General features: G+C 33.7%; 3 protein-coding genes and 1 long non-coding RNA gene across 8 annotated transcripts; 2 read left to right on the top strand and 2 right to left on the bottom strand.

Annotated features, from left to right (window-relative positions):
* Positions 1-9,728: 9,728 nt before the first annotated feature.
* LOC112802361 (probable serine/threonine-protein kinase SIS8) lies at positions 9,729-18,544 on the bottom strand. Of its 5 annotated transcripts, XM_072237665.1 has the most exons (8): positions 18,394-18,502; positions 16,760-18,286; positions 14,128-14,317; positions 12,807-12,861; positions 12,429-12,497; positions 11,332-11,381; positions 10,899-11,083; positions 9,977-10,424 (listed from the first exon to the last, which is right to left on the bottom strand). In XM_072237665.1, exon 2 carries the CDS (start codon positions 18,264-18,266, stop codon positions 16,770-16,772), a length of 1,497 nt encoding a protein of 498 aa, XP_072093766.1. In that variant the 5' UTR covers positions 18,267-18,286; positions 18,394-18,502; the 3' UTR covers positions 9,977-10,424; positions 10,899-11,083; positions 11,332-11,381; positions 12,429-12,497; positions 12,807-12,861; positions 14,128-14,317; positions 16,760-16,769. The 5 variants fall into 5 exon arrangements, with proteins under 5 accessions (XP_029154350.2, XP_072093766.1, XP_072093764.1 ...); XM_029298517.2 differs by lacking the exons at positions 16,760-18,286; positions 18,394-18,502 and adding an exon at positions 9,729-9,960 and having other exon boundaries at positions 10,306-10,383; positions 14,128-15,096; XM_072237663.1 differs by having other exon boundaries at positions 10,766-11,083; positions 16,760-18,544.
* A 13,534-nt stretch (positions 18,545-32,078) lies between these two features.
* Positions 32,079-32,429, bottom strand: LOC140173262 (NDR1/HIN1-like protein 10). The gene has a single exon (XM_072196078.1). It carries the CDS (start codon positions 32,427-32,429, stop codon positions 32,079-32,081), a length of 351 nt encoding a protein of 116 aa, XP_072052179.1.
* Positions 32,430-40,917: 8,488 nt separating this feature from the next.
* On the top strand, positions 40,918-44,133 carry LOC112802364 (uncharacterized). Its single transcript, XR_003202329.3, has 3 exons — positions 40,918-41,770; positions 41,898-42,043; positions 43,935-44,133. It is a non-coding gene; the product is annotated as an uncharacterized lncRNA (long non-coding RNA).
* Positions 44,134-59,293: 15,160 nt separating this feature from the next.
* Positions 59,294-60,151, top strand: LOC140173261 (uncharacterized). The gene is made up of 2 exons (XM_072196077.1): positions 59,294-59,486; positions 59,586-60,151. The coding sequence occupies exons 1-2, from the start codon at positions 59,294-59,296 to the stop codon at positions 60,149-60,151; spliced, it is 759 nt and encodes a 252-aa protein (XP_072052178.1).
* The last annotated feature ends 797 nt before the right edge of the window (positions 60,152-60,948 follow it).

Raw genomic sequence — 60,948 nt, 5'->3', positions numbered from 1 at the left:
GATTGGGGTTCTCCCCGTGGATATTTTTTATCTTGGGAATAAGCGCACAGAGGGACTGTCCAAAGTTAGCTACCGGAATGTCGAGTTTGGCTATATAACCGACATATGAGACTTATTAGCCATAGGATAAGCACACATCATATACATTTGTATGTTTTGCTTGAGTGTGCATTGTTTTAGTTTGCCTAACTGCTTAACTATGATTATCTGTTACTTGCTCTACTTGCTGTATATGTACCCTTATCTGTATTTTCTTTATTTGATTTGTATGTGTTTGTATCTAAGAGACCCCTCATATGGTGGAGGTGTGATGAGGGTTGTTCCACCCGGTGATTAGGAAGTCTGAAGCAGACAGAAAGTGAAGAGTTAGTTTAGAAGCTAGAATTCTCTTAGATAGACTACCAAACTTTCTGGCTTAGCCTAAATTTTAAGTTTAATCTGAGTGTCGGAGTTCTAGAAATGCCTCTGCCTTTTTCGAGACTTTATATATTATCTATGTGGGAACCTTTACCATACTGAGAACCCTCGGTTCTCATTCCATACATATTCTGCTTTTTTTCATATACAGGTCGAGAGGCACCTCGCTAAGTATTCTGGAGACCTTCTGGAAGTGAAGAACTATACTCTTGGGGCTTAGTATTTTGCTGCTAGTTGTATTTATATGTATATGTATTCTCCGCCCTGTATATTTTGTGTAAGTCCCTCCTAGAGGTTGACAATGGAGAAACAGGTGTTCATATTATGTGTATCTGTACGAGCGCGATGCAATTTTTTTTCTATTACGCTTTTGCTTAGCTACTTCTTCAAGGCTCCTAGTTATAATTTCTTTCAACTATATTTATATATGTCTTTTCTTTTAGAGGTCGTAATACATCGCTATCTCTACTTTACGACTTAAGCGTAAGACTCTATGTGGTAGGGTATTACAAAAGATCTGCCCAAGAAGAAACAATAGCCTCTTAAAGATCGCTGAGTGTCAGGACATCCGAACCAATCAGAGTCACTAAAGCCGAGAATCTGAACTTCTGGGGAAGAAAATTCCTTTTCCGCGGCTACTCTTTAAGTAACTCAACACTCACTTTGCGTCTTGAAGATGAGACTGAGTAGGAAACGCTAATAAATTGACTTAATTGTTGTGTTGTATGTATGATGTCTAGTCTCGTAGTGGTAAGATATATGAGGCGACCAACCAAACGTCGATAGGCAAAGGGATCCGAGAGAAGGGGGTTGTCATCCTGATGAAGTTTTGTAGCACTATTCATGGGAATAGAAGCTGGTTTGGCGCATAACAAGCCAGAGTCTTTCTAAAAGATCATGACAAAATTTTCTTTGAAAGAGAAAAATTCTTTTTTCTGATTGAGCAACTTCAATACCCAAAAAATATTTTAAAGAATCCAAATCTTTAATTTTGAATGCTGGTTCAAAACTGTTTTAATAGCAACAGGTTCAGAAATAGAATTTTCAGTTATAACAATATCATCAACATAAACTAGAAGAATAGATCAGAGATTTTAGCACTAATAAATTTAACAAACAAACTATAATCAGAAATAATCTATTCGTATCCATGAGATAGTAAAAGACTGGAGAGTTTCTCATACCACATGTAACTAGATTGTCATAAACCGTATAGAGATTTCAACAATTTGCAACATTGATTTCGGAGAGTTGCCCCAATTTCAGGGGGCAGATACATAAACATCTTCCGAGAGATCATTGTGTAAGAAAGAATTATTGACATCTAGTTGGTGTATGAGTTAGTGTTTCATGGTTGCCAAAGTCAGGACTAATCTGATAGTGGCAGGCTTGACAACAAGAGAAAATGTCTCTAAAAAATCAACACGTTCAGTCTGAGTGAATTCCTTAGCCACAAGACGTGTTTTATATCTATCAATGGAACTATTTGGCTTACGTTTGATTCGGTAAACTCACATACAGTCAATCGACTTGATACTTGCATTGCAGAACAATCAATAAGATACCAAATTTTGTTCAATTCAAGAGCATCCAATTCATCTTTTATGGCACTACGCCAACTAGAATGATTGTTGGCGTCCTTGAAAGACTTTGACTCAATCTCAGATTGCAGAGACAAAAGATAGGTTTCATAAGCAGGAAAAATATAAGAAAAATACATAACAGAAGAAATTGGATAAAGACACATTGAAAAGGAGAAATTTGCGCATGTGAGAGAAGAATTACAAACATAATCGAAAAGGTAAGTTGATGGTTGGCGAGCTCGGTGATGATGGGCCTGATAGACAAAAGATTCTGGAGGGAGATGATGGTGTTGTGTTGGATGTAGAGGATTGAGATGTCTTGGCTTAGTGAGGCTTCGGTGAAGACTAAAGAAAGAATGGGAGATATTGGTGATGTAGGTGAAGATGAAATATTAGAATGGATGGGTTAGTGGAAATGAGGTGTGGGTCAATAGGAATAGGTTCTGTCTCAAAAAGAAGACTACCTGAATTTTGTTTTTGAGCTATGTTTGATGATGTTGGAGCGAGTGTATGGAATTGGATATTTTTAGTGACTAAGGATAAGATTATTTAATAAAAAATCACATTTCTAAAAATCTCAATTCTTTTATCTTCTAAAACATAAATAATATATCCTTTAAAACCATGTTGAAAACTAATAAACACAACCTTTTTTGCTCTTGGATCAAATTTTGATCTATTTGTCATTAGGGTAGAAACAAAACATAAGCATCCAAAAACTTTTAAGGTCATGATAATTTAGTGAATGATTAAAAAAAACCTCAAATGGTGTTTTAGAATTTATCGTTGAAGATAAAATCTATTAAGCAAATAAACAGCATGATTAATGGCACAGGACCAAAAAGATTATGGTAAATTAAATTGAAACATAAGAGCACGAGATATATTCAAAATATGTTGATACTTGCGTTCTATCTTTCCATTTTGTTGAGCAGTTTCAACATAACTACTTTGATGAATAATGTCATTTGAAGCATAAAAATCATGTAAAATGAATTCTAGTTTATTATTGGAACGGATATTTTTTACTTTAGAGTTGAATTGTGTGTCAACTAAATTAATAAAATTATTTATATAATTTTGCACTTCTCTTTTTTATTCTAATAAAATAATCAATGTAAAGTGACTAAAGTCATCAATAATAGTTAAAAAATATCTATTATATATTATTAATTTATAATCAAATGTATCATATGTTACTCTTTCATTGCAATTGAAATCAAAATTTTTCCTCCAAAATTAAAGAATTCTCTTCGGTCTCCACCTTCCCATCTCTCTTTCTTTATCTCTCTTATTCCTTTACCCACTTTATTTTTCTTGTTCTTATACAATTATACCCACTCTATTTCTTTTATATATCATTATTAATAGCTAATTATAAATTTAAGTCATAAATAATGGGAATCACATTTCTAAAAGTGATGAAGAAACATAATTGATCATTTAAAAAAATAAAGGGTTAAATTAACCCACTACGCTGAAGCGGCTATTTTTTTTTCTCAAATGGTAAGAACCCTTCTTTTGTTACATTAATAAAAATAAGACCTTGAATATTGAAATATTGGCATGCAATAAAAGTCAGAGTAAAAAAAATATAAAATAGGATAAAATATCTTTTTTATCTTTAAAATTTGTTAAAAATTTTAAAAATATCCTTAAATTTTATTTTATTTCAATTTTGTCCTACAAGTTTTCGATTTGCATCAAATTTACTCTTAACGACTAATTTTTCAAAAAAAATTATGATATTTCAGGAATAATTTCACAAGAACAACCTTTAACACAAGCAAATTAAACATATTTATCATGCATTATTGTTGGATTAATCTTAAATTTTTTAAAATTTAGTTGCTAGTAGTATATTTGATGCAAATTGAAATCTTTTGGAACAAAACTAAAACAAAATAAAACTTAAAAATATTTTTAAAATTTTTGACAAACTTACAAAAATAAAAAATATACTTTATCCTATAAAATAAAAAAACACACCTAAAGAAACATAACATTTCTCCTTCAATATTCATAGTGTAACTTCTTGAGACGATAAGAAATTGAAATATCAGTTGATTATATTCACCTATATTGTTTTGTTCTTTCTCTTCTTCATGCACATATCTACCAGTAAGTAGTTACGTAACCATATTAAATATTCATCCTTTATTGTTGTGAAGTTTTTTTTCTCTCACGTAACTCAAAACTAAACCCTTTTTTTGAGTGATTCTATTGATTTTCATCACTAAAATTGCTAAAGCCTCCCTAGACAATGAAGTAGCAGAGCATGTAAAGAAGAACAACAATTTGGTATTGGCCCTTGAAATGCTACCTTCTATAGCATTCAATTGCAAAGAGCTATTCCTTCCAAAACCTGTCAGGGTTAGAATAGATCCATTGAAAGAGGTTCTTGAAAGAAAAATGATAGTTTGTGTAAATTATGGATAGTTTTGATTCATTCTGGTTAGAACTTGAATCAGCACTTGTATATAACTTTCCATAGAATAATAAAAATGACATTTTTGTTTTGAACAATTTTTCTCACTAGAATTTGGTTTAAGAGTAAAAGAAAGAAGATAATAATAGTTAATGGTTATTTTTTATTTATTTATAACTATACATTTATCAGACTAAACTGACTACATTACATCTTTTTGGTGCAACTCTTTCCAAGACTTTGAAGTTCACATCTTTTCAAGATCAACAATGCATTCATAGTTCTTGGTAACTCCAATGGTCTTGCCTTGGTTATTGGTACATATTCTATTCATAATCACAATGCCTACCTGGTCTCTGGTTCTCGACACTTGAGAACCACCGATCTGCTTCTGCAATGCCTTTTAACACCGCCATTATTTCAGCAAATTTGGATCTATCATCCAGTCACAACCCCCCCCCCCTCCCCCCACCAACCAAAACACGGAAAAAATGCCGTAATAAATTTTATAACATTAAGAATTTAAGATTCATTCTATAATCATATATCCACAATAAAAAAAAAGAGCATGATTATACCCTTCGAAAGAATATCTCCTGCAAATATTTGTGAAAAGGGATATTTTAAAGAAATTAAATCCATAAATTGATTTATGCAGTATACACCACACAATAAATAGTACATGAACAACCTAATTTCATTATGATGCTAAGATTGATTCCTCAAAGTTTATAGCAGCATCAACCATATTCTATCTTGTTTGAGATCAATTCATTTTATGTTTATTAGTCTAATCTGGAGTGATTTTTGTGAAAGTAGCTATTATTCACTTCCATATAAAACTGAATCTGAAGCTTATAATCGAATGGTGGGTTCAACTAGAAACCAAATAAGCTGACAAAATATTAAATCAAGTGTCTCGCAATTATTTCAAAGGGACAAACTGAAATCCAAGTACAAAGGAAAATTCATACTAGAGATCTTCAATATTGTCTGTGCCAAAAGAAATTGTATTAGCATTCAAAAATATTCTACAAAAACAAATGCAATTTCAATCTGTACAACATTGTTTCACTTATAATTCTTTATTCTAACCCCACTCATCACAATGCAGAGAAGATTTAGAAAATACCAAAGAAATAGGTGTAGAAATAGTTGTGCTTGGCATTAGAATCACCAAATCTTTCATGACAGGTGTAGCTGATAACAGAAAACAAAACTCCAAACCATGTTTTAATAATAAAAGTTTTTCAACATGATTTTAAACAAGAACAATGTAATAATCCCTATATAGGATTTTTTAACAAGAAATAATGAAATAACTCAATTAAGCATTAACTGCTGAGTAACATTAGTTATGAAAATGAACAAGGGTTTTAAGATAACATTAATTACAACTGTACATTAATTATGGAAATGAACATAATGTACATATTTTCAATTGATTTCTAAGAATTAAAGCCGAGTAACATTAATTATGAAAATGAACAAAGGTTTTAAGATAATTCATATTTGAACCAAATTAGCCAAATTCCTAGAATTTCCTTCTTGCACAGCCTTTTTTATTTGAAACATCAAGTGTAATCACAGACATAGTATACAGGTTTCTTCACCTATGATCAGATTTTGAAAAATAACAAAAATGTTGAAATTGTCAACAAAAAAAGTGGGGTCATGCATTTAGTAGATGTATTTGTTTCAAAGATGGCAGTGAAAATCATAAATCTATGTCATTAATCTTGCCCCGCATGTCTTTTAGAAGAATTCTAAGAAAATTCAGTCAAATAAAGCACAGTTGCTCATCAGACCAATCATGAGCTCTTAATTACTATCAAGAAATCTTAAGCACTAAGCCACCAGACTAGGAAAATCCGCCGAAACAGGATGCATGATAGCCATGGTAACAAAGACTCAAAAATCAGCCAATAACACAAGTACAAAATTAATTCAATAACAGTGAGATAACCAAAATCAAGGTGATAGTGAGTTCATGGCATTTCCCAAATCCTCCAACCCAATAGATATAAAATTTACCAAGTTCTGTACAAATTTTGACAACAGAAAATTTATTAATTTGAGTTGATTTATTTCTCCTTAGTGTCTTTTCAATAAGCCTCTAGCAATCATTTCATGAAGATGTTTCAGCGCTTGATCATTTTCACCTTTTTCCAACAGAGCACGAATAGTTGTTTCGTAAGTTACAGCATCCGGAGAGCAACCATTGTCTTCCATTTCCAACTTTAAGGCCAATGCTTCATGAAGTAGGCCCTCTTTGCAGAGCCCATTGATCATAACATTGTATATCCTTGTGTTTAGGTGATAGCCTTTAATGGAAAGCTCTTGAAAAATCTCTTTTGCATTTTTAAGTCTTCCACTTTTGCACAGGCCATCTATAAGTATGGTGTATGTAAATATATTTGGATCAATGCCACTCTCTTTCATTTGATTGAATAACATAAGTGCCTTGTCATGTTGTTTGATATTGAACAAAGCATCCATCAAAGAACTGTAAGTGACTATATTAGCGGGTTGACCTCGATCATGCATCTTTTCAAGAAGCTCCAAGGCACAAAGGATTCTCCTTGATTTTCCCAAGCCATCAATTAGAGTACTGTAAGTTACCGTGTCAGGAACCAAGTTCTTGCGATGCATCTCTTCGAAGAGATTCAAGGCGTCATCGATCATTTCACTTTTGCAAAAGCCATTAATCATGATATTGTAAGTCCGAACATTAGGAAACACTCTATTCTCGGCCATTGTGTTGAATGTATATTTTGCCTTATTTACCTCATTAACCAAACAATATCCATCCATTAAGCTGCTATAAGTAACCACATCTGGTTTCACACCATGTTTTGCCATTACAGTCAATACACTCTTAGCATCTTTGACCTTTCCATCCTTGCATAACCCATCGATCAAAATACTATAGGTACAAACATTTGGAGTAATGTTTCTAAGCACCATATCACTTAACAAATCAATGGCTTCCTTATATTGACCCTCAAGACACAATCCAAAAATGAGAGAACTGTATGTGATAACATTGGGAGAAATTCCCTTAGCAAGCATTTCAGAGAATAAATGAAAAGCCTGACTTACAAGTGTATCCTTGCAGAGGCTATCAATAATTGCGCTGTACATGAAGACATTAGGAGCAATTCCATACCGTGGGATCTTTCTCAACATTTGAATAGCAGCTGATGTGTGACCGGTCTTACAGAGCCCATTGATCAACGTCCCATAAGTGACTTGATTAAAGTGAAATCCATGAGCCAGCACTCTGTCATGAAAGCGCACTGCTTTTTCAACACTACCACAGAGATAGAGACCTTTTAGGATTGTTGTCAATGTTACCGTATCAGGTTGATAATCCATTCTGAAAATCTTGGCCAATACAGAGAAAGCAAGCGTCATACGACCCACGCCGCAACAACAATTAATTAGGATGCTCAAAGTAAATAAGTCGGGAGCGATTCCTCTGGCTTGCAATTGCCGAAAAAGGGAAATGGAAATGGGGAAATGGTTGGTCTTGGCAAGAGACCCCAAAATCTTGTTAAATTGGATTATTGATGGAGGGCGACGCATAGAGAGCATGCGAGTGAAGGAATCAACAGCTTCATCAACTTGACGAAGGGATGGGGGCTCAGAATGAGAGTGAAGGGATGAAGAGGAAGGGAAGGAAACAAAATTAGGGATTTGGAGAAGAGAATACCTAAAAATGAAAGTAATCCTTGAGGTTGAGGATGACAACATTTTAGTGGTTCCCACTTTTGTTAAGTCTAAGGGAGTACTCTCTGCTCTCTGGTCCAAGACGTAGACGACTAAACCTTGCTATCTCTGCGGAAATAGTTCTCCCAATTTTTATCTGGTATGTGTAAGAGGGTATAACAACTTTGTATGCTGCATTAGATGGGTTACATTTATATGAATTATTACATTTTATTATAAAAAAATTAAAGTTTAATATAAAAATAAACTTGTTATCTGTAACCTACGTTATACATATTAAATAAAGTCGAAAAATTAAATTTTATAAATACAATCATATTATATAATAATATTTTTAACAAAGTAGTTAGTTAATAAGTTTGAAGATAATAATTTAATTATTTGTTAAGTAATATAAAATAAAATTTAATTATTTTATTTATATATTAAAATTTAAAATATCATTTTAATATATTTTTTAATATTGTAAAAATTTTATTGTATAATAATTAATTTTAATGAATAAAAAATTTATATTTTTATATTAATATATTTTATATTTATTTATTTAAAAATAAAAAAATATTATATTATTATATAAAATATTGTATATTAAAAGATATTTATTTATATACTAAGATATTCTGTATTTATTAAAATCTTTTATATTAGTTTTTTATTTTTATTTAACGAAATCTGATGATTTATATAAATATGGCAGATCTAATATTCTAATGTGTACAAAGTTATTGTGCTTATTTTAAAACATACTCGCTCTTTGTTATATCACATTTTCTTTACTTCTTTTATTTTACTTAAAAAGCACCGATAAAATTGATGTGAATTTGTTGGTAAAAATTTTTTAGATAATGTACATTTGATTAAATTATTATTTAATAATTTTTAATTATTAACTTTGTATAAAAGTAATTGCATGTGAATAATTATATGTAATTATTTTTATATAAAATTGATATTTAAATTTTATTAGATGATTTAATAAATTTAACTAAATTATCATCTAATATTTTTATTTATTAATTTCATATAAAAATAACTCCATATAAGTCTATTTTATAACATGAATTAAAAAAAAACAAATTGAAAAGATATATTTTTCTTTTGTTACTACCATTAATATGTTTGAATTGGTTTCTTAATCACTTTTCTAAAAAAAACAAAGGTTGACTAAACTAACAAAAATTCATAATTGATCCACCAAAAAAGTGATTTTAAAAGATAAAAAGAATTAATTTTAATATACAAAAAATATAAATTATATATTTTTATTTAATTATATAATTCTCTTAAATAACTATTCACATAATTATAAAAAATCATTATTTTTATAAATATAACAACACGTAATTAAATATTTGTATATAATTAAAAGAAAAGTCTAAGAGGCCAGCAACTTTATCAAATTCTGGCTAGCATGTAACCAGCAAAAAAGAGTGAGCCATTGGATAAAATCTCACACTAATTTCTCACCATTAAAAGTCTCATTAATGGCTATTTGATGGCTATAAATCTCAAAAGTTTCTGGCCCCTAGCATTCCTCATAATTAAATACTAAAGCACTTTTATACTTTCTTTTTTCATCAAATTTAAAACCAAAAGACAGTAATTTTACAAGTTTGGTAAAAATATAAACAATACTATTTTTTGTTATTTTTTACAGCAAGACACTTAGACATAAAACACTTGGCCCCATCCAAATTGAAAAACAAAAAAAGAGAAAAAGAATAAAAAGCTTATCCAATTTTGCATTTACAGCACCATTTCCACGCACCATCAATTTTTCTTCCATTCAAGCTACAACTGCAACATCTCATAATTTATGCACATCAAAATTTAGAATTGATTATAGCAAAATTACAAAAAGAATTGTGTACACAAACAAATGGTACCAACTGATAATGACTCCACTGCAGATTGCAAAAAACATTTTAAAAGTAAATGGGAAGAAAGAAATTAAAAAAAAAAAGGAAAGGGACAAGACTGAAAAGAATCACAGGACTGAATGAGCAAAAATACTCAACTTGTCTTCCCATCATTTTCTTTATCAGCAAAAATGAACAAAGATTTGTCTTCCCATAATTTTCTTTATCAGCAAAAATGAACAAAGATATGGTTAGCTGTATAATTGTTTCCTATCCTGCTCACCAACTCTTGATGACTGAGCCTTCTCATGCCTACCCGGTATCGGCACTTGAGATTGAGAACCAATGATCGGCTTCAGCGCTGCCATTATTTCAGCAAATGTAGGTCTCAACTTTGGATCTCTACCATACAAAAGAGGTATCATATAGTCACACCAATCATGATTGTAGGTTAAGTATTCTAAAGGTTCCTAAAGCTTAAACATTTGCAAGGGCATCCCTGTATATGCTGAAATATTTTCAACAAATCCCAATAGTCTAGAAGTTTTTAATTAAGTCCGTATACTGTACAAATATTTTTCAACCAAGTCTTCTAGTTTAAAAATTGTGTAATCAAGTCCCTATCATGCATAAAAATCTTTAGAGAAAACAGAGAGTCGTCATTACAGGGGTTTGTTGAAACTGGCTTGCACATTATAAGGATTTTTTATTACAAGAATGGTTATATTGAAACAAAATTATACCTTGGCAAGATCCAATGTGTATTTCCTTTCATGTGATTATTCATATTCGACAGAACAAGCGGTTTTCAGAATGCTATAAGCAAGAGTTCTGATATCTTAGAACAAGGATAAAATGATTGACGAGTACACTCACGTCTTCCAGGATTGCTTGATAATATCCATGTCTCCATGATAGCAGGGTCCATCTCATCTGGAATGACAAGGCGACAATGCTGGAAACCGACAGCACCCACAACTTGCATCGGATTCATTCCACCCCAGGGCTGTTGCAAAGTAGAGAGCTCCCATAATATGACTCCAAAGCTATAAACATCGCACCTGGATATCCAATCACCACTAGTTATAATCATAAAATTATGAACGGCTTAAAAAGGGTGGCAAAATCAATGAGACGAATGACCAGACAAGAAAGCCAAAGAACAATAGTTATATGTAATAAAAATTACAATTTATTTTTCCAGATGCTAGATGATTCAGGTTAGAGAGGAACAGAGACTATGAAATTCTCCTCCACAAGCAAAATAAAGAAAAAATTAATGATGAAAACCAATGATAACTGAGCTTACTTTTCATTTGAAGGTTCATTTCTTAACACTTCAGGCACCATCCACTCGGCCTGCAACATGTTATAAAAAATGAATGTATTGCAATGCCAAACAAAGGCTTAGCAGCAAAACTAAATACGTGCAGAATACCGGAGCTGATCACACATATGAAAGACAGGAGTTTGAGGTAGAGATGAAAAGCATGTAATTAACTAAGGCCCCATTTGGCAGTTATTGTAGGACACAGACCTATTTGAAAAGGAGAGATAGAGAAATGCACAAAGTTTCTCTTCCCTAAGACAAAATTTGTGCAACTATCTCTGTCTCCCCTGTCTTTATATTTTTTTTCCAGAAAGGCAGAAACTCTTACCAAACAACTTTAGTAAATTTAATTATAACAAGCAAAATTCAACAGTTTCATGTTTAGGCCTCAACAAAATTAAGAAAGATTTGCTCATTTGTTACCAAACACCATTCATTGTAGTAGAGTGAGTTGGTAAAGTCTAGAGAAGAACTGTTGGCTGTGAGAACAGTGCCAGCTACCATAGGACAGCTGTTAGTTACAGCTATCATAAGTAACTTAAGAATGAACAGACTGTTGTACATTTTGTACTAGCTTGCACAGCAAGCTACTCTTCTGTATACATAAGCACAGATTAGTGATAAGCTCACTAGTAATGTAGATCATAAATTTCTTATCTTTCTCTCTGAATTCTCTTTTCTTTCTCACTCTGTTTTCTACCTTCTCTCATTCTCCCAAACCTTATTTAATCGACATTTTCTTGGCCTAGAGAACTAGTAATTGTATTATAAATTGAACATAACATAAGCCGAGGCTAAAGATAGGTATTCATCCTCACAAAAGAATTAATATAACATCCCAAACATAATGAATTTTTAAACAGCAAGAATCTCCTGGTTTTCCAATTTTTTTGTTAAAAGATAATAGCAAATGCCTCCATTTGTGTATGTTTATATATCTTCAAAAGAATATAAAGCACAACGGAAAAAAAATACGCAGCAAAATGTAGAACAAGAACATGAAAGAACGAATAATTCCGAAGGCAGGGGGTATGACACAGTATTTGAGCTTAGAAATGAGGATTATGACAACTTACTGTTCCTGCAGTTGATCTGGAAGAAAGAAATGTACTGTGCTTCATTCATGATAAGCCAAAATCACATACCTATTCGAAAGAAAAAAGAAAGGGTGAAAAAAAAAAAATTAAACCATATCTACAGGTAGCATTCAGCATGCTATCAACCATATTCTATCTTGTTTGAGATCAATTCATTTTATGTTTATTAGTGCAGTCTGAAGAGTGATTTTTGTGAAAGTAGCTATTATTCACTTCCATCCAAAACTGATTTTGAAGCTTAAAATCCAATGGTGGGTTCAACTAGAAATCAAATATGCTGAGAAAATATTAAATCAACTGTCTGGCAACTATTTCAAATGGACAAACTGAAATCCAAGTATAAAGGAAAATTCATACTAGAGATCTTCAATCTTGTCTTTGCCATGCTGCAACTTAACATGCTTGCGTGCACCTAGCAATCAGTATGCATGGCACAAAGATGAAAATGTCAAGAATCCAAAATAACCACCAATGCAAGCTCAATATCAGTTTCATGAAATTAGTTAATCAGCACTTAAGCAGAGTTCAACTTTTGATATTCAAAGATATTCTTCAAGAAGAAATGCAATTTCAAACTCTACAACATTGTTTCACTTTTAATTCTTTATTGTAACCCCAATCATCACTGCAGAGAAAATTTAGAAAACCCAAAGAAACAGGTGTAGAAACAATTGTACTTGGAATTAGAATCCCCAAATCTTTTGTGACAGGTGTAGCTAATAACAGACAACAAAACTCCGAACCATGTTTTAATAATAAAAGCTTTTCAACATTATTTTAAACAAGAACAATATAGTGATCCCTATATAGGATTATTCAACGAGAAATAATGAAATAATTCAATCAAGCATTAACTGCTGAGTAACATTAATTATGAAAATGAACAAAGGTTTTAAGAAAACATTAATTACAAGTAAGATTAATTATGAAAATCAACATAATGTACATATTTTCAATTGAATTCTAAGAATTACAGCTGAGTAATATTAATTATGAAAATGAACAGAGGTTTTCAAATAATTCATGTTTGAACCATAGTAGACAAATTCCTAGAAATTCCTTCTTGCACAGCCCTTTTATTTTTTTCTTGAAAAATCAAGTGTAATCACATACTTTGTATACAGGTTTCTTCAGCTGTGATCAGATTTTGAAAAATAACAAAATGTTGAAATTGTCAGCCAAAAAAAGTGGGGTCATGCATTTAATAGATGTATTTGTTTTAAAGACGGCAGTGAAAATCATATATCTATGTCATTAATCTTGCAAAGCATATCTTTTAGAAGAATTCTAGGAAGATTTAGTCAAATAAAGCACAGTTGCTCATCAGACCAATCATGAGCTCTTAATTACTATCAAGAAATCTTAAGCACAGTTACAACTATGAATATCCGCCGAAACGGGATGCATGATAGCCAAGGTCAAAGAGTAAAAAATCAGCCAACAACACAAGTTCAAAATTAATTCAAAAACATAGAGACAACCAAAATCGAGGTGATAGTGAGTTCATGGCATTTCCCAAATCCTCCAACCCAATAGATATAAAATTTACCAAGTTCTGTACAAATTTTGACAACAGAAAATTTATTAAAATTTCAGTTGATTTATTTCTCTTATTGTCTTTTCAATAAGCCTCTAACAATCATTTCATGAAGATATTTCAGTGCTTGATCATTTTCACCTTTTTTTCAGCAGAGCACGGATATTTGTTTCTTAAATTACAGCATCCAGAGAGCAACCATTGTCTTCCATTTCCAACTTTAAGGTCAATGCTTCATCAAGTATACCCTCTTTGCATAGCCCGTTTATCATAACCCTCTTTCCAACCTAAAGTACAAAGATGCTGGAGGTGTAGTACTATTATTGGAGTCCTGTGAAAGTGTTCAACATTGTTGAATGATGGTGATAAAAAAAACTTATTTGGAGAGAAAAATTATGATTGAATGATGATTATCGAAAATTAGGAATTAGAAGAATATGTGCAGGAAAAATTAGTATTTGGAGGCAAAATTAGCGGACATTCAAAATGCTAACTTTTCTTCTAATTTAGAGATGAGAGACAATGATAGCATTATGATTGAAGATCTTTCGAGAAAATGGAAGCAAACACAGAAAATAAAGCCAAGTGAACTTAATAAGAATGAGATAGATAGGTATTTGGAAGATTACGTAACAAAAGATTTTAATAGATTTGATATATTGAGATAGTGGAGAGAAGAAAGACACTCAATTATTGTGTTCTTTCTTGCATCACTAGAGATACATTAGTCATTTATGTTTTTACTGTAGTATCTGTGTCTACTGTATTATATATTGTATTAACTAGACTATATCAAAAGTCACCTGACATTACTATTTAATTCAAATTCAATAATATATAAGACAACAATTAACAATATAATTCAAATTCAATAATATAAAAAATTAGTTACATGTACAATATAATAACTTCTTATAAATTGTTTAGGTGAAACTTAACCTATGAAATTTTGCCGGAACTAATACTAGAAAATTAACAATAAATAACAAATTATCATATAATATTAACACAAAAATTATCATATAATATTAGTAAATTTTATATTTACATTTCATAATAAATATTAAATATACTAGCTGTCACTATTTATAGCGCCAACAATTACCAGCACCAGCTCCAAGGTAGAATCGCAACTTCTCAATGACATAAAAGTTAAATTACCTGTGCCTACAAATGGTAGAGCCTGAAAAGAACTCCATTGCAGATTGCATAATGAAAACTGAAAAACTAAATAATACTATTCAACTTGTGTTCCCATTTTGTATATCGGTGAAAATGAACAAAAAATTGGTTAACTATATTTTGTAGAGTCTGAAACAAATCTTGATGACAGAGCCATCTTCTTGTTGATGAACTTGCAATATCCGAAACACATTGTATATTCATATACTCTTACCATACAGCAAAATTATGCCCTTTGCAGTAACAAATGTTTATTTGGAGTGCTGTTTGCTTAAGTCTAAAACTGTCTTATGCAGCACGAACCACACAAGTTAGCATGGAAGTATATAAATGAAGAACCTAATTATAATGCAAAGATTGACTTTGCAAAGTTTATAGCAACATCAATATTTTATCCGTTTGAGATGAAGTGATTTTTGTTTGGGTTTCATGAGAAAAGTGATTTTTTGAAGTTTAAAATCCAATGAGTATGATTCTGAAGAATTCTAGTGTCTCGCAATTGATTCCGAAATCAAAGTATAAAGGAAAATTCACACTAGAGAGCTTCAACATAGTTTGGATTAATATAAAGCCAATTAAATTTATACATATAACACGGTGGATTGGTATTTACCCATCTGATTGAAAGTAAATAAATACAACAATTATGCAAAGAAATTCACTAAATAAAATCAACTGCAATTCCAAAGAATTCTATATTGTTTCACTTTTAACACCCCCATCACAACACCACATAACAAAACTCCAAGCCAGTAACTTTGTTTAAAATGCTAATAAACAGAGACTTAAGAGACACTCGAGTATTGTCTAAACAAGAAATAAGGAGGTAATTTATCTAAGAATTAACAGAAAACCATTCTCCGAAATAGTATTTCATAATGTACATATTTTCAGCAGAAGCAATTTCCAAGCAATACAATTGAGTAGCATTAATTAAGAAAATGGCCACAAAATTTGAGATAACTGAACCATATTAACCTTGACTCAATGTTGCTTAGGTTGATGAAAAGAGGGGACATGCATTCGAGAAGGTGGGTTTATTTTTAAGATGGAAGTGAAAACTATATAGCCTAAGAATAAATACTTAATACCTACTTAAATTTCCGTTTACAACAATTCCCGGAGGATTTAATCAAATAAACAATAGCTCATGGTTGCTTATGATAAAACAGTGATAGGAATTATTTTGATATATATATACACAGTACCTACAAAGATACGGAAAAATAACTTGCACAACAGAATAGCAGAGAACAAACAACAAAACAAAATATTCAATCTTTTTAGTTTTGCTTAGTTTGTAGCGTGATAAATATATGATCTCATAGAATAACAGTAAAGAACACTCCATTGCTATAAAGAGATCTTAAACACTAAATCTATAAGCTATATCTAGGAATATCATCTAAAGAATCAATAAAATAGTGGAATTAAAAAGGATAATAGCAATTGCAAAAATCGAATGTGCAAAATTAATTGATGTTATGGCATTGCCAAAGTCCTCTGACCCAACAAACACAGAATTCACAGAACTATGATACATATTCAGCAACGATGAGATGTAATTTCAATTTGAATTGATGTATATTACCTTTTTTTTATCAATTCAATAAGCCTCTAGCAACCATTTCCCGAAGAAGTTTCTCTGCCATGTCATTCTCATCTTTTTCAAACAAAGCATGAATAATAGTTTCAAAAGTCACAGCATCTGGTAAGCAACCATTGCCTTCCATTTTTGACAAGAGTGCCAAGGCTTCTTCAAACAAGCCCTCTTTGCAGAGCCCATTGATAATAATATTGTATGTCCTCACATTTGGACGATAGCCTTTAAAGGAAAGATCTTGAAAAATCTCTTTTGCATCTATAAGTCTTCCACCTTTGCATAGGCCATCTATAAGTATATTGTAAGTGTGTATATTTGGATCAATGGCACACTCTTTCATTTGATTGAATAACATAAATGCCTTGTTAGGTTGTTGGTTTTTGAACATCCCATCCAACAACGAATTGTAAGTGACTACATCAGCGGCTTGACCTCTATCATGCATCTCGACAAGAAGCTCCAAAGCACGGGAGATTCTCTTCGATTTGCTCAAGCCATCAAAAAGAGTGTTGTAAGTTACCGTGTTTGGAACCAAGTTCTTGCGACGCATTTCTTCGAAGAGATTCAAGGCTTCATCGACCATTTTACTTTTGCAGAAGCCATTAATCATGATACTGTAACTTTGAACATCGAGTGAAACTCTAGTTTGGGCCATTGTGTTGAATATATATTTTGCCTTATTTACCTGATTAACCAAACAATATCCATCCATTAAGCTGGTATAAGTAACCACATCTGGTTTCACACCATGTTTTGCCATTACAGCCAATACACTCTTGGCATGTTTGATCTTTCCTTCTTTGCATAGCCCATCTATCAAAATACTATAGGTATAAACATCAGGAGTAATGTTTCTAAGCACCATATCACTTAACAAATCAATGGCTTCCTTATATTGACCCTCAAGACACAATCCAAAAATGAGAGAATTGCATATGATAACATTAGGAGAAACTCCCTTACCAAGCATTTCAGAAAATAAATGAAAAGCCTGACTTACAAGTGTATCCTTGCAGAGGCTATCAATAATTGCGCTGTACATGAAGACATCAGGAGCAATCCCATACTGTGGGATCTTTCTCAGCACTTGAATAGCAGCTGATGTGTGTCCGGTCTTACAGAGCCCATTGATCAAGGTCCCATAAGTGACTTGGTCGAAGTGAAATCCATGAGCCAGCACTCTGTCATGAAAGCGCACTGCTTTTTCAACACTACCACATAGACAGAGACCTTTCAGGATTGTTGTCAATGTTATGGTATCAGGCTGAAAACCCATCCTGAAAATCTTGGCCATTACAGAGAAAGCAAGCGTCATACGACCCATGCCGCAACAACAATTAATTACGATGCTCAAAGTAAATAAGTCGGGAGCGATTCCTCTGGCTTGCAATTGCTTAAAAAGGGAAACGCCTTCGTGGAAATGCTTCGTCTTGGAAAGGGATCCCAAAATCTTGTTAAATTGGATGATGGGAGGAGTACGACGCATAGAGAGCATGCGAGTGAAGGAATCAACAGCTTCATCAAGCGATTGGGGATGAGAGTGAGAGTGTAGGGATGAAGTTGAAGGGAAGCAAAGACTGAGAGCAGAGTGGGAAACAGAATTTGGGATTTGAAGAGCATACCTTAACATTATTGGTGAGAATAAGAACAATGATAACATTCTTACAATGAAGGAGAGTATCGTAAAATGGAAGAGTGCTTTCCACCCGAGAGAGTGAGGGTAGTATCAAGCTTGTTCGAGGTTATTTGTTTAACGGGAAGCTACACATTCATTTTAATCATGTAATCAAGTTGGCCAACACTAAAAAATTCTAATACCATTAAATAAGACATGAAATACATGTTTAATACACATAAAATCGTCCAATGCTTCTTCTTCTTCTCCCACGCTTCTTCTTCTTCTTTTCAGACTCGGTTAAACACGGAGTCTCTTTTTCTTTGCCTTCTTCTTCGCATTCTTCCTTCTCCTCCTTCTTCTGAGAATGAAGAGTTTTGAATAATGCAAAATGAACCAAACACAGTAATCATGATGAACCGAACATAGTATTCATAGTGAACCGAAAATAATACAATTGTATAATAATGAGTGAACGAAACATAATCCATTGTATAAAATCAAATTCAAATAACTTTGCCTACAATTTACATATTATCAATTCAATTCAATTCAATTCAATTCAGTACACCTCCGTCCATTTAATTCACTTCAAATTAGCAATTGTATTCCATTCAATTCGATTCAAAATTGAATAATCCAAACTTTGTCAGTTTGATTCGTTTTAGAAGAGTAATCCAAATCACTCTCCTGTTTAGCAAAAAATTATGAACCCCTAAACACTGAAATCCTAAACCTTGAACCCTGAACCCATAAACGCTAAATCCCTAAAATCCTAAAATCTAAACCCTAAATCCTACACCCTAAAACCTAAACCCTAAACCCTGAACCCGAACCCTGAACTCTGAACTCTGAACTCTAAACCCTAAACGCTAAATCCTAAACCCTGAACCCGAATCCTGAACACTGAACTCTGAACCCTAAATGCTAAACCCTAAACTCTAAATTCTGAACCCAAAATTTTTGGTGAAGAAGCAGTAGAAAGTGAAGAAGAGGAGTTTTAAATAGTACAGAATGAACTGAACACAGTATTTATGGTGAACCAAACACAGTACTCATTGTGAACCGAAATCTTAATTACAGTGAAACAATTATATAGTGCTTAGAGAAGAAAACAGAACATATTGGTCTAATTTTTGTTAGACTCCTTTTTGCGGACCGAACCGAAAACATGAAAGTGATGAACCACCTCTTTAGTACTTACCGAACCGAAAAGTTACTCACATTTACTCAGAGTTACTCACAATTACTGACACTCACAATTACTCATAGTTACATATTATCAATTCAATTGAATTCAATTCAGATGTAGATCACCTCAATCCATTCAATTCACTTCAAATAAAATTAGAAATTTCATTCCATTAAATTTGATTCAGAATTCAATAATCCAAACCTCATCAAATTGATCCGTTTGAGAAGAATCATCAAAATCGCACTCATTCAACTGATTTAAAGTTGATTTATTCATTGTTTCAATTCAAAAATGCAGATCGAAAAAGAAAACGAAGAAGAAAATGAACGACGAAGATAATTGCGTTGAATTAATCCAGATCCATAATACAGAGAAGAAAACGCGAAAAAGGAGAACAACAAATTTAATTAGGTTGAAGAAGAAGAAGAAGAAGAAGAAGAAGAAGAAGAAGAGGAGGTTTACATTGTATGAAAAAATTTACGTTGAGAAACGTTGATAACGCAAAATAAAAATTCATTATCTAGATTATAAGAGGGGCATATAAAACAAACAAAAGTATAAAGCGTAGAATGAAAATTATATAGATTCTATCCATATAATTTTTACATGGATATAGAACTTTTCTCTTTTTCTAACTATTTGATTTGTTTCTACTTTTATTCTTACTAGTCCAAGCCCTGATGCATTGGATCACATACTCTATTTCTATAAATAAGTTCATTTTTTTAATATTTACATTTAATAATATCAAATTGAAATGCCCATTTGTGTCTAGAAATTATATGTATAATTTTGATGTCATTTTTTTTCTTGCACAATATTAATCGATAACAATATGAACCACTAACACTAATAATAATTAAAAAAAAAACAAAACAATTACAAACACAGATTCTGCTGTTAAAGGCAATTTTATTTTTTATATTCACTGTATAATTATTATTATAGTATATGAATATATAGAGATTGTAGAAATTTTATTTTTATTACGCTTGTGAAAATAGAATATCCTTATACAAAATGTTTAACTAATTTAGTTTATCAACTCAGATAATAATCAGAATTTTAATTAATAATATAAATTTTAAAAGATAACAATTTTTACGATACTAATAGAAATACCCTAAAACTTAATAAATATGAATATTATTTGAAAATAACAAAGATAACCACCAAAATTATTTTAATATTTTTCAAACATAATATTTTCAAATTTAATAATATATGACTTTATTAACATAATGAACTTAGGTTATTATATATTTAGTCTCTTTATCTAAAATAAATTATGGATTAGTTAACATGTGTCTTAATTTCTAAGGGTACATAATAAACTTGTTATTCGTAAAAGTTTTATTGAAAATATAAATATTCAGGTTTTCAATGTATTTGTTTTGCCTTTATCAAATAAAAATATTTAAAAATTTTTATTAACCATAAATTTATCATGTGCTCTAGAACACATTTTAGGATAATGCTATGGTGCTGAAGGAAAAAATTTTCAGCATGTGTTAAAACTAGGTGGCGTTGTAGAGAAGCTTAAGCGTGTATTTATTGCTTCCAAGGTCTCGACAAATTTTGCATGTGCCCAGAAATTAATAGAAGAGGACAGTTAATTAGATGTTATTTGATTTTGTTAATGATGATGATTAGGTTGCTGGGCTTTTTTTGAAAGTTCAATAAATATTTGGTAAGTAATATATTGCAAGTCCAAAAAAGATTGGGTGTTGTGATAAAAAAAAATTGTACAACCCGATAAAATGAATAATGATAATAATAGCACAGTAATTATAAATAATTTATTGGTACCCAAAAAAGAAATCAAGTCCCAAATAAAGTGTAGGAGGTGTTGTGTTAGTGGTGATGGCATATACGTTCCTATGTTTACTCTAATTATTGGGTTTGATCAGAAATCATCCACAACTATCTCAAAATGTAAGAGCCCACCACCCTACAAATAACAATAATAATGCATCTTCGTTATTTATACAATATTTAGGGTTAATTGCATGTTATATAGGTTAAATATTTTGAGATAAGTCTCAATGTAGTCCCTGAAGTTACACTCGAGCCTTATAGTAGTCCTTGAACTTAAAAGTTACCCATATTCATTCCTGAAGTTGCACTCCGGAATTCAAACTTGTCCTTCCGGCAATTTCTGCCCACCTGGCGCTACCAGAAAGCTGAGTTGGCAGGCTTCGTGACATGTGGGCATTACAACGGCTAGCTGATGTGGCAGAGTAAAATGTTCGGAATCAATTTGGTCCCTCAAATCAAGTTAAAACCCTAATCCCCAATTTTGAAACCCACAACACTCTGTCTTCTCTTCTCTTCGGTTCTCTGTTCTTGTCTTTCCCGTCTTTGAAGCCCGACTGTTATGGCAAACGCGAACAATGCAGTTGGGAGCTCGAACAACCCACGATCATTTGAAAGCATCATGAGGAGAATGAATAGAAACAAGGAATCACGTTTGCCAGAATGGTGTGGCTGCGGGTCGAGACCAGTGCTGCGGTGGTCAGGGACGGATTCTAATCCAGAGAGACCGTTCCTGAGTTTCCCAAACTACAATGTAAGTATTATTGTTGTTGATTGCTGTATTTATGGATATAAAATTTGCTGACTGAATTTTCTTGGCTGTGCAGACTATGGGTAAGAAATGGTGTGGATTATTTTTGTGGGTTGATAAAGTTTTGAAAGAAGATGTCATAGCATGTGATGAAAGAACAAGGCATTCAGTTGACAATGAAGAATAGAAGATGAAGATTGCTTGGAAGTTTGGTAGATTAGAGGCTGAAATTAGGGTTTTAAAAATGGGGGAGATTTTGATGTTTGTGTTCATGTTGTTGATTGTAGTTGGTGTTCTTGTATTAAAGTTGGATAGACAACAGGGTCAACTGTATCTAGCCAAAAACAAATGACATGCATGTTATATGCATATGTTGTTCATGTACTTGTTCCTGTCCTTTTGTTTGAAAGAAATGCAAATTAAAGTGTTTGATTATATGCATACTTCTATTCAATGAAATGGAAATGGACAGGGTCTGAATTACTCTTAATTCTGTAACACAGGACAAAATATAACCAAAAAGATGACAAAACTCAATTCAAGAAAGTCATAAATTCATATTGGTAATGTTTCATCCAAAAAAGGCATTATAGAGCCAAAACACCAAGTACATCAAAGTTGTTAACATTTTGACCTCATAAGTTTCAGATACTAAAATCCCCAACACTAGGACAACGTTTAAGAAACTTCAGCAAAATAGATACACAATGACACCATGTGTCCCTTGTCCCTAAACATAATCATCTTAATCTTCATTTTTTGTGCCTGGGTGCCTTGAATCCAGGGGTGGACACAAACTTCATGAAGTTTGCAAGCCTTGTAGCATTCCCCTGTGTTTCACCTTGCATAGAGTTAGGTGGGGGATTCCTTGTTGGTTGACTACTTCCTGGTGGATTGCTACTCCCTTAAGTTGCTTTCTCATCATGCTTGGAGAACTTTATTTTTAGAGGGACCACATCATGAACTTCGACAACTATGTTGGTTGGCTAGCCATGAACTTCAAACTTCTCATAGTCTGGGTCACCAGACCGCATCGGGACCCAACTTTTTTATTCCTTCACTTTTATAAAAAGCTGTCAGACACTTGTTTTCGAGCACCAAAATAGTCCCTACACTTTTATAAGTGACATCAAACTAATCCCTAAACTTATGTAAGTGACATCAGACTAGTCCCTAAACAGCACTGTTACATACAAATAGGACATTATGAAGCATGTATAACCACCATCAACCTAGGAATAATTCAGCATATATAAATAGTAGCCTATTGAAGGTATTGAAAACAGTGTATCTGTGAAACAATGACCCAAGTAGGTATTGAAAGCGATTGATAAACAAAAATAAAAGAGAAAGTATACCTGAGTGGATTGAGCTACAACAATTACTCGAGAACTGCACCTCACCGAATAGACAACTGATCTAAATTTCAGTACATGGACATAAGCATGGGATTTCATAGAATAAAACTGAATAGTGGTTGGCAGATAGTTGCCACTCATTTGGTCATGTGAGTTCGAAGTGCCCCCATTGTAAGGGGCATTTGACCCATCCTGAACATTGGTACCACTGGCAAAGAATCCATCGGCACAAACTACCAGCAGTGGGCGACTATTTGCAAACTTGTCTTCTGATCTCTTTGATGCAATTGGATTTGGAACCATTTGCATAAAAGAAACAGAACTATCATGTTAACTTGATTGGCAATTGCAAATGTTAACTTGATGGATCAAACCATTAAAATTTACATTTCCTTTCCAATAACTAATCCACTAGTCCAAAGGAAATTCATCAAACAACTTGACTATTCCAATAGCTAAGTTAATTTTATTGGCAATTGCAAAACTTACTTTATAATTAAAGTTAACACAAAAATATCTGAATGTAATTTTATTGTACCATATATATGCAAGACATCAACGACATATTATATTCAGTTTAACTAAACCAACCCAATATAAAGAAAAGGAGTTAGGTAATCAGTCAAATTCAGAATCCATTATCATGACACATTGAGTTCGTTTAAGAAGATTAATATGGATATCCCGAATGAGGTACAAAAAATTGGTGAGCTACAAGAAATTTTAAATCTCAAAAGATCTTTAGTTCTAGTGTGATCGTGCAAGGTCAAAGTTCAACAAAAACAAGCCAGCTGTACAACCACAAAGGATGCCTTAAAATTAAGATAACTGTCTATCCAAATTGCAAAAACCCATTGCACTACTCTCTTAAATAGTCCCTGCATCAACATGTTCAAAATTATATCCTACAAAGTATCATTGCAGAATAAACACAACGAATAAACAAGGCACATGCTCACCCACAACTTCATAAAATAGCAACAGCAAAACTTCATCAGCAAGTGCACTAGTGAGCCTAATTTCCACGTAATAAAATCTTCACCCTGGACAGGCCTAAAATAAAGAGTTGCAGTTGCACACAACATACTACAAATTCTCTTTAAAAATATGCACTATAACTCCTTATTCAAGCACAAAACAATACTAAAAAACTAAATTACTAATTAAAAGGAACTGAAATGCCAATAGAGTAAAGCAACTACATTCAAATATGCAATTGGGTTTCTAAGTTCTAATCAAATATCCATCCTTTTAAACCTGATGAAATTGAACTCTTCACTGTAATCTGTAATCAGCTTTTGACACAATCGCTTAACAATTTATAACACTTAAATTGCTCCCTCCACCCACTGTTGTGCCAGATTGACAAAATTGGTACAATTAAAAATCAATATATTCAGACATAAGTTACATACAAATACATTAATTCTTGGATATATCAATTCGGTAATACCATAAAGGGACACCAATAAATGCAAACCAATTAACATCATCAAAATCTAAACTCATCATAAATTAATTACCATGACCAGTCTAACAGCTATCCTCAAAATCTAGAGAACTCTTCCAACACATACCTGATAGTAATCAACAGATCACCCATCTGCAATTTAAAAAAAATTATTGATCAGAGTCATTGTCCTGAAACACATTAACAATTTGGAAACTCCACAACTAACTGCAGTAATCCCTAACACATAAAGAACAAGTTTCCATATCATCAAAACATAAGAAACACTCCCAGTTTATAATTTTGTTGGCCAAACCACTAAGAAATTCAATTCTGATCAAACCCTAGCATAGAGCACAAAACAGAGGCATTCATACCCACAGATTACAATCGAAAAAAAGGCCTGAATTTTTGTGAATATTAGATTAACAACAATATCAAAAAACAAAGAAACCACATATTTTTTTCATTTTTGACTTACCTGTTTCAGAAAAACCAGCCTTCCCAACTTTGTGTATGAAGGAGATGACAACAACGATGCTCCAGAGCCTAAGTTTTCGACTGAAATCGGTGCGGTTAATGCAATCGCACATGTGCCATTGGTGACTGTATCGGAGAAGAAGAAACTCACTTTGTGTCATGTTTGTTTTGTGTTTTGAGAGGAGGGAGACAATCCGTTAGTGTAACGTTGAGGGAGGGAGATTTTCAGCGTGAAACAACGTCGTTTCATGTCATTTTGGCACCACAGCCAAAACGGCGTCGTTTTATAATGCCCACGTGTCACGAAGCCTGCCAACTCAGCTTTCCAGTAGCGCCAGGTGGGCAGAAATTGCCGGAAGGACAAGTTTGAGTCCCGGGGTGCAACTTCATTCAGGGATGAATATGGGTAACTTTTAAATTCAAGAACTACTATGAGGTTCGAGTGCAACTTCAGAGACTACATTGAGACTTAACTCTAAATATTTTAGGTTATGTATGTGGCCTTTGGATTTTAAAAAATATGCGAAATTATTTTTTTTATTTTATTTTAAATGTGGAAATAGCTAGACCTTTTAATTAATTTTCTAAAATGTTTATTTTAATTAAAATAAGTGTGTAAATTATGCATAGATTTTTTTTCTAATCTTTCTTGAATATGCCACTTTGACAAATGATATAAAAAGACATGTATATATAGCTAGGTTCACAAACATCGTTACCTCATGTATGTTTTTTTTTCTTACTAAAGATAGGGACACTCGAACGTACGACCTCTTAGGTGAGTATAAAAATATTATACTATTTGAATTATAACTCATTAAACTACCTCATGTATGTTAGTTGTTTGTTTAAGGTATGAATAATATATGAAAATATACTTTATGAAATTAGATTACTCATAATTTATTTAGTATTGTTTTATTTAGTACTATTTTCGATTATAAATGTTACTTTGATATGACTCTATTGTTAATTATAGTTAATTTTTTATTTATTTTGTCCTTTTTAGTAGGATGAATAATTTATATTTTAAAAAAATTACAACGATAAACATAATATACAACTATCACAATTACAAATTTTAATAGAGATAAACAAATAATAAAAAAAAGTTTGTACACAGCAAAAATAAAGTACAACAAAAGAATAGAAGACAAGAATTCAATTCATTTGGGACTTGATTTCTTTTTTGGGTACCAATAAATTATATATAACCAGTGTGATTATTTTTTATCATTATTTATTTTATCGGGCTGTATAATGTTTTTATCACAACACCCAATCATTTTTGGACCCGCACTACATTGCAGACCAAATATTTTTTGGACTCCCAAAAAAAAACCAACAACTTAATCATCATCGTTAACAAAATCAAATGACATCTAATTAATTGGCCTCTTCCATCAATCTCTGGGCACAGTGCAAGACTTGTCGGAAACCTTGGAGACAATACACACACGCGTAAGCTTCTCTACTGCGCCACTTAATTTCAGCACCTGCTGAAAAATTTTTCCTTCAGCACTATAGCATTACCCCACATTTTAAGGCATAACAACTACAGAAACTATAAATAACAATATTAATAAAAATTCAATAGTCCAAGCAAACCAACTACACTACAAAGGAACCGAAAAATTGAGCAATTTTTTAAAAAAATCGCTGTAAAACGGTATATCATCGGTTCCACAAATGTTGTGGTATAGGGCGAGGAAATTTAATTTTTTGGCAGCTCTAATGAACTACTAGCACAATCGTTGCTAATCAGATTGATGATTTTGTGGTGGTCTATAACCACCGCTATTTTAGTAAGCGGATTTTAAATAATAATTTGCGACGGTCACACAACCATTGCAAATTTATGTGTGTTTTTAAAAAAAATTGCGATGATTTTGAACTGCCACAATTTTATACACACGCTTAAAAAAAACTAACCAACTACAATAGTTTATACCATTTTTCTTAACTATAATCTATTTTCTTTACCTTATATTTATTAAACTTGAGATATTAACATAAAAATACTAAATAAACGATATTAAACTCGTAGATAATTCCAAAATATTAACTAAAAAATACTTATTTATAAATTATTTACTCAAAAAATATTGAACAATACAAAGGAGTGTGCAATATCCATTGAACGCTCTTGCAATACAAAAATGGTAAAATAAAAGGGAAAAAATAAAATGGTAAAACAAAAAGAAGATGGTCGCGGCGGCACTGGATGGTAGCCGGTGGTGAGACAGAGAAGGCAGGAGATAGGGAAAAGAAAGAGAGAAAAGGTTTTCGCGGTGGTTGTTCGATGAAAGAAGAAGAAGAAGGAGACGATGATGACGGTGGTGGTTCTGACAGAGACGCTGGGGGGTGATGATCGATGGTGGCGCTGCGTGGGTGGTCCAAGAGAAACTAGGGCTGGAGAAGGGGGAGTGATTCAGACTTAGAGCTCTGGACATCTAGTCGAGTGAGTGACGGGGCACTTAGGGCCGTTGGCTCTCTTCTTGGTTTGATTTGCAGCAGGAGGGAAACTAACCGCCGCTATCTTAGTTCCTTTTGTAGTAGAAGTCTAAACTGCTATCATAATGGCCGCTATCTTGTCAAATTGCAACGGTTTGATTAACAGCTGCCAATTAATCGTCGTTATCTTCCGTCCTTGTTGTATACTATTACAATAGTCTTAAACCTCAAAATCCAAATTATAAAACAAATACACATCGAAAAAAATTTAAAGCACACACACAAATTAAGCTCTAAAATTTTGTTTGCCAAATTTTCCTACAACCTTAATAGTATATAATTAGCTATTAGGACCAATCAAATTAGTTTTCCAATGTTGATTTTATTTTTAATTTAAGTGTTTTTAACTTGATTAGCATCTAAACTATATTTTCATATCTTTGTCATTGTATTACACTGAAGGTCCTAATCCTAAATGAAAGATGTTTTAACATTGAATACATTATCAAGTTAATTTATGTTGTTTTAATTGGTTTGAATTTAATTTTAAATTGTGTTTTGCAACTGCAATTGCAGCTATATTATCAGAAGCACAATAAAAATTGGTTTAGCACTAGTAGCATTAAAAAGCTTTTAAGATGGAAGCAAAACGGAAAAAAAAAAGATACCCCAAGTGCAATTACAAGATTGAAAAGCTAGAATTCAAAGATAAACATGCATATTAGGTTCTTGTCTCAAATTCCATGATTCTATTTATAAATAATGAAATGCACACTTATCAAATCCAAATGACTATAAAATAACAGAAAATGTGAACAAGTTAGATGAAGCTTCATATGAAGTTGACACATACTTTAAATACAGAAAAGCAAACTGTTTCATATATGCAAATCAATACTAGTTCAATCAACGCTTGATTTTTTGTTACCCATGGATATTTGGACCTTGGATTAAAGAAACATTCACTTGCTCTATATGACGAAGAAAATCAATGACGTTGTTTTGTCAAAGTCTGCATTTGTGAAATGTGTCTCACTTAGAGCCTTGTAGGCAATTGTATGAACACAAAAAATGTGAAATTGTTTGCAAAATAACTCTCCAGGTTTGATACAAAATACATTAGATGGCTACATCAGTCCGTAATTACTAGGGGTGTAAGTTATCGAACCAGACCGAAAATTACCACAAACCGAATCGAAAATTACAACAACCGATTTGAAAATCGAAAAAATCGGTTTTTTTTATAAAATCGATCGGTTCGGTTCGGTTTTCAGTTGGCTTGATAGAAACCGAACCAAACCGAACCGAACATATGCATCAATTTTAATATTTTAACCATTTTAATCTTTAACCTAACAACAAAAATCTCCAACTCCTAACCATTTCAATGTTTTACGTTTATTATTTTAGTTTATTGACTATTTTGAACCTCTAATTATTGTGATTCATATTTTTCTTATTAGAAATTAAAAATCGAAAAAATCGACCGAACCAAATCACTGTTGGTTCGGTTCGATTCGGTTCGATTGTTGTAAAAGCAGCAAACCGAACGATTGTGTGTCTGTAGAAACCAAATATATTGATTCGGTTAGTTTTTAGTTCAAAACCGAACCAAATCGAACCGATAACACCCCTAGTAATTACTGCATGGTAAAAATGAAAAAATTTAAAAATGATGATAAGAACACATTCCAACTAATTCCCAAAAGATATAAATTTGGATCAAATTCGAACTAGTAACTAATCCCAATATTGAAGCATTAAAAAAACTCATATAAGCAAAAAATCTCAAATATCCTTAATCGTGAGACATATAATTATCACTATAAATAAGAACCAAAATGCCAACAGTAGTGATTAATATTAACATAATAAGGGTAAGTGAATCGATCAAGTAACCAAATTCTAAAGAAAGATCATTATTTATAGTCCAAGACCACACATATTGATAGATAAAACTCTTATTGTTATTTATTTGATCGATCGACAGCGCGACGGAAAAAAGCATAACTATACCTTAACAAGTAATTTCTTCTTAATAGAATTATAAATAGAATTTTATTAAAATGGATTCTAAATATCAAAATATAATAAATAAAAATTGTATTAATTTTATTAAAATTTTAAAAAATGTATTTAAAAAATAACAAATTTCACGAGTCTTATTATCATGATAAATATTATAAATAATAATAAATAAATAAATGTTAAATATACTAAAAATTTTAATATTTTAATAATTTTAATTATTAATTATTTTAATTAATATATTATATAAATTTTTTATATATAATTAAAATTAACGGTTAAAATTAATAAAATATTAATATTTTTAAAATATCTGAGTTTTTAATATTATATTATATTTGACATTCCATAGCATCAGTTGTGTCAACGTCAAACTTTTCTGGAGCTTTGAAAATGATCCATTGGGACCATACAAGAAACCATGATTGAGAGGAAAATATTTGAATAGCTAAGTCTATACTTTTGGTGTTAGGTTGTCGTTATTTAAGAATTAAATCTCCTCATTTTTCAAGTGAGAGTATTAAGTGTGATTTTTTTGTTAGAACTGTTATATTAATAAAAATAATTAATTTTAAAATTTATTATTTTAAAATGATCTAAATACATTAATCTTATTAGATTATTTAAACTCTTTTTATTATATATTATATATATTTTCTTATTTAAAATATGTATAATAAGAAACTACATTTTATAATATTATATAAAAGAAAAAAATTAAAAGATTCATTTTTACTAATAAAATTATAATTATATACAATTATATTATGTATATATTAAAATTAGTTACCAAAATCAGTCACAGTATAAAATATATATTGAAATATAAATACATACTAAAAATAAATTAAACTATACATATATTTATATATAAATATATTAGTGGCATATATATATATATATATATATATATATATATATATATATATATATATATATATATATATATATATATATATATATATAGTACCATCACAAGAGAAGTACAATGAATATATTTACATTCTAAGTATTTTAATCTTAGATATGTATATTATATTTATGGATGAATTATTAATTTAATTTGTCGCCAAATTCAAAGAAGTATATTATATAAATTATTTTTATGCATGTCTCTTTTATACAATTTTTTGTTGTTGATATTAAAAATAATTAATAAGAAGTGGAAAAAAATAAATTTTTATATCATAAAACAATATATACATATATATACACACGAAAGAAATAAAAGAAAAAATAATGCATACAAATTAGAAGAACTCAACAACAAATTTCATTTAATTAAATGAAATAGAATAATACAACTCGATGAGAAATCAAAGTGATACATATATGACACGAGGTAGGGTGTACATGGGTCGGGCCACATCGAGTTTGGCTTAATCTAGACCCGACTCGAAATATAGACCGGGCCTAATGTTTGAACTCTAATCCAATCCTAAACCCGATGAAATCTACGCACATTCGGGCCGGGTGAAAATCGGGTAAAAACCAGGTAAAAACCAGGTCTTTAGCATGTAAAAATCACCTAATCTCCAACCTTTATTTCACAATTCACATAGTAAAATTCACTTAAAAAATATAACAAGACCCAACCCTTCTCTAAAATTAAAGCATAACCATAATCAATACTAATATTGTCTAACACCAAATATTTAAATCAATACAAATAACACAATATTATGCATTAGTGTAAAGTCTTATGCATTTTAAACATAAAACATTAACTTATAATCTTATAAATGACTAATAACACAAAATATTAAGGTTTACAATATTTAAATTCCACATAAGAATAGCCATCATCCAACATAAAATATTAATTGTGTATGATGACCGGGCCATCATGCTGAGTTCGGGTGACTCGAGCTATGGCGCGGACCCGACCCGAAATAATGATCGGGTCTATCTTTGAGACCTTTACTCGACCCTAGACCCGATGAAATCACACTAAATTAGCCCCTAAGTATTCGGGGCCGGACCGGGTCTTCGGGTCGGGCTGGGCCATGTACACCCCTAACACGAGGATTTCTATTTTCATTTTTGCTTTTCTACTTATCCTACATATGGCATTATTCGTATATACTTATATTTATTTATTTATGCCATATATAATTGCAAATTCACATTCAAATACTCAAAATTTATATTTAATACGGGCCTATCCCTCATCATCCCGATCCTGAAAGAAATAAGGACTACTACACCTTCTAACATTAAATGTTGCCACTGGTTTACCATTCGAAATCAAAGGAACCCTGAGCCGGCGACACTTAACAAACTGCGAATTGAACCGGATGCTATTGAACCTCCCAAACTTAGCCCTTATCGTAACATCCAAATCGACGGCCAAGTCATTGAAAATGCCCACACTCCTCTCCATGTTGTACTCAACAATTTGCTTTGGCCCGAGTCGAATCGAGCTTTGTCCTTCAAACACGGCTTCTTGAAGGAGGGTCGTGTTCTTGTGACCTTGATCAAATGGCGCCAAGTTGACGGCAACGAAATTCATGTCTTTGTACCACGCGTATGCGGTGATCCTCCTATAGTACACCACCACGTTGTTGTTAGGGTTTCTTGCTGTGATTTTGACTTTGAATTTGTAGTTCAATATGGTGTTGTTGTTGGTGAGATTGAATTGAGTAAGGGAAGCATTGGTTACTTGGAATTTGACACTTGATGGAGATATGATTATCCAAAATAGGAATATTGATATAATGAAGCACAAGAATAAGGTGAAGAGTATGACGAAGATGTAGCAAAAACTGCACCTAAATGATCTCAAACACATGATGATGATGGTGATTTGTGATAGCTAATAACAATGATTGATAATTAATGATGAAGGTGGTGCAACATTTTAGTGGATATATATTTGTAGAATGTACCTCCTTAGCTTATGATTATATGTGTTTAATATGGTGTGTAATTTCTTGAGATTTTTCTAGGGGATTTCCTCGTAATAATGTTACAAAGCATATAGATGAAGCGTTGACTTTTGATAACCGAGTAAGGAACTCTTATTTTCAATGGGTTTGTCCATCAAGAAAGCTCTGCTCAAAGTGGAATAAGAGTATGAATAGTTAGACTTAGTCATAGTTAAATATTTATATAAAATTAGTATAAGTAGATAGAAAAATTCTATGATACTGATAGTGTAAATCGTCATGTGATGCTGACTGTAGGTGTCATATAATAAGACTGTAGGTGTCACATAATAAGAAGAATACGTGTCTGTAAGATGGTTAGATTGTGATACTGAAAGTAGGTGTCACACAATGAGAATAACATGTGTATGTACGATGGTTGGGTTGAGTATTGTTTATTCATTTGTTGTGATGGAGGATCATGATTCCCGCTTGAGCTTAGTGTCCATATATATTTGTTTTTTTTTTTTTTTTGGGTCATTACACTACTCACACACCCATATTTTGAGATTTTCTTAAACCTTATCCCAGTATCAGTATCAGCTGGGATTTGAATTTGGTGCAGCTTGATTAAGAGGTAATATGATTGCCACTTGGTGTCCATATTTGTTTAAGGAATTGTGTAATGAAAAAGAATTGGGTTCTAGAAAAAGTGTGGTTGTTGGGTCTTTTTTTGTAGAGATGGAACAAATTGTGTTAAGATAATAATAATTGGGTCTCGTTGAAAGCTAGAGTAATATCAAAGTACATTGTGCCAAAAATATGCCAAGAAAAAAAATGATCATTTTAAACAAAAAAAAAAGAAAAGAAAAGAAATGACCATTTAAAAAAAAGAAACGAAGAGGAAACTCATTTTCAATCGTTGGTTTAAGGTCGTCGTCACTAAGAAGTAGTGCGTGCAGCATCGTTGGCGTGAACACTACAAGAAAAAAGGCTTATCGGCACACTTTTTTCTTGCCACGCTTTTAAAGCATGGCCAAAAGTAGTCAATAGCCACGCTTTTATGAGGGTGCCAGCTAATTTGTGATTTGACCACGTTTTTTTCCATGCTTAAAAAGCGTGGCCATAGAGAGAAACCGGCACGCTTTTACGAGGGTGGCGACTAATTTGTGCTTTGGCCACGCTTTTTTTTGCCACCCTTCAAAAGCGTAGCCATAGAGAGAAACCAGCACGCTTTAAAGGCGTGACTAATTTGTCTTCTAACAATGACATTTTTAAAGCGTGCCAATATGCTGTGTTTAATTAGGCACCCTACAAAAAAGCATATCGATAGAATTCACCTCAAAATTTGATTTTCCACCCTTTTTTTTCACACTTAAACTTGTTTCAAACTTTTTTCTAAGTTAACTTTTAACCTAGCTGGAAGTGATAACATCTCATACATTTCACTGTTATTCCCAAATTTACTTTTAACCTAGAAGCAAGCTGCTGTTGCACCCAGCAAGCCGTTGCACCACCCTTCATCTAACCCTCACACCCAGCCCCTTCATCTAACCCTCACACCCAACCTTCTCTCTGTCGCACCTAAATCCTAAATCACTTTCTCATTCACCACTCTCATCACTCTTCACTTTTGTATTCTCCTTCTGCCGTTCGCGATTGACTACGTCTGGAGCTCTACAGTCTTCATTTCATTGCCTCGAGCCATGCTTAAAAAGTGTGGCCATATCTTTATCTATCGGCACGCTTTAAAAGCATAGCCAACACAAATATTTTGGGCACGCTTCAAAAGCGTGACAAAAAAGAAAGCGTGCCGATAGATCCACAAAAGCGTGGCGATAGAGCAATCGGCACGCTTGAGGATGTGACCCTTTCAAAAGCGTGCCGGTAGCTCAAAAGCGTGGCAAAAAGCTGTCGGCACCCTTTTTAGCACTTTTCGGCACGCTTTAAAAGCATGGCAGAAAACTTATTTTCTTGTTGTGGAAGCATCTTCAACAGTTTGATTCCAATAGATGAGCGTCGAGAAGCAGTCGAACACAACATCGGGAAGCAGGCCAACGTGACTTTGAGGCTGGTGACGGTCGTCTCCGGTGAAAGATAGAGAGATGGTTGGGACTGAGAGGATCTGCCATAACCTAATTAAAAGGGAAGATGGTGTAGTTTTTATTTTGTACGTGCTTGCAACACTATGTTTTTCTCCACTTGTATCTCACAAAGACTTAGGGTTCCACCTTCTTGCTGTTCCGCCTCCCTCCAAGAACACAACGCCCAATACTCCACCTTAAAGCTAGGAACCTATCTCCATTTTTTGGTAGTGCAGAGTTGTCTATCTTAATTAGTATTATACCAAAAAAACAAAAGTATTCTGACCCAAAATCCTTAGTCCAACCTATTTCTTAATCTAAATACGTCATTATCACTAATTAGTAATTAAATATATGAAACAATAAACGGAAAAATGAAATAAATCGAATACTCTATCACACTGGCTATATTCATAGAGCTCCGTTCCGCATTATACACTACCACGCGTCAGACTCCACCTGTGACACCTATGATCCGCATCACATGATGATCACCACCCTCAACACTTTAGAATGACCCAAATAGATATTGATATAGCAATATGTCTATTAATTTATTTTTAATGAATTAAATATGTATAATTATTATTAATTAATATAATAAGTATTTTATTTAAAAGAGTATTGGATTTAAATATCAAATAACATTTTTTTATAAATTATATACAATAAAAAATATTTTAAAAAATAACTCAGTCAGTTTCATATCTCTATTATATATAATAGATTGTAAATAAATATATAAATATAATTTATGTAAAGCTTCTAGACAAAATATATAATAATTAACAATCAAAATAACAGCTGCAATGTTAGCTTGATGGAAGAACCATGGATAAAAGTCCTTTATTATATCCTCCCCCAATTCAGATTTGGAATAAAATAGTATTCTCTAGCCTATGCCAGTATCATCCCATGTATCTGATGAACAAATTCAGAAACATAACATTGAATTTGTGAGGGGATGTACTATATATATGGGAGTTGGTTGTAGTTAATATTTTGGTATTTTGTATATTTGATAGTACTCAATGAATTCATTCTTTTCCACCATAAGGACATTGAGATTTTATACTATCTTAATTACCTTTCTAAGTTTGAATTATGAGTTTTCAACAGTTTCTGAAATCAAATAAATATACACTACAAAAAATTACCGAAATAGCGATCGATTTTTTTTTAAATCGGTCGCTAAAGATTTAGCGATCGATTTGGGTGATCGCTAAAACCATGGTCGCTAATCAGAAAATAGCGACCAACTTCGATCGCTAAACTTTAACAACCGTTTTTAGCAACCGATTTTTTAACAAAGCAATCAAATCCTCACCAAAGAGTATCAGTCGCTAAATCGGTTGCTAACAAAATCGATCGCTAAATTGTGACCAAATTTTCCGTTGCTAAATCAATCTCTTAGTAAATCGGTCACTAAATGGTGACCAACTTTTCGGTCGCTAATTTACGACTAGTTTTTTAGTCTCTAATTCAGTCACTAAGTGTGGACCAATATTTTAGCAACCAACATTTCATTAGCTAATTAAAAACTAAGCATTTTAGTGACCAAATTTCCATGGATGATCCTAATTTTTAATTATCAATTTTTTACTAAATTTTTACATCTAAGCCATCAAATATTAAAAAACCATCAACATAAAACCTACACCTTAACGCATAAAAGTAAACACTTAAACAATAACCAAAATACTCATCAATTCAATATCATAGATAACAACAATAATAAGTAAACAACACTCTCAAATTACTAATTACATCATTTAAAGTCTATTAACTAAGCAGCATCACAACTATAATAAAATAATCACTCTTCACACGTACGTTCACCATTTTCATCCTCTCCTGTATTTGTTTTTCCACCAAAATTATACGTCTATAGGAAAATGTTGAAACTGCATTAAGGCTAAGGGCTGAAGACCCAAGTGTAATAAAGCTTAAAACAAATGTTCCTAAAAGAAACAAGAGTCGATAAACAACCTTCTTTGTTTCATTTCCTAGCCAATAATGTATGTCGTACTAATGTATGTCGTACTGAGGAGTGCCAAATTTTGGAAAAATTGCCTGTTTTCCATAAACACAAAAAAGGTATTAATTTCACATAAAAAAAGAGAAAACTACTAAAAATAACATTATGGTGAAGTTGAAATCCAAAAGCAGCAGGGTAAAGTAAAAAATATAGTGAAACAGTGAAAGGATCTTACATTCAGAACTATGTATGTACTTTCAATATAGAATCTTCCATGGGTTGATTTTGACACTAGAACAACTGCTGGTTCTTAATACATCAAATTTCTAAGCCTCTAAAATTGAAAATTAAGTCAAAAATAGAAAACCCAGTAAAAAAAAGAAGTCCATTTTATAACAAAATCTCTTCTTTTATGTGAAACATAAATTTGGAAGAATTAGGAGACAAAGATTAAACTAAAAAGTTAAGTCTCCCGGTTACCACTTCAATGTGCCCACCAACTACTTTTTAAAACAGGCCACTATTAAAATGCAAAAACTAATTTTTCAACTTCCTTTCTTAGCATCGCCTCGATAACAAAGAAGAAATTCATCTAATGATAGCAGATACAAGTTTATTTGTAATTTTCTTTAGCACATCAAAAAAATAAAAAATAAAAAACTGAACCTGAAGATAATTAAAGCATAGTCAATATTCAGAAGATTTAACACATAATATAAGGAAATTTAACATAAATGGATTGTAAGGATACGGGTTTGCTCTTGCATTTAGGAATGCAGAATCCAAGTCTTTATTGGCAACCAGCATTATCTGTATGCTCTAATATTCCACCAAAATAGTTGATAATGAGAAAAATCTTCAATCCAGGATTTATGTTAGTCCTCAAAACCTGAGACAAATGTAAATGATATGATTTCACTTTTCAGACCACATTGTCAAAGCTGGTTTGTAAGATTTAGGGACAAAGCAATGAGAAATAATGAAATTTGGGGAGTTTATACTGAGACCTAGGTATTATATATAGTAAATAAGCTAAGCAAAGAAAAGCTTCCATTGTGCAATAACTAACATCAAACAGAAAACTTGGCATTCAAAGAAGAATAATAATTGAACTAGTGTAGATTACTCAACTGTCAAGCGATTACGGTGATGAATGCAAGCTGTTATCATAGCCCATATCAACTTTTTCGATGTTTCTGTTATAGTTCTTTTCTTATTCAGCTTGATAACTTCTCAGATGAGTTGCAGTATGCTTATTTCTTTTAAGATTTGAATCATTCTATAACATGAATAGTCCATAATTCAAAGTACAAACATCTAAATCTACTGAGAAGTGAGGAGATTGCCCCCACCAAAAATAAGAAATCCAAGCAATTTTGACAAAGGAATAATAAATGCCTGAGATTTATCAAAAAGAACAAAAAAATAAATGAATGTAACAAAATCAACATCATATTCAAGCACAGTGCACGTTACAAATCACAAAATGCTCATATCTAAGCTACTGAAATCACTAAAGACAAGTGGTCAATGGCCATTCCAACGATCTGAAGTTTCTAAAAACTTAAAACAAAACAAAACAAAACGGAAAATCTGCAAAGCTTTGATGTATGGAACAAATTGAATGAAAAGAATCTGAGATCAAACCTTGTGTATCTTAATAGTGCATCTTAATTAAAAGGCAGCAACAAAAATTAAAAAGTGAGTTAAATCAAATTATTAATAGTGCATCTTAATTAAATGCATGAACAAATCACATTTTAAGAACTACAATAAAACATCAATTGATCAACAATTAAATAGATAAAAATAAAGTACTTTAACTCGTTGAACAAATGACTGACTAAGGAACTCTTATTTTCAATGGGTTTGCCCATCAAGAAAGCTCTGCTCAAAGTGGAACAAGAGTATGAATAGTTAGACTTAGTCATAGTTAAATATTTATATAAAACTAGTATAAATAGATAGTAAAATGGTATGATGCTAACAGTGTAAATCGTCATGTGATGTTGACAGTAGGTACCAGACTATGAGAATAATACGTGTCTATAAGATGGTTGGGTTGTGATGCTGAAGGTAACTATCACACAATGAGAATAATACGTGTCTATAAGAATCTTGGGTTGAGAGTCATTTATTCATCTGTTGTAATTGAGGATCATGATTCTCGTTTGAGCTTAGTGTCCATATTTTTTTGGGGTCATTACACTATTCACACATCCACATTTTGAGATTTTCTTAAACCTCATCCCAGTATCAGTATCAGTATCAGCAGGGGTTTGAATTTGGTGCAGCTTGATTAAGGGGCAATATATGCCACTTGGTGTCTATATTTGTTTAAGGAATTGTGTGATGAAAAAGAATTGGACTCCAGAAAAAGTGTGGTTGTTGGGCTTTTTTTTTGTCTGATAGAGACGGACGAAATTGTGTTAAGATAATGGTAATTAGGTCTCGTTGAAAGATAGAGTAATATTAAAGTATATTGTGCTAAAAATATGCCAAAAAAAGAAATGGTCATTTTAAACAAAAAAGAAAAAAAAGAAATGACCATTTAAAAAAAAGAAAAAAGAAAAGAAGAGGAAACTCATTTTCAATCGTTGGTTTAGGGTTGTCGTCACTGAGAAGTAGTGCGTGCAGCATCGTTGCGTGAACCATCTTCAACAGGTCAATTCCAATAGACGAGCGTCGAGAAGCAGTCAAACTCAACATTGCGAAGCGGATCAACGTGACTTTGAGGCTGGTAACTAGCGATGGTCGTCTCCGGTGAGAGATAAAGAGAAGGTTGGGACTGAGAGGATCTGTCGTAACCTAATTAAAAGGGTTAAGTACTTTTTTGTCCCTAAGGTCCTGGGTGAAAATCAAAATCATTCCTCGACCTTTTTTGTTATTAAAATCATCCCCAATGCTCATAAATGCTTTAAAATCATCCTTCCCTCCATTAAACAAAATTTAATGACACTTTTGCCCCCTGAAGCCTTTAACACTTCATTTTTATTCCCGTGAAAGGGCTTCATTTTTTTATTAACGTTACACACTTGGAAACTGATCTTTCACCTTTAATGATGCCTTAACAGAGGTTCGTGGTCGCCTGAGGAGTAGCGTTACTGCATTTGGATTGCGTGGGCAAGAGTGTGAGAGGAGGTTGTTCTCGTGTAGTCATCTCAAATCAGGTATGTATTCACCATTTATTTCGGTTTTGTGGAGCATGAACTTAATAATGTGTGATGGTTTTGGTGGTTTACAAAAACTGATAGGGTGTGATTTATAGTTTTAGTGTTTTCGTTTTAGGGGATGGAAACCTTTAACCTGATTGTCTACCATGGGGGTCGATTTGGATATGACAATGGGGCATTAGAGTATTTAGGGGGACAAAGGATATTGATCGAAGATGTTGAGAGTGATTACTGGTCTGTATTTGAGGCATATGCTGAGGTGCGACAGTTTAGGTACACAAAGGAAAACATTTCAACTTTGTGGTATAAGGACCCAAATTCTGAATAGTTAAAGAAGGATCTGAGGTTATTTGCTGGTGACAGAGATGCACTTGAGATGTGTAGAATGGTGGAGCTGAGGAGTCATGTTGAGCTTTTTGTGGTGCATAAGGTTGAGGATGCTGAAGGATTTCCTGAAGTAGGGTTTATTGATGTTGGAGGACAGGGTGAACAGGGCCGAACAGAAGAAAATACTAGGAATAAGTTGGTGATTTTTGAGGGTGAACAAAGTCAACAGGTGGAAAGGGACAATGCATAGCAGGTTAATGAAGGAGATAAATTGAACCCAGATGTTGTTAAGTTAAGAAATTAACTAAATTAATTTGATGATGACAAACATTATTTTTAGTGGGTTAAACACCCAATTAGTTTTTTAATTGAATTTGATAAGTGTTGCAGGCCAAAGAAAAACAAAATAGCAGCCCAATAGGATGGAAAATAAAACCAAAGCTGGTGGGCTACAAAACACTAATAGTTCGAAGGTGATGAATAGAAAACAAATAGGCTGAATGGTAAGTGAATATGATCTAAGCCCAAGGTATTTCTCTTGTAAGACCCATAATTTTTAAAAAAATCTTATTATGAACTAAATTCAATTTATCTATTTATTAAAGACTTTAATTTCAGAACTTATTTTATTAAAGATAATTAAACCTAATTTGATTTAGAATTTACCAAATTTCAATTTAACCAAAATATTCTTAATTTTAAATTTGTCCCAAATCAAACCTTAACCCTAAATTTCTAAATTGACTCAAAAACCCTAAATTCCCAAATTGGGAACGCTAACCCTAACCTCCCTCAACATACTCAGCCGTACCCCCACCCACTTTCTCCCTAAACACACACACACGCTTTTCCCCTTTCTCAAACACAACGCAGCAATAGTAGGAAAGAAACAAAGAAAAGAGAACCAGAGAAAAAAGGAACAGAGCTGCGATCAGAAGAGAGGATGAGCCACATTGCTGCCGTCGTCCAGCTCATCGCCTCCGTCGCGTCTTCCCTGCGCCGTCATTCACGTTCATTGTTGTCCAGCCGTTCGTTGCCGTTGAGGAGAAGCTGCCGTCGTCGCTGTTTTGAAGGGAGCCGTAGTCATCGCCGTCGAGCATGAAGGGTGTTGGAGAGAGAGAGCTCGCGTCCGAGACTGAAGAGGAGACGTGGTCTGCGCTGCTTTCTTTATCACGATTGGTCCGCCACTGCCACTGCTAGGGTTCGTCACCAAACCACCGTGCCGCCGTAGCTATCTCCAGGAAGGTCGTTGGAGCTTGCTGAGGATATTGTTCTGGTTCTGAAGCAATTCATCCATGTCAGTGCTCATTTTTATCCCCTGTTCTGCCTTTGCCTCTGGTTCTGTGAGTTTCCAGAGCCCTCTGCCACCGGGGACCAATATTCAAGCTGCCCAGGAAACCATCATTAGAACCACTACTGTTTTGGTAAGCTCTGCCCTGTCCCTGCTTCCTTGTTCTACCAATTTGTATCTACTTTGAAGTTTGTCACTGAAACTGTTTGTATTGGATAAAGTGATTATTGTAAATTACCTTGCCGCCTCCATTACTGAAGGTAGCTGCCGGCTCTATTTGGAGACTGCTGCTAAGTCACCATCGAAGCTAAGAACAGGTTCTGGGATCTGATGGAGCACCGCTACTGCTGTGGATTCGTAATATTGGGTTTGCCGCATCTAAATTCTTCAATTACGATTAATTAAGGTGGGGATTATTTTAAAGTTAAAATGTTTTGGAGTTGAATACCTGATGAGTTTAGTAAATTAATGCAAATGAATTAATGTTGTGATTGAAATGAGTTTTCTGCTGTGATTGAAGTTGTGGCTGAAATGAGTATTGATTTATCATTCTTTGAAATTTCAGGCAAAATGATTAGATATATTGATTTTGAACTTTTGATTGAAATTGGTTCTTATTGATTTTGAATGATAAATTTGGAAATGTCAATTTGAAAAGTTGGTTTTGACTGAGTTGAGGTTAAAAAGAGGGGACCCGTGATGGGTAGCAAATTATAGTTTTTAGGGGAGGTGTTGTCGAAATTTTTTAAAATTTTGAAGAAGTTTTGGTTGTGATTTTGAAAATGATTTTGATTTAAGTAACTTTAATAAAAGAAGTATATTTTGAATACTTTTAAAGATTATTAAAGATAATCGGATTCTTATGATTTTATTAACCTTGTAATTTTAAACTTACTTGATTTTTAATAATGAGAGGAGATTTGATTAACTAACTAAAGACTTAAAAACAGTAAAATTAAGTATAAGTTCAAGGATTCGGGAATAGGAAAGTGAGTTTAAGGTTATTAACAAAATTGAACACAAGAGTTAAGAGGAAGAAGGTTATTTTAAAGAATATGATGAAAACTGTGTGGTATTGATTTTGAGATAAGTTTAGTGAATTATTTGGAGATTATATTTGAAATTGAGATGTGATTTAGTGACAATTGGTTTTGGTTGAGGTCTGATGATGATTTCGAGGTTGAGAGAGGATAATGATTAAGTATGATTGAGGTATGGTGATAATTCTGGTTAATTATAGTGTTGTGGGGTGATGATTGTGATTGATGACAATGGTTATGTTATTGATGACAATATTTGTGATGAATGAAACATGATTAAGAATGATGTGGATGTTGATGAATTATGATTGAACTATTCATATGGCTTATTTATTTGAATTATCTAAGATACGAGTTTTCTTGGGTAAAGAGCCATGGCTTGCCACCACGTGTTCCAAGTTGAGACTCGATACTCTGTTGATCCTGCGATGTAAGAGTGACCGGACACTTATAAATTCTCGGGAATGGTACCCCCATTAAGTGATTTTATATATATATGAGAAAAAGCTATGCATAGACTCATGGGGATGCGCGTCGGGGGACAGTCCAATGGTTTAGCAAACCGGACTTGTGGGTTGGCTTGATAACCGACAGATGAGACTCATCAGTCATAGGGCAGGCATGCATCATTTGTATTTGTGTGTATTGTTTGGGTGTGAATCTTATTTATGGGTTTGCCAAATTGAATAATTGCATCTATCTGCTAATTAACCTAATTGCTCTATCCGTACTCTCTAATTGTGTATGCCTTGATTTGTCTTGTCTATGTTTGACAACTGAGAGGTCCTTCATACTGACAATGGTGACACTGAGGTTTTACTTGATATTGATAATGAGATGTTTGCTGAAAATTGAGTTTAATACTGAATTGCTGAGTTATATGCTGATAGACTGTGGTAATGGAAAGAGATAGGTTGAACGGAGTGTTGGATAAAAGTTTGAGAATGTATGTTGTAGCTATACCCGGTTTCAGATTTGAATGGAGTAGGTTATCGGGTAGGAAGCCTTTTTAATACGCTTGTGGTCCTTTTCAATTATAAACTATTCACCGTACTATTTTGTAAACTAAAGAAGTTTTTTTACGGCTTTTCAAAGTAACACTTTCCATAAAGCATTTTTAAAAAGGTTATTTCAAGGATAAACTATTTTTAAAATGAAACTAATTCTATTTGCAAGTATTTCTTTGCTTTGATGGTATTCCTGTCTCTACTAAGAACGTGTGGTTTGTTCTCACCCTTATATCTTCCACCATTTCAGTGACACAGGTTCGAAGACTCAGTTTGAAGTTGTGGGCGATTATTGACTTTACTTACAAGTTAAGTTACTTTCGTAGAGTTCCCTCGCTTGTTGCTTAAAATTTTTTATTTTATACAGAGGGATAGGTATTGTATTTGAGCTTTGCTTTGATTTACTTGTATAAGATTTATTATTATTAGTAATTATGTGATTATCATTACTTCGTGATGTGTGATATATGATTTTTAAATGAGTTGGAAATAATTTTCTAGCATTTTATTAAAGATTGAAACGCGATATCGAACTAAAGGCTCAATATTAAATAGTTAATAAGGAAAACAGGTTAGTAATGCCTTACTTTTGGCACGATCATGTCGTATTGGAAGTTGAGTCGTTACACCTCTCAAGTTGTTCTCTCCAAAGTGTTGGTTCCAAAGCAACGTTCACTTTTTCTCTTCGGTCAGAACTCAGAAAAGAAAGAGAGAGAGCTTCGTTCCTAAGTATTCACCAAAGAAGAAAGAAAGAGAAGGGTTAAGCATAAAAGTTGAGGTCTAATCATCCACATCAAATCATATCAAGATAAGTCAGAAGCTATAGGTGATTTATTTCCTTCTACATGCATTTTATTTTTTTCTCTTCATCTCCAACTTTCTGCCAATCCAATTTGGGATACATGAAAAAGGTGATCTCTGATAATTACTGCTGTGAATCAATGGCCAAGATTGTTTCTTGGGGACTAAGTAGTATCTCAAGGGTTTAGATCTGGGTTCACCGGTCAAGAAAGAAAGTCAGAACCAAAGTTTCTAATTTGAGGATTAATGGAAGAAAGTGAAAAAGCAAGTTGGTGAAGCACACAACTCGAGGGTTGACTTGGAAGAATGCAACTAAGCAACATGCAAGAAGAGAAAACCAGCATTTGAGGTTCATGTTTTGAGAAGAGTTCTCTGAAGAAATTCATCAACTTGAACAGTGCTTCTTAGTCAAATGAGCATTTCGCCAGAATGAGGAACTAAATCAGAGGCAAGCAAATCTGGTTAATCACGTAGCAAAAAGGCTGTTGAAGTATTAATCTCTTTCATGTTTTACAGATTGTAATTTTCTTTTTAATGTTTATCTTTGTGTAATTTCTTGAGGTAAAAGGCAGAATGAGAGAGCTCAAGTAACAGTCTAAGAATGGAAAAAGATAGAGAAATACACTTGAGTGAAAAGCCTAGAGTGATTTCAGATTTCTTTAGGTTGATTATGTGTCTTGTATCTTGTACCAATGAGGTACCCCTTTCTTAGTTGGGTGAGCATTAAGAGTGAAGAGTTATGTATTAATATAACCAAGTCAAGTTAAGTTAGAACTTGAGAGTGAAAGAATTATGTCAATCCTGTGGAATTGGTGTATGTAATACTTTAATTATAGTGGAAATTTCACCACTGTTGTGGTAGAGACTGGATGTAGGTTGCATTGCACAAGGCAACTGAACTAGGATACATGATGGTGTCAGCTTCTCTCTTCCCTACTTTGTTATGTTTTCTGATATTCATGAGACAAAACTAAATTGTCTCATAAATTTTTTGTTGCCGAGTTCAAAAAGATTCAGACTGAAACTTTGTATTAAAAGGTTATCTAATTAAAGTAAAAGAAGGTCATAGATTAAACCCTTCTTCTCTAAGTCTTCTACAACCTTCAGATATGGAGTATGAAAATGCACAGGTTGAATCGAATAGTGATGATGATAGCGATGATGAGGAGTTTATTCCATCTGATGTTGAGGTTGATAGTGCAGATGATGTTCATTTTTATAGATAGTGAAGAGGAGTACGATGATGATAGTGGGTTTGAGGAACTGAGAGGTACTACGGATGGTGATAGGGTTGATAAAGGCAAAGGGGTTGTGAATGGTGATTTTAGTGATGAGGAAGGGTTCAATAGTGATGAAGTGGATTTGGATTATGAAGTTGGTGGTGGTTCAGATAAAGAGGACAGCCAAGATGATGATAACGATGAAGTTACTCGATATCCGATTCATAAAGATGTTAAAGACATGACGAGTTATAAATGGGAGGTTGGAGCTGTATGTGCTTCAAGGGAGGAATTCAAAGATACTGTAATAGCGTATGCAGTGCAAACAAGAAGGGGACTTGATGAGCGGATAATTTATACGCTTTTTGGCATTATTTTTAAGTAGTTTTTAGTGTGTTTTAGTTACTTTTTAGTATATTTTTATTAGTTTTTTATGCAAAAATTACATTTCTAGCCTTTACTATGAGTTTGTGTGTTTTTCTGTGATTTCAGGTATTTTCTAGCTGAAATTGAGGGACCTGAGCAAAAATCTAATTCAGAGGCTGAGAAAGGACTGCAGATGCTATTGGATTCTGACCCTCCTGTACTCGAAGTGGATTTTCTAGAGCTACAGAAGCCCAATTGGCGCGCTCTTAATTGCGTTGGAAAGTAGACATCTTGGGCTTTCCAGCAATGTGTAATAGTCCATACTTTTCCCGATATTTAAACGCCCAAACTAGTACCCAAGCTGGCGTTTAACTCCAAGAAGAGCCTATGCACGTGAAAGCTTCAATGCTTAGCCCAAGCACACACCAAGTGGGCCCTGAAAGTGGATTTCTGCACTATCTGCACTTAGTTACTCATTTTCTGTAAAACTAGTTTACTAGTTTAGTATAAATAGCACTTTTTACTGTTGTATTCAGATATTTGGATGACTTTTCGATCCTTTGATCATGTCTTCTTCCCTTGTTTTTGAATTCTTATGCCATTTGGGAGGCTGGCCATTCGGCCATGCCTAGACCTTTTGTTCTTATGTATTTTTAACGGTGGAGTTTCTACACCTCATAGATTAAGGTGAGGAGCTCTGCTGTTCCTCATGAATTAATGCAAGTACTATTGTTTTTCTTTCAATTCACGCCTACTTCTTCTCCAAGATATACTCTCGTACTTAATTCAGTTAAGTCAGATTGAAGGGGTGATCCGTGATAATCACCCACTATCTTCAGTACTCGCTTAGCCAAGATCCGCGTGCCTGACAACCACAAGCGGTCTACATGATGTTCAACATAGTCATTGGACGCCAGCTGGAGTATATTCTCTTGGGTCTCTGATCCATGCGTTTGACTAGCATCTCCTGACAACAGAGCATTCAAATCAGTGAGATTAGAACCTTCGTGGTATATGCTAGAAACAATTGGCAGCATTCCTGAGATCCGAAAAGTCTAAACCTTATCTGTAGTATTCCGAGTAGGATCTGGGAGGAGATGATTGTGACGAGTTTCAAACTCTCGACTGTTGGGCGCAGTGACAGTGCGCAAAAGGATCAATGGATCTTATTCCGACACAAGTGAGAACCGACAGCTGATTAACCCTGCGGTGAGAACCGTAGCCGAACCATTTTCACTGAGAGGACGGATGGTAGCCATTGACAACGGTGATCCACCAACTTACAGCTTGCAATGGAAAGGAGCACGCATGATTGGAAGAGGACAATAGGAAAGCAGATGTTCAGAAGCAACAAAGCATCTCCAAACGCTTATCTAAAATTCTCATCAATGAATTACATAAGTATCTCTATGTTATTTTATGTTCTATTTATCTTTTAATTATCAAACCTCATAACCATTTGAATCTGCCTGACTGAGATTTACAAGATGACCATAGCTTGCTTCAAGTCGTCAATCTCCGTGAGATCAACCCTTACTTACGTAAGGTATTATTTGGACGACCCAGTGCACTTGCTGGTTAGTTGTGCGGAGTTGTGAAAAGTGTGATTTACAATTTCGTGCGCCAGGACTTAGGTATGCCAAGCTTGACTTAGTTAGAGTGAGGGCTATTTGTCAGCCGGGTTGTCCATTCTGATTATATGCAGCCAAAATGAGTGAGGAAGAGAGTTGGCAGCTTAGGTCGATAAACCTTAAGCATACTTGTGGCCAGTCACATAGGGTTTGGGATAATGCATACTGCTTGGCTAAGTAGAGCATTTAAGAAGAAAGTGGAACATAACCCAAAGGTCAAGATAAAGGACCTAGTGAACAAGGCACAAAGGAAGTGGAATCTGACTGTGACAACATCAATGGTAGCTAGGTCTAGACAAGCTGCATTGGATGAGATACAAGGAACATACCGGAAGTAGTACAAGAGGATTGCTGACTACTGCTCGAAGCTACTACGGGCTAATCCAGGGTCATCAGTGACGCTCAAGGTACAGAGGTCCCCTGATTTCAAGGTTGAGGAACAGCACCAGGGGTTAAACAATTTTTGCATATTTCAAAGGGTATATGTGTGTCTAGCTGCTTGCAAGAAGAGCTTTCTGCAGTGTAGGAGATTTATTGGGTTGGATGACTATTTTCTCAAGACACCTCAAGGAGGGCAGTTGTTGACAGCGATAGGGTGGGATCTTAATGATCAAATGCTTCCAATAGCGTATGCCGTTGTGGAGGCAGAGACTAAAGACACTTGGAAGTGGTTTCTCCAGCTGCTAATTGATGATTTTGGTGCTGAGAAAATTGGGAGATCAACCTTCATGTCTGATCAGCAGAAGGTAAATGGTTATCCAATCATTTAAAATTCTGTTTATTGAATCATTTAACTTCTATTCAAACACTTATTGTTATAACATAGAATTTTACCTCCTTTGTTAGGGTCTGCTGCCCGCTTTTGATGAAGTCATCCCAGGTGTAGACGATAGGTTCTGTGTCCGCCATCTGTACAACAACTTCAAGAAGAAATTTTCTGGACTACACTTGAAGCAACTGATGTGGGGGTGTGCAAAGGCTACACATTGGAAGGAATGGAAAAAAGAGATGCAAGTCATCAGGCAGATCAATGTGGAGGCGCACAGACATCTAAATGCTATTCCTCCTAGATTTTGGAGTAGGTCCAGGTTTAATTTTCATTCTAAATGTGACACTCTTGTAAACAATATGTGTAAGAGCTTTAATGGTGCAATGGTAGAATCTAGAGAAAAGTCTATAGTTACAATGTTGGAAGAAATTGGGGTTTACTTGATGAGTAGACGGGCTGTTAATAGAAAAAGAATTAAAAATTTTAATGGTACAGTTTTACCTCACATTAGAAAGAAGATGGAGAGGAGGGGCAGGTCAGCTGGTGAGTGGAGGCCTTACTGGTCTACTACACAAACATATGAGGTTGTTAATGGGTTGAACGGATTTGCTGTTGGTTTGTCTGCTCATGAGTGTTCTTATAGGAAGTGACAACTCAGTGGTATTCCTTGCACACATCCCATCAACTTCATCAATTTTAAGGGTCTTGACCTTGATGCATTTATTGATGACTACTACAAGAAATCTGTCTATGTCAATTGCTATGATTCAATGATCAATCCTCTAAATGGCCTATCACCAGGTCTAAGGCATCATCACGCCTGCTATGCAATTTGCAAGTAGAGGTAGGAGGAAGTCCAACAGGCAAGATAAATCATCATCACAGCCCCAACCAGCCACCACATCATCTAGACCTAACTCAACCCAGACCAGGTCCAAGCCCAAAGTCCCATCACCTAGGCCCAACATACCACCAGCAGGTACTCTCCAACAAAGGCCCAAGATGAAGCCCAACAGAAGCTCCACACAGTAACCACCTGCACCAAAGGAGAAGATTGCATCCAGCTCGAGCCAACCAGCCAGGACTGTCTCCTTTAGTCACAGAATTCAACTTCATGTATCTCCAAGAAAGTTGAGGCTCATGGCAAAACTTCCACCAAGAGCTTGGGAAAATCTTTAGATGTTTATGAAAATTTCAGTTTTGTGATGTTATTAATGTATTGCTGAGTTGAGTAAATCCAATGTTTGGTTTGAAACTTACCTAACAGGGTTTATGCTTCATGTTTCTTAGATAGCAACAGAGTTGCTCTAGATTTCTGGATTCATAGGTATCCATCTTTTGTAGTTGTTTTCCTTTAACTAGACAATATTTTGCTCAGGGTCCATGTAATGGAATTGATGGTGACTAAAGTTTTCACATTTTGTTGTTATTTTTCTATGGACTAAACCACCAAAAGTAACTATGAAAGATTTATTCACTGACAAAAGTAACCATGGAAAATGAAAACTCCTCAGATACCCACAATTGATTTGCTCCATTTGTCAAAAATAGCCAAGTCTGATGTAGCCTTAGCAGAGTGGCATACGTGAACTGTTTACGTTGATGATTACATGTGTTGGTAGGCATACGTGTACTCAGTACCATTTAGGGTCAATATAAACCCTAATTCTTCGTTCTTCTCAGTTGGAACCCAATTTTTGCAGGGTAACCCGAGCACAGGCATCCAAGGTAACTACAAGCGAAGAACCCTAATTCCTGAATTAATTTATGCTCATAGAATTTGAGCAATGTCAAGGAGAGAGGTAACTACAAGCGAAGAAAGCAGATTTTCAGGAGCTTCACATTCGAAGATGAAGAAGAAGAAAATTATGGATGGAAGATGTCACTGTGGTAAGTATGTTGTCTTGTTGGAATCTTTGACGGTTACTAATCCTGAAAGATGTTTCATTCGTTGCCCCTTTTCAAAGGTATGGGACATTATTTATGATAATTAAACAAATATAGGATTCCTCTACATCTCTGATATTTTGATTTTTTTGCTTCTGTAGAGTTGAGATTGCCATTGTTTTGTTTGGGTTGATGAAATTGATGGGGGATGGCAAAGTTTGGCATGGTGTTTGATTAGAAGATTCAATGAGCATGAATGTGGTGTTGCTAATCAAGATGTGTCAATTGCTCCAACAGACCATAGGGAGAGAAATGTTAACACGGCCACGAAAGTTGAGAAGAAGATTGAAGGTGAAATCAAAGCTATGAGAGTATAGCTTGTGTCCGTGTCTTTAGGATTGTTTCTACAGTTTATGCTTTTTTTTGTTTGTAATGGTCATGTACAAGTGATTGGTAAGCTTTGAACCTCAAAGATATTTCCAGCATCATCCCTGTCCAGAATGGCCTCCAACTACTACTCAGTTTCTTATTTTTCTCCAATCTACTTTGTTGTACTGGACAAAGCCGTCCATTGTATCCCCTCAACTCTTTCTTATTTCTAGCCAAAATTCTCATAACATAACACCTTATCTCTTCCAGGAGGGTAATGATTGGCTTTCCCCTAAACTTCTTACACTTAGAGTTAAAAATTTCACTGTTGTTGTTAGTGATATTATCCACCTTTGGCCATTCACTAAAGTGGGATCTTGACCATTGTTTTGGTGGAATGCGGCTTAGATACTCCCAAGCATGTGGGTTTAGTTTTCTGATTATTGTCATGGCTGCTGCAAAGTCTTGGGGGTGGTGCTCCTTGCACACAACTCTTATAACTTAGAGGTTACAATCATTGAATGACTTAGTTCATAAAAGTATTACCTCATAGAGCCTTTAAGTGTGACAGAGTACGCCTCTAAACACGGTCCATTGGAGAAGCAATAACCTCCTTCTCCAATGTCATCACAGGAATGGAATCAGAGTACAATGGGAGTACGCTAGAGAAGAAGAAGATGAAAAACTACTCTGTTAGGGCTTGATTGATGTCGCGCTCAAAAGGGAGGGGGTAACACCACTTTCTGTTCTTCTAATTCAGTGCTTGAAAGAGTAACGTTTTTTTTAATAAACTAAATAAATGCAATTTTAACAAAAAAAAATAATCCATGTAAGGCATTCTTTTGCCACGTTGCAATGGATGTGGACACATTGTATAATTTAACAACATTTTATTAACATTTGGTCACATTTGATAAACGGAGTACATCAATTGTGGGTATCTGAGGAGTTTTGATCTTCCATGGTTACTTTTATCAGCAAATCAATCTTTTATGGTTACTTTTAGTGGTTTAGTCTTTTTCTATGCTTATTAATGAATTTGACATAGTTGTGTTCTACCAGATGTGCTTGTGGTTCTGTTTAATGTCAGTTCATATACATAAAGTTGATTAACACAACTCTTCATTATCAATTCCAGGCTAACAGATACATTTTTCTTTCTAATTTCTTGTCAAATTACAAGGACAACAGTTCACTCACATAATTAATCACCAACACCCTAAACCAAACTCATTAACACACACTCTATCCATTCACAGATTCATTCAAACCCATCATAATACAACTCAATTTACAAAACTCATATTCACTTAAACACATTCAAAAAGAACCCTATATTCTCTTCTAATTTCATCAAGCATACTTCAGTGGCATCACACAAAGTAGCCCCTACCTTTGATTCAACCAAATCTGTGACCAGAAGAAAAATAAACCAACTCATCCAACCGTGCCCAACACTGTAGCAACCTTAAACTTCCACTCAATGTCCCTCACTTTTGCTTTCAGGGCCACAACTTTCCTCTTCATCCTTGCAACCTGCGGATCTTCAGTCTGTGCTTCTGGGTCTGCCCATTGGAAGAACTCACACTCTTCTTTAGTATACAGCATCCCACCAGAGTCAGTACCCAGAACAAACAATACATTGCCATCAATGACAAGAGAAATTTATCGTCGATCTAGATTTTCACAAAATAGAATTCCATCGTTGAAAGTATAGTCTAAACCAACAATTAACTCCCAAATCAAATGTTTTAAATCCAAATTATAATAATCGAGATCGAGAGCAATTCAACCTCGCGTCGTTCTCCCTAGGAGTTGCAATTAATTTTCTGTTATTGGTTATGGAGGAGAAATGGGGGATTGAGAATACAAGAGAGAGCAAGAAATGTAAATAGCAAGAAAGTAAACAAGCATGCAAAGAATTAAAGGAAAGTAAGTAAAAGCAATGAAAATGGAATTTAAGTACTAAAAATGACTCTTGGTGAGAATTGGGGAATTAAGGATCCCTGTCCTAGTTCTGGACCACAAACATAGCAATTGCGTGGAATTAATTTCAATTAGTCAATCCTACTTGAGAATTAGTCAAAAGGGCATAATTGATTCTAATCCCTAAGTCCTAAGTCAACATTAGTGGGTTACTTAGAGTCAAGAAAAACCAAACCAATTAACAATCCTCACACAATGCGGAATGGAAATAATCCACAACTCAATTTCACCCAAATACCCAATTTCTCAACCAAGAGTGCAAAAACTAAACATGCAAGAAATTAAACATCAAAGCAATAAAAGTCAAAGCAATAAAATGCAAGGAAAGGAAACTTCAAATGCAAGAAAACCTCTTGGCAATTAATTGAGAGCTAAGATTACCTATTCTAGCCATTGACCACAAACACATGATGATTATGAAGAGTTAATCCTACTTAGTCAACCTTACATCAAAGATAAGTCAAGTAGGCATAGTTGATTCCAATCCCTAAGTCCTGTGTCAATACTAATGGGTCACATAGAGTCAAGGGAGACCAAATCAACTAACTACTCTAATATATCAAACAAGAATGGACATCAATGACTCAAGGATCACCAAAGTCATCAATTCCAAGCCAAGAGTGAAGAAAAACTAAGTGAAAACTAAGGTAAGCATTTTATCAAATACTTGGTGGGCATAAAAATAAAATAACATTAAATTGCATTAAAAATAAATTCTAACTACCAAATGCAAGAAAATGATAACAACAACTAAAGAAAATAATAAATAAACATAAAACATAAATTTGCATTAATTGAAATTAAAGTGACAAGAGTATCTATAAACATAAAAGTGACAAAATAAAGGAAATAACAAGAGAAATGAAGAAGAACAAAGATACAATAACAATAAATGACAAGAAAAAGTAAACAAAAACAAGAATTAAAGGTAGAAATTACAAGAAATTAAACTAAATAACCTTAATTCTAGAGAGAAGAGGGAGCTTCTCTCTCTAGAAAATGAACTACATGACTAAAATCTAACCCTAATTGCTCATCCCTTCATTCCTCTTCACTTTGGCCTCAAATAACTTCATAAAAATGAGTTGGATTTGGTTTTGGGGGCCCAGAAATTGCTGCCAGCGAGTTGCAATTAATGAGGTCACGTGCCAGGACTTGTGCGTACGCACACATGCTGAATCCCGACTTGTGCGTATGCACAAATTGTGTCCGTACGCACACTTATGCTTATGTCCACTATAGCAAATTATATATCATTTTGAAGCCCCGGACATTAGCTTTCCAATGCCGCTGAAATCGCCTCATTTGAATCTCTATAGCTCAAGTTATGACCAAATTAGTACAAAGAGATCAGGATTGGTAGCTTTCCAAATTCCATTTCCTTCATGATTTCTTCCCTTTTGCATGCTCTTTTTCTCACTTCTTCAACCATACTTGCCTTGAAAACTTGAAATCACTCAAAAAATACATCAAGGCACTAAATGGGATTAAAGTGAATAAATATTGACTAAATTAAGCACAAAATAGCATGTTTTCACTTTTAAGCACATTTTAGGAAGAAATCTCAAAAGCATGCTATTTAGATGAATAAATGTGAGTTTATATGATGAAATTCACTCAAATCAATCCAAAATATATTGTCAAATATGGATTCATCAATCAATCACGAACAAAAATTTAAAAAATGAACCTCATAATAGACACAGCCCCAAAATCGTCGCCCAAGGTTGTTCTTCGTTCCAGAAATTCTTAGTACGGATCTCTCACCATGTCCACAGAGAAGCTCCCTCTTCTGCGCAGACGACCGACTCTGAGAGGACCGTGAGCTCTTGGCAGCCATGGCTCCACCCAACTTCGCAAACCCTAGAAGCTGCTCTGTTACGTTGGTTGGGGGTGAGAGTTTCATTTAATCCCAACCCTCTCTAACCAATTATGAAAATAAATAAATAAATAAATAAATAAATAAATAAATAAATAAAGGTTATTCATTAAAAGCTCAACTACCAATAACAACTAAAAGGGCAAAAGTGTCCGAAAATTTTGTTTAATGGAGCGGAGGATGATTTTAAAACGTTTCTAAGCGTTGGAGATGATTTTAATAACAAAAAAGGCTCAGACGAATTTGATTTTCAGCCCAGACCTTAGGAATGAAATAAGTACTTAACCCTAATTAAAAAGGAAGATGGTGCAGTTTTTATTTTGTACGTGCTAGCAACACTATGTCTTTCTCCACTTGTATCTCACAAAAACTTAGGGTTCCACCTTTCTGCTGCCCTTCTCCAAGAACACAACGCTCAATACTCCACCTTAAAGCCAAGAACTTATCTCCATTTTTTGGCAGCGCAGAGTTGTCTATCTTAATTACTATTACACCAAAAAACCAAAAGTATTCTAACCCAAAATTCTTGGTCCATCCTATTTCTTAATCTAAATACTTCATTATCACTAATTAATAATTAAATGTATGAAACAACAAACAAAAACATAAAATAAACCCAATACTCTATCACACTGCTCATATTTACAGAACCCCATTCCGCATTATATACTACCACGCGTCAGAATCTACCTGCGACACTTGTGGTCCGCATCACATGATAATCACCACCGTAAACACTTTAGAAAATCCTAAATAGGTATTGATATAGCAATATGTCTATTATTTTATTTTTAATGAATTAAATATGTATAATTATTAATTAATATTATAAGTATTTTATTTAAAAGAGTAATGGATTTAAATATCAAATAATATTTTTTTATAAATTATATATAATAAAGGATATTTTAAAAAATAACTAAATCAGTTTCATATCTCTATTATATATAATAGATTCTAAATAAATATGTAAATATAATTTATCTAAAGCTTCTAATAAAATATATAATAATTAACAATCAAAATATCAGCTGCAATGTTGGCTTGATGGAATAACCATCGGGTAAAAGTCCTTTATTATATCCTCCCCCAATTCAGATTTGGAATAAAATAGTATTCCCTAGCCTATGCCACTATCATCCCATGAATCTGATGAACAAATTCAGAAACATAACATTGAATTTGTGGGGGAATGTACTATATATATATATATATATATATATATATATATATAAAAGTTGGTTGTAGTTAATATTTTGATTCATTTGATAGTACTCAATGAATTCATTCTTTTCCACCATAAGGGCATTAAGATATTATACTATCCTAATTACCTTTCTAAGTTTGAATTATGAGTTTTCAACAGTTTCTAAAATCAAATAAATATGCACTGCAAGAAATTATTGAAATAGCAATTAATTTAGCGTTCGATTCGGGTGGTCGCTAAAATTATAGTCGCTAATAAGAAAATAACGACCAACTTTAATCGCTAAACTTTAGCGACCAATTTTTTGATAAGGCCATCAAACCCTTACCAAAGAATATCGGTCGCTAAATCAATTGCTAACAAAATCGGTCTCTGAGTAAATCGGTCGCTAAATAGTGACCAAATTTTCGGTCGCTAATTTGCAACTAGTTTTTCGATCTCTAATTCAGTCGCTAAGTGTGAACCAATATTTTAGCAACCAACATTTCAGTCGCTAAATCGATCGCTAATTAACAACCAAGTATTTTAGTGACCAAATTTCCATACCTGATCCTAATTTTTTAATTATTAATTTTTTACTAAAATTTTTCATCTAAACCATCAAATATTAAAAAACCATCAACATAAAACCTACACCTCAACACATAAAAGTAAACAACACTTAAACAATAACTAAAATAACTCATCAATTCAATATCATAGACAACAATAATAATAAGTAAACAACACTCTTAAATTACTAATTCCATCAGTTAAAGTCTATTAACTAAGCAGCATCGCAACTACAATGAAATAATCACTCTTCAGACATACGTTCACCATATTCATCCTCTCCTATTATTTGTTTCTCTACCAAAATTATACGTTTATAGGAAAATGTTGAACTACATTAAGGCTAAGGGCTGAAGACCCAAGTGTAATAAAGCTTAAAACAAATGTTCCAGAAAAGAAACAAGAGTGAATAAACAACCTTCTTTGTTTCATTTCCCAGCCAATAATGTATGTCGTATTGAGGAGTGCCATTAATTTCGGAAAAACTAACACAAAGAAAGGTATTAATTTCACATACAGAAAAGAAAAAACTACTAAAAATAACATTACGGTGAAGTTGAAATCCAAAAGCAGTAGGGTAAAGTAAAAAATATAGTGAAACAGTGAAAAGATCTTACATTCAGAACTATGTATGAACTTTCAACATAGAATCTTCCATGGCTTGATTTTGACACTAAAACCAACTGCTGGTTTTCAATACACCAAATTTCTAAGCCTCAAAAATTGAAAATTAACTAAAAATCAGAAAAGCCGGTGAAAGAAAAGAAGTCCATTTTATAACGAAATTTCTTCTTTTTTGTGAAACACAAATTTGGAAGAATTAAAAGACAAAGATTAAACTAAAGAGTTAAGTCTCCCGGTTACCACTTCAATGTGCCCACCAACTACTTTTTAAAACATGCCACTATTAAAATACAAAAACCAATTTTCCAACTTCCTTTCTTAGCATCACCTCAATAACGAAGAAGAAATTCATCTAATAATAACAGATACAAGTTTATTTGTAATTTTCTTTAGCAAATCAAAAAAATAAAAAATAAAAAACTAAACCTAAAGATAATTAGAGCATAGTTAATACTCAGTAGACTTAACACATAATATAAGGAAAGTTAACATAAATGGATTGTAAGGATACGGGTTTGCTCCTGCATTTAGAAATGCAGAATCCAAGTCTTTATTGGCAACGAACCAGCATTATCTGTATGCTCTAATATTCCACCAAAATAGTTGATAATGAGATAAATCTTCAATCCAGGATTTATGTTAGTCCTCAGAACATGAGACAAATGTAAATAATATGATTTCACTTTTCAAACCACATTATCAAAGCTGGTTTGTAAGATTTAGGGACAAAGCAATGAGAAAGAATGAAACTTGGGGAGTTTATACTGAGAACTAGGTATTATATATATAGTAAATAAGCTAAGCAAAAAAAAGCTACCATTGTGCAATAACTAACATCAAACAGAAAACTTGGCATTCAAAGAAGAATAATAACTGAACTAGTGTAGATTACTCAACTATCAAGCGATTACGGCGATGAATGAAAGCTGTTATCATAGCCCATATCAACTTTTTTCATGTTTCTGTTATAGTTCTTTTCTTATTCAGCTTGATAACTTCTCAAATGAGTTGCAGTATGCTTATTTCTTTTAAGATTTGAATCATTCTATAACATGAATATTGAATAGTCCATAATTCAATGTACAAACATCTAAATCTACTGAAAAGTGACAAGATTTCCTCCACCAAAAACAAGAAATCCAAGCGATTTTGACAAAGAAATAATAAATGCCTGAGATTTATTAAAAAGAACAAAACAAAAAATAAAAAGAATGTAACAAAATCAACATCACATTCAAGCACAGTGCACGCTACAAATCACAAAATGCTCATATCTAAGCTACTGAAATCACTAAAGACAAGTGGTCAAAGGCCATTCCAATGATCTGAAGTTTCTAGAAGCTTAAAACAGAACAATACAGAGAATCTGCAAAGCTTTGATGTATGGAACAAATTGAATAAAAAGAATCTGAGATCAAATCTTGTGTATCTTAATAGTGCATCTTAATTAAATGTATGAACAAATCACATTTTAAGAACTACAATAAAACATCAATTGATAAATAATTAAGTAAATAAAAATAAAGTGCTTTAACTCGTTGAACAAATATGTAATGATATATAATTCTTCCGGCAAACATAATGAAAGAAGAATATGAAAAATGATATTATTTAGTTAAAGTGAATGGAATTAAAATGAAAGAATTAAACACAAGTTGCTGTGATATATCCTTACTTCAATTGTTAAACTCTTTTCGACTTCAACTTACAGCTTAGTGACCGCTCTTGCAGTGATTATATGTTGATATTAATGTTAAAATACTTTCCACATAAATAACCTAATCCCAAATATAGCAAAATACCTTCTCCACATATTCAGCTACAGTTGAGTTGATAATTTTCTTGGTAATTTCCTTGTACAATCTTGATGGTCCAAGCACCTCTAATAAAATTTCTATTGGTATCTGTTTAACACAACATATGTAAACATCTGTACATGTATCGTAGATGTGATTAAAGCTCATATTAAAACACCTCTAAGGATTAAATTAACTTAAATCATGTTGTGTCTGTCTTGATGCTTGGTTGAAAAAATTATTTGTTGATTGATGAAATTGAACGTTTTAATGAATGATTAATGGTGTTTAAGTGTTGTTGAAATGTTTGGATATTAAATGATGCTTGGAAGTACCATGATCCAATGCTAGGTACTCAAAGAAGTGTTGTTGTAAAGGAGAGACGCAGACGGTGTTTGTAAAGGGGAGGAAAATTCATGATGGCGCACTCATAGCCTGCGAGACGGTTCATTGGCTGAAGACTCGAAAAAAGACAACAGCTATCATCAAACTGGATTTTCAGAAAGCTTATGACAGAGTAAGATGGAGCTTTGTGGATGTTGTGCTTCAGAAAATGGGATTTGGCCAAAGGTGGAGGGCGTGGGTGAAGGAGTGTGTTACTACGGCTACTATGGCAGTCCTGGTAAACGGGCCACCATCCAAGTCATTCAAGATGGAGCGGGGGCTAAGACAAGGGGACCCACTGTCTCCTCTTTTGTTCGTGCTAGTTGTCGACGTTCTGCATAGGATGGTGGGGGAAGCTGTGAGGAATGGGCGCATTGCTCCACTGCTGGTAAGGGGAGACCACATTGAACTGTACATCTACAATTTGCAGATGACACCATTTTGTTCTGCCCACCGGAGACTGAAACAATTGTGAACTATAAGAGGCTGTTGTGGTGCTTTGAGTTGATGTCTGGACTGAGTATCAATTTTGATAAATCGAATCTGATTTCGGTTAACTGTGAGCAGGGATGGATCGATCAGGCGTGTCGCCTATTGGGTTGCCAACAGGCCGCTTTATCGATAAGGTATTTGGGAATCTCTCTAGGAGCGAATCCGCGCCTAGTGAGGACTTGGAAACCAATCATCGAAAAGGTGGAACAGAAGCTTAGCTTATGGAAAGCGAAGGTTTTAAATAAAGCAGGTAAGCTTGTACTTATCAAGTTAGTGTTGAATAGCCTCCCCATATATTACTTAAGTCTGTACAAGATGCCGAAGGCAGTGGCGGATAGGATTATTGCATTACAAAGGAACTTTATGTGGTGTAAGGAGGACGGTACATCTGGTATACCTCTGGTGAAATGGGAGTTGGTCCAGGCCCCAAAAAAAGCTGGGGGACTGGGGGTTGGTGATGCAGTGTTGAGGAACACAGCGCTTCTGTTTAAGTGGTGGTGGTGATTTTCCAAGGAGGAGTGCCCGCTGTGGAAGAAGATTGTGTGTTCGTGCAACAAGTTAAACCCGGATGTCATGCTTCTAACTCAGCCTTTACCATCAACAGAAGGACCGTGGAAAGATATTTGTCAGCTGAGTATTAAAGAACCACGAATTCGTGATAAGGTGGTTAGGGGCCTAGCAATGGCAGTAGGCAATGGTAGAAAAACCCAGTTCTGGGAGGATAACTGGATTCAGGATGATGCTCTGAAAGTGACTTTTCCAAGACTCTTCTCTATTTCAAGCCAACAAAGATTTTTAATTGGGGACTGCGGATTTTGGAATGGGGTAGACTGGATATGGAATTTTCAATGGAGGAGAGAATTATTTCAATGGGAGCTGGAACTTCTCCGTCAGCTCCATGAGAGGTTAAGCCTAGTGAAGCTTTCAGCTGGGCGTGAGGATAATGTCATGTGGAAGTTTGAAAATAAAGGTGTTTTTTCTACGAAATCAGTTATACAGGTCATACAATTGGAAACATTGTCGGATGAAATCACAAGCTATAGCTTTACAAGTCCACTTTGGAAAGGTTTTGTGCCTCTGAGGATTGAGCTCTTTGGGTGGTTTGTGCTAGTTGGTAGAGTTAACACCAAGGAGCGGTTGACTAAGCTGGGAGTTAACATTCAGAGTGATAGCACTTGTGTGCTGTGTACCAAGGAAAGCGAATCAGCGGAGCACTTATTTCTTCAGTGTGAGGTAACATGGCAAGTTTGGTGTAATTGGGTGCGATTGTTTCGGAGAGAGTGGGTAATTCTTGGAACCGT

The sequence above is a fragment of the Arachis hypogaea genome, chromosome 5 (assembly GCF_003086295.3).
Source record: "Arachis hypogaea cultivar Tifrunner chromosome 5, arahy.Tifrunner.gnm2.J5K5, whole genome shotgun sequence".
NCBI classification, from domain to species: domain Eukaryota; kingdom Viridiplantae; phylum Streptophyta; class Magnoliopsida; order Fabales; family Fabaceae; genus Arachis; species Arachis hypogaea.
Note: the sequence above shows the minus strand (reverse complement) of the source record. Positions and strands in the feature narration are given on the sequence as shown.

Bases quoted from the DNA above. Each gene is read 5' to 3' on its own strand.
- LOC112802361 (XM_072237663.1), bottom strand. From the start codon at position 18,431: ATGTTATCATTGTTCTTATTCTCACCAATAATGTTAAGGTATGCTCTT.
- LOC140173262 (XM_072196078.1), bottom strand. From the start codon at position 32,429: ATGAATTTCGTTGCCGTCAACTTGGCGCCATTTGATCAAGGTCACAAG.
- LOC140173261 (XM_072196077.1), top strand. From the start codon at position 59,294: ATGGAGCTTTGTGGATGTTGTGCTTCAGAAAATGGGATTTGGCCAAAG. The intron at 59,487-59,585 runs GTTCTGCATAGG...TACAATTTGCAG, and splicing joins TGTTCGTGCTAGTTGTCGAC to ATGACACCATTTTGTTCTGC.